Genomic DNA, 72,089 nt, shown 5'->3' with positions numbered 1-72,089 from the left:
TATAGGCTTATTAGTTGAAGATAATCAATTAGTCCATATAAATTAAGAAGACACTGCAAAGGGCATGTCGGATACACAGCAAAAGCTATATGAAAGAACCAGTTTAAACAGCAAATTATTCCTACTAAGAAAACTATACCTAATGAGACTTAGCAAAGGAAAGACCATGCAAGAGCATATAAGTAAATTGCTGGAGATAGTAGCACAGCTCAGATCTATAGGAGAAGAGCTAAAATGTAGAGATGTGCACTTGAAATTTTTCGGGTTTTGTGTTTTGGTTTTGGTTTTGGTTCCGCGGCCGTGTTTTGGGTTCGACCGCGTTTTGGCAAAACCTCACCGAATTTTTTTTGTCGGATTCGGGTGTGTTTTGGATTCGGGTGTTTTTTTCAAAAAAACCTAAAAAACAGCTTAAATCATAGAATTTGGGGGTCATTTTGATCCCAAAGTATTATTAACCTCAAAAACCATAATTTCCACTCATTTTCAGTCTATTCTGAACACCTCACACCTCACAATATTATTTTTAGTCCTAAAATTTGCACCGAGGTCGCTGGATGACTAAGCTAAGCGACCCTAGTGGCCGACACAAACACCTGGCCCATCTAGGAGTGGCACTGCAGTGTCACGCAGGATGGCCCTTCCAAAAAACACTCCCCAAACAGCACATGACGCAAAGAAAAAAAGAGGCGCAATGAGGTAGCTGTGTGAGTAAGCTAAGCGACCCTAGTGGCCGACACAAACACCTGGCCCATCTAGGAGTGGCACTGCAGTGTCACGCAGGATGGCCCTTCCAAAAAACACTCCCCAAACAGCACATGACGCAAAGAAAAAAAGAGGCGCAATGAGGTAGCTGTGTGAGTAAGCTAAGCGACCCTAGTGGCCGACACAAACACCTGGCCCATCTAGGAGTGGCACTGCAGTGTCACGCAGGATGGCCCTTCCAAAAAACACTCCCCAAACAGCACATGACGCAAAGAAAAAAAGAGGCGCAATGAGGTAGCTGTGTGAGTAAGATAAGCGACCCTAGTGGCCGACACAAACACCTGGCCCATCTAGGAGTGGCACTGCAGTGTCACGCAGGATGGCCCTTCAAAAAAATACTCCCCAAACAGCACATGACGCAAAGAAAAATTAAAGAAAAAAGAGGTGCAAGATGGAATTGTCCTTGGGCCCTCCCACCCACCCTTATGTTGTATAAACAGGACATGCACACTTTAACCAACCCATCATTTCAGTGACAGGGTCTGCCACACGACTGTGACTGAAATGACGGGTTGGTTTGGACCCCCACCAAAAAAGAAGCAATTAATCTCTCCTTGCACAAACTGGCTCTACAGAGGCAAGATGTCCACCTCATCATCATCCTCCGATATATCACCGTGTACATCCCCCTCCTCACAGATTATCAATTCGTCCCCACTGGAATCCACCATCTCAGCTCCCTGTGTACTTTGTGGAGGCAATTGCTGCTGGTCAATGTCTCCACGGAGGAATTGATTATAATTCATTTTAATGAACATCATCTTCTCCACATTTTCTGGAAGTAACCTCGTACGCCGATTGCTGACAAGGTGAGCGGCGGCACTAAACACTCTTTCGGAGTACACACTAGTGGGAGGGCAACTTAGGTAGAATAAAGCCAGTTTGTGCAAGGGCCTCCAAATTGCCTCTTTTTCCTGCCAGTATAAGTACGGACTGTCTGACGTGCCTACTTGGATGCGGTCACTCATATAATCCTCCACCATTCTTTCAATGGGGAGAGAATCATATGCAGTGCCAGTAGACGACATGTCCGTAATCGTTGGCAGGTCCTTCAGTCCGGACCAGATGTCAGCATCAGCAGTCGCTCCAGACTGCCCTGCATCACCGCCAGCGGGTGGGCTCGGAATTCTGAGCCTTTTCCTCGCACCCCCAGTTGCGGGAGAATGTAAAGGAGGAGATGTTGACAGGTCGCGTTCCGCTTGACTTGACAATTTTCTCACCAGCAGGTCTTTGAACCCCAGCAGACTTGTGTCTGCCGGAAAGAGAGATCCAAGGTAGGTTTTAAATCTAGGATCGAGCACGGTGGCCAAAATGTAGTGCTCTGATTTCAACAGATTGACCACCCATGAATCCTCGTTAAGCGAATTAAGGGCTCCATCCACAAGTCCCACATGCCTAGCGGAATCGCTCTGTGTTAGCTCCTCCTTCAATGTCTCCAGCTTCTTCTGCAAAAGCCTGATGAGGGGAATGACCTGACTCAGGCTGGCAGTGTCTGAACTGACTTCACGTGTGGCAAGTTCAAAGGGCAGTAGAACCTTGCACAACGTTGAAATCATTCTCCACTGCGCTTGAGACAGGTCCATTCCACCTCCTATATCGTGCTCAATTGTATAGGCTTGAATGGCCTTTTGCTGCTCCTCCAACCTCTGAAGCATATATAGGGTTGAATTCCACCTCGTTACCACTTCTTGCTTCAGATGATGGCAGGGCAGGTTCAGGCGTTTTTGGTGGTGCTCCAGTCTTCTGTACGTGGTGCCTGTACGCCGAAAGTGTCCCGCAATTCTTCTGGCCACCGACAGCATCTCTTGCACGCCCCTCTCGTTTTTTAAATAATTCTGCACCACCAAATTCAATGTATGTGCAAAACATGGGACGTGCTGGAATTTGCCCATATTTAATGCACACACAATATTGCTGGCGTTGTCCGATGCCACAAATCCACAGGAGAGTCCAATTGGGGTAAGCCATTCCGCGATGATCTTCCTCAGTTGCCGTAAGAGGTTTTCAGCTGTGTGCGTATTCTGGAAACCGGTGATACAAAGCGTAGCCTGCCTAGGAAAGAGTTGGCGTTTGCGAGATGCTGCTACTGGTGCCGCCGCTGCTGTTCTTGCGGCGGGAGTCCATACATCTACCCAGTGGGCTGTCACAGTCATATAGTCCTGACCCTGCCCTGCTCCACTTGTCCACATGTCCGTGGTTAAGTGGACATTGGGTACAGCTGCATTTTTTAGGACACTGGTGACTCTTTTTCTGAGGTCTGTGTACATTTTCGGTATCGCCTGCCTAGAGAAATGGAACCTAGATGGTATTTGGTACCGGGGACACAGTACCTCCAACAAGTCTCTAGTTGCCTCTGCAGTAATGATGGATACCGGAACCACGTTTCTCACCACCCAGGATGCCAAGGCCTCAGTTATCCGCTTTGCAGCAGGATGACTGCTGTGATATTTCATCTTCCTCGCAAAGGACTGTTGGACAGTCAATTGCTTGGTGGAAGTAGTAAAAGTGGTCTTACGACTTCCCCTCTGGGATGACCATCGACTCCCAGCAGCAACAACAGCAGCGCCAGCAGCAGTAGGTGTTACATGCAAGGATGCATCGGAGGAATCCCAGGCAGGAGAGGACTCGTCAGAATTGCCAGTGACATGGCCTGCAGGACTATTGGCATTCCTGGGGAAGGAGGAAATTGACACTGAGGGAGTTGGTGGGGTGGTTTGCGTGAGCTTGGTTACAAGAGGAAGGGATTTACTGGTCAGTGGACTGCTTCCGCTGTCGCCCAAAGTTTTTGAACTTGTCACTGACTTATTATGAATGCGCTGCAGGTGACGTATAAGGGAGGATGTTCCGAGGTGGTTAACGTCCTTACCCCTACTTATTACAGCTTGACAAAGGCAACACATGGCTTGACAAATGTTGTCCGCATTTCTGTTGAAATACTTCCACACCGAAGAGCTGATTTTTTGGGTATTTTCACCAGGCATGTCAATGGCCCTATTCCTCCCACGGACAACAGGTGTCTCCCCGGGTGCCTGACTTAAACAAACCACCTCACCATCAGAATCCTCCTTGTCAATTTCCTCCCCAGCGCCAGCAACACCCATATCCTCCTTATCCTGGTGTACTTCAACACTGACATCTTCAATCTGACTATCAGGAACTGGACTGCGGGTGCTCCTTCCAGCACTTGCAGGGGGCGTGCAAATGGTGGAAGGCGCATTCTCTTCACGTCCAGTGTTGGGAAGGTCAGGCATCGCAACCGACACAATTGGACTCTCCTTGTGGATTTGGGATTTCGAAGAACGCACAGTTCTTTGCTGTGCTTTTGCCAGCTTGAGTCTTTTCATTTTTCTAGCGAGAGGCTGAGTGCTTCCATCCTCATGTGAAGCTGAACCACTAGCCATGAACATAGGCCAGGGCCTCAGCCGTTCCTTGCCACTCCGTGTGGTAAATGGCATATTGGCAAGTTTACGCTTTTCCTCCGACAATTTTATTTTAGATTTTTGAGTCCTTTTTTTACTGATATTTGGTGTTTTGGATTTTACATGCTCTGTACTATGACATTGGGCATCGGCCTTGGCAGACGACGTTGCTGGCATTTCATCGTCTCGGCCATGACTAGTGGCAGCAGCTTCAGCACGAGGTGGAAGTCGATCTTGATCTTTCCCTATTTTTGGAACCTCAACATTTTTGTTCTCCATATTTTAATAGGCACAACTAAAAGGCACCTCAGGTAAACAATGGAGATGGATGGATACTAGTATACTTATGGATGGACGAGCGACTGCCGACACAGAGGTAGCTACAGCCGTGGACTACCATACTGTGTCTGCTGCTAATATAGACTGGATGATAATGAGATAAAATTAAAATATATATATATATATATATCACACTAGTACTGCAGCCGGACAGGTATATATATATTATGTAATGACGGACCTGCTGGACACTGTCTGTCAGCACTGCAGACTCCTAAAGTAAGCTACTAGTATCAAGAAGATAGAAAAAAAAACCACGGGTAGGTGGTATACAATTATGGATGGACCAGCGACTGCCGACACAGAGGTAGCTACAGCCGTGGACTACCGTACTGTGTCTGCTGCTAATATAGACTGGATGATAATGAGATAAAAATAAAATATATATATATATCACACTAGTACTGCAGCCGGACAGGTATATATTATGTAATGACGGACCTGCTGGACACTGTCTGTCAGACTCAGCACTGCAGACTCCTAAAGTAAGCTACTAGTATCAAGAAGATAGAGAGAAAAAAAAACCACGGGTAGGTGGTATACAATTATGGATGGACGAGCGACTGCCGACACAGAGGTAGCTACAGCCGTGGACTACCGTACTGTGTCTGCTGCTAATATAGACTGGATGATAATGAGATAAAATTAAAATATATATATATATCACACTAGTACTGCAGCCGGACAGGTATAGATTATGTAATGACGGACCTGCTGGACACTGTCTGTCAGACTCAGCACTGCAGACTCCTAAAGTAAGCTACTAGTATCAAGAAGATAGAAAAAAAAAACCACGGGTAGGTGGTATACAATTATGGATGGACGAGCGACTGCCGACACAGAGGTAGCTACAGCCGTGGACTACCGTACTGTGTCTGCTGCTAATATAGACTGGATGATAATGAGATAAAATTAAAATATATATATATATATCACACTAGTACTGCAGCCGGACAGGTATATATTATGTAATGACGGACCTGCTGGACACTGTCTGTCAGACTCAGCACTGCAGACTCCTAAAGTAAGCTACTAGTATCAAGAAGATAGAAAAAAAAAACCACGGGTAGGTGGTATACAATTATGGATGGACGAGCGACTGTCGACACAGAGGTAGCTACAGCCGTGGACTACCGTACTGTGTCTGCTGCTAATATAGACTGGATGATAATGAGATAAAATTAAAATATATATATATATCACACTAGTACTGCAGCCGGACAGGTATATATTATGTAATGACGGACCTGCTGGACACTGTCTGTCAGACTCAGCACTGCAGACTCCTAAAGTAAGCTACTAGTATCAAGAAGATAGAAAAAAAAAAAAACACGGGTAGGTGGTATACAATTATGGATGGACGAGCGACTGCCGACACAGAGGTAGCTACAGCCGTGGACTACCGTACTGTGTCTGCTGCTAATATAGACTGGATGATAATGAGATAAAATTAAAATATATATATATATATCACACTAGTACTGCAGCCGGACAGGTATATATTATGTAATGACGGACCTGCTGGACACTGTCTGTCAGACTCAGCACTGCAGACTCCTAAAGTAAGCTACTAGTATCAAGAAGATAGAAAAAAAAAAACCACGGGTAGGTGGTATACAATTATGGATGGACGAGCGACTGCCGACACAGAGGTAGCTACAGCCGTGGACTACCGTACTGTGTCTGCTGCTAATATAGACTGGATGATAATGAGATAAAATTAAAATATATATATATATATCACACTAGTACTGCAGCCGGACAGGTATATATTATGTAATGACGGACCTGCTGGACACTGTCTGTCAGCACTGCAGACTCCTAAAGTAAGCTACTAGTATCAAGAAGATAGAAAAAAAAAACCACGGGTAGGTGGTATACAATTATGGATGGACGAGCGACTGCCGACACAGAGGTAGCTACAGCCGTGGACTACCGTACTGTGTCTGCTGCTAATATAGACTGGATGATAATGAGATAAAATTAAAATATATATATATATCACACTAGTACTGCAGCCGGACAGGTATATATTATGTAATGACGGACCTGCTGGACACTGTCTGTCAGACTCAGCACTGCAGACTCCTAAAGTAAGCTACTAGTATCAAGAAGATAGAAAAAAAAACCACGGGTAGGTGGTATACAATTATGGATGGACCAGCGACTGCCAACACAGAGGTAGCTACTGCCGTGGACTACCGTACTGTGTCTGCTGCTAATATAGACTGGATGATAATGAGATAAAAATAAAATATATATATATATCACACTAGTACTGCAGCCGGACAGGTATATATTATGTAATGACGGACCTGCTGGACACTGTCTGTCAGACTCAGCACTGCAGACTCCTAAAGTAAGCTACTAGTATCAAGAAGATAGAAAAAAAAAACCACGGGTAGGTGGTATACAATTATGGATGGACGAGCGACTGCCGACACAGAGGTAGCTACAGCCGTGGACTACCGTACTGTGTCTGCTGCTAATATAGACTGGATGATAATAAGATAAATTTAAAATATATATATATATCACACTAGTACTGCAGCCGGACAGGTATATATTATGTAATGACGGACCTGCTGGACACTGTCTGTCAGACTCAGCACTGCAGACTCCTAAAGTAAGCTACTAGTATCAAGAAGATAGAAAAAAAAAAACCACGGGTAGGTGGTATACAATTATGGATGGACGAGCGACTGCCGACACAGAGGTAGCTACAGCCGTGGACTACCGTGCTGTGTCTGCTGCTAATATAGACTGGATGATAATGAGATAAAATTAAAATATATATATATATCACACTAGTACTGCAGCCGGACAGGTATATATTATGTAATGACGGACCTGCTGGACACTGTCTGTCAGACTCAGCACTGCAGACTCCTAAAGTAAGCTACTAGTATCAAGCAGATAGAAAAAAAAAACCACGGGTAGGTGGTATACAATTATGGATGGACGAGCGACTGCCGACACAGAGGTAGCTACAGCCGTGGACTACCGTACTGTGTCTGCTGCTAATATAGACTGGATGATAATGAGATAAAATTAAAATATATATATATATATCACACTAGTACTGCAGCCGGACAGGTATATATTATGTAATGACGGACCTGCTGGACACTGTCTGTCAGACTCAGCACTGCAGACTCCTAAAGTAAGCTACTAGTATCAAGAAGATAGAAAAAAAAAACCACGGGTAGGTGGTATACAATTATGGATGGACGAGCGACTGCCGACACAGAGGTAGCTACAGCCGTGGACTACCGTACTGTTTCTGCTGCTAATATAGACTGGATGATAATGAGATAAAATTAAAATATATATATATATCACACTAGTACTGCAGCCGGACAGGTATATATTATGTAATGACGGACCTGCTGGACACTGTCTGTCAGACTCAGCACTGCAGACTCCTAAAGTAAGCTACTAGTATCAAGAAGATAGAGAGAAAAAAAAACCACGGGTAGGTGGTATACAATTATGGATGGACGAGCGACTGCCGACACAGAGGTAGCTACAGCCGTGGACTACCGTACTGTGTCTGCTGCTAATATAGACTGGATGATAATGAGATAAAATTAAAATATATATATATCACACTAGTACTGCAGCCGGACAGGTATATATTATGTAATGACGGACCTGCTGGACACTGTCTGTCAGACTCAGCACTGCAGACTCCTAAAGTAAGCTACTAGTATCAAGAAGATAGAAAAAAAAAAACCACGGGTAGGTGGTATACAATTATGGATGGACGAGCGACTGCCGACACAGAGGTAGCTACAGCCGTGGACTACCGTACTGTTTCTGCTGCTAATATAGACTGGATGATAATGAGATAAAATTAAAATATATATATATATATCACACTAGTACTGCAGCCGGACAGGTATATATTATGTAATGACGGACCTGCTGGACACTGTCTGTCAGACTCAGCACTGCAGACTCCTAAAGTAAGCTACTAGTATCAAGAAGATAGAGAAAAAAAAAAACCACGGGTAGGTGGTATACAATTATGGATGGACGAGCGACTGCCGACACAGAGGTAGCTACAGCCGTGGACTACCGTACTGTGTCTGCTGCTAATATAGACTGGATGATAATGAGATAAAATTAAAATATATATATATCACACTAGTACTGCAGCCGGACAGGTATATATTATGTAATGACGGACCTGCTGGACACTGTCTGCAGAATGCGTTTATAAAAACACCACACGACGAGTGTTTAACTTTTTCAGGCAGACAATCACAATATACTGGTGGTCAGCAGACAATCACAATACTGGTGGTCAGTGGTCACTGGTCAGTCACACTGGCAGTGGCACTCTGGCAGCAAAAGTGTGCACTGTACTTAAAATATGTACTCCTGCTATAACTGCTCCCCAGTCTCCCCCACAATTAAGCTGTGTGAGCAGTGAGCACTCAGCACAGTCAGATAATGATATACAGTATTACATATGATGCAGCACACTGGGCTGAGCACAGATATGGTATGTGACTGTGTCACACTGTGTATCGTTTTTTTTCAGGCAGAGAACGGATTAATTAAACTGGTGGTCACTGGTCACACTATCAGCAGCAAGTAGTACTCCTCCTTATAATATGCTCCCCAAAATTTGTGTCTCTCTCTAGTACTCTAGTCCAAACGGAGAGGACGCCAGCCACGTCCTCTCACTATCAATCTCAATGCACGTGTGAAAATGGCGGCGACGCGCGGCTCCTTATATAGAATCCGAGTCTCGCGATAGAATCCGAGCCTCGCGAGAATCCGACAGCGGGATGATGACGTTCGGGCGTGCTCGGGTTAACCGAGCAAGGCGGGAAGATCCGAGTCGCTCGGCCCCGTGTAAAAAAACCTGAAGTTCGGGCGGGTTCGGATTCCGAGGAACCGAACCCGCTCATCACTACTAAAATGCAGCCACACAGTAGCCATACTTCTGTGCAGTCTACCAGATACATACAGGGGTCATTCCGACCCGTTCGCACACTGCTGTTTTTCACAGCAGTGCGAACCGGTCGGTTCTGCGCCTGCACTGGGCAATGACAAGAAGAACAAAGAAAGCGATCGCTGCCGCGGTTGCAAGAAGATTGACAGGAGGAAGGTGTTCCGAGGCATCAACTGACAGTTTCTGGGAGTGTTGCCGCGAATGCAGGCATGTCCAGGCGTTTGCAGGGCGGGTGTCTGACATCAATTCCGGGACCTGACAGGCTGAAGACATCACAGTGGGTAAGTAACTCCAGAGCTACTCAGAAACTGAACAAATTTTTTTTGCATAGCTCGGCTGCACAAGCGTTCGCAGCCTTGCTAAGCAAAAAAAACATCCCCCATAGGCGGTGTCTAGTTGATCGCACGGGCAGCAAAAAGTTGCTACATGCGATCAACTCGGAATGACCCCCACAGTGCACTGATAAGCGCTTTGGAACAAGAACTCACACTAGACTTTGTGAAAAACAGGCTTATAGATGAATATCAGTGCAGGAAATAAATCACACAGGATTGCATGCACAGTGGGGGTAATTCTGATCGCTGGGCTGCATTTTTTGCTGCCCAGCGATCAGATAGTCACCGCTTACAGGGGGAGGGTTAAATCGCTGTGCAAGCAGCGGTGCAAGTATGCGGGTACGGGTGGGTACGGCGTACCCTTAAGAATTTTGCAGTGGGTACGCCGTACCCCCACCGACGGGCCGCCGCTTGCTACCGCTGATGTGAGGGGAGGAGAGCGCAGCCTGCGCCTCTCCTGCCCCTCAGTGTCTTCGTTCAAATCAGCGCCGCCCGTGAGCCAATCAGAGCTCGCAGAGCTTTGATTGGCTCACGGATCGGCGCTGAATATTGAACTCACCCGCCGGAGACTGAGGGGAAGGAGAGGCGCAGGCTGCGCTCTCCTCCCCTCACACAAGACAGCAGCAGCGGTGAGCAGGGGAAGGGAAGGGGGAGGGAGATTCTGCTGCTGCTTCACGAATACCTGGCACTGTGGGGGGCAATGTATACCTGGCACTGTGGGGGGCAATGTATACCTGGCACTGTGGGGGGCAATGTATATCTGGCACTGTGGGGGGCAATGTATACCTGGCACTGTGGGGGGCACTGTATACCTGGCACTGTAGGGGGCAATGTATACCTGGCACTGTGGGGGGCAATGTATACCTGGCACTGTGGGGGGCAATGTATACCTGGCACCGTGGGGGGCAATGTATATCTGGCACTGTGGGGGGCAATGTATACCTGGCACTGTGGGGGGCAATGTATACCTGGCACTGTGGGGGGCAATGTATATCTGGCACTGTGGCGGGCAATGTATATCTGGCACTGTGGCGGGCAATGTATATCTGGCACTGTGGGGGGCAATGTATATCTGGCAATGTTGTGGGCAATGTATATCTGGCACTGTTGTGGGCAATGTATATCTGGCACTGTGGGGGGCAATGTATATCTGGCACTGTGGGGGCAATGTATATCTGGCACTGTGGGGCATTCGTGTATCTGGCACTGGGGCATTCGTGTATCTGGCACTGTGGGGCATTCGTGTATCTGGCACTGTGGGGCATTCGTGTATCTGGCACTGGGGCATTCGTGTATCTGGCACTGTGGGGCAACGTGTATCTGGCATTGTGGGGCAACATGTATCTGGCCACTGTGTGCAAGTGTGCGATCGCATATGTAGCAGAGCTGCACAAACTGATTTTGTGCAGTCTCTGCACAACCCAGAACTTACTCAGCCGCTGCACTGTCTTGCTGCTGATCGGGGCCAGAGCTGACATCAGACACCCTCCCTCAAAACGCCTGAGCCCACCTGCGTTTTTCCGGACACTCCTGGAAAACGGTCAGTTCCACCCACAAACGGCCTCATCCTGTCAGTCTCCGTGCGAGCGGCAGTACGTTTGGATATTTTGCACCATCCCGTCACTAGGCATCGATGCCTGTTGCTGTTGTGCGACGCGCCGGTGCAGTGCGGTGCATGCACAGTTCGGATCTGATTGTCCGCTGTGCAAAATGCACAGCAGCAATCAGATCTGAATTACCCCCAGTGACACAGAAACATCTTTAAAAGTTACAGATACTAGGGTGCAAGACAAAGAAACAAGAGAATGCTTTAGATGCAAGGAAATAGGACATTTAGAAAAGGACTGCTCTATATGGAAAGGAGAACAGCAGAAACTACTTTTAAAAGGGTTCAAGCAGAAAGTCAAAACTACGGTCCTCATTCCGAGTTGTTCGCTCGCTAGCTGCTTTTAGCACCGTTGCACACGTTAAGCTGCCGCCTACTGGGAGTGAATCTTAGCTTTGCAGAATTGCGAACGAAAGATTCGCATAATTGCGAATAGAAATTTCTTTGCAGTTTCTGAGTAGCTCGGGACTTACTCTGCCACTGCGATCAGTTCAGTCAGTTTCGTTCCTGGTTTGACGTCACAAACACACCCAGCGTTCGCCCAGACACTCACCCGTTTCTCCAGCCACTCCCGCGTTTTTTCCCAGAAACGGCAGCATTTTTCCGCACACACCCATAAAACGGCCAGTTTCCGCCCAGAAACACCCACTTCCTGTCAATCACACTCCGATCACCAGAACGAAGAAATTTCTTCGTTAAGCCGTGAGTAAAATACCTAACTTTTTGGCAAATTTACTTGGCGCAGACGCACTGCGAACATTGCGCATGCGCAGTTTGCGACAAATCGCTCCGTTGCGAAAACCACTAATGAGCGAACAACTCGGAATGAGGGCCTACACTCACAGACGTATGCACAAATAAGTGGAATGGAACTTTTAAAGCGATAGTAACACATACGAACTTTAGTTGGTACATAGAGTCAGGAGTGACAAGTGACAGAGATTTCTTCACTGAGATTGAAGTCATAGAGAAGCAATCTATCTTGCAGATGGTACCAATATCACTGCGGAAGGTATTCTCATATGGCATGCTCACATGCTCCAGTGCTAATGGAAATGATAGAACAATGGGGGTCATTCCGAGTTGTTCGCTCGTTATATTTTTCTCGCAACGGAGCGATTAGTCGCTAATGCGCATGCACAATGTCCGCAGTGCGACTGCGCCAAGTAAATTTGCTATGCAGTTAGGTATTTTACTCACGGCATTACAAGGTTTTTTCTTCGTTCTGGTGATCGTAATGTGATTGACAGGAAGTGGGTGTTTCTGGGCGGAAACTGGCCGTTTTATGGGTGTGTGCGAAAAAACGCTACAGTTTCTGGGAAAAAAGCGGGAGTGGCTGGAGAAACGGAGGAGTGTCTGGCCGAACGCTGGGAGTGTTTGTGACGTCAAACCAGGAACGAAACTGACTGAACTGATCGCAGTTGCCGAGTAAGTGTGGAGCTACTCAGAAACTGCCAAGAAGTGTCTATTCGCAATTTTACTAATCTTTCGTTCGCAATTTTGATAAGCTAAGATTCACTCCCAGTAGGCGGCGGCTTAGCGTGTGCAAAGCTGCTAAAAGCAGCTTGCGAGCGAACAACTCGGAATGAGGGCCAATACCAATTAAAGACATATTACAGTATATGTTCCCAGATTGGAAGGCGTAAATATCTTTAAAGTGCTTGATGGATAAAGGATTTACCGGTAAATTCCAAGATAAAATGTGCATCATCCAGAATGAAACAGAAACAGTAGCCACAGCCAAAGCAGAAAAACACCTGTATCGTCTAGACACTGTGGTACAACAGGTGAGATTAAGCACACATGGACACACAGACTGTATTCACATGTGGCACAAATGACTAGGACACAGGCACCCAGACAGCATTAAAGAATTATAAAAGAGAGGCCTAACAAAAGACCTCACAGTATCAAACTGTTCAACGACCATGAGGTGTGAATGCTGTATAAAAGCCAAGGCCACAAGAATGACAGTTCCAAAACAAAGTGAGAACAGAGCCCAAAGACCTCTAGATCTCATACACAGCGACGTGTGTGGCCCAATGCAAGACACCTTGGATATGCATTGACCTCAATATGTGCAGAGAGATATACAGAACAGTTCCTAGGAGCGCAGAGGTAATAAGTGCTGTGGCTCAGTAGAACAAGATGTTAATAGTCCTTGCCAAATCTGGAACTAGAAAGTCCGTGTGCCACAGCTAACCGCTGATGAGAGGAACGAGCAGGTACTGCCCAGCAGATGATGCACAGAGGCTGGGGTAAACACAGATGCACAGATGTTGAGGTGATACTTGGTGTACTGAACTCACCGCTGAAGTTAGAGTCTGATGGTGAGCATCGGTGGAGACTGTGGTTCGATGTTGTGTGGTCAGAGATGCAGAACGATATTGAGATACTGGTGGTAATGTAAAATTAAACTGGAGATGATGTAACGCACTGCTTGGAGGCTGATAGTGATTCTAGAGCACTGCTGGAAGCTGGAGGCGATGTTAGCACAAAGCAGGAAGCTGGAAGCCAATGATGACTGCACTACGGAACTTGGAGAGCGATGCTGCAGAGAATAGGAGCAAGGAGCGATACCAGGACACCTCTTGAGGATGGAGGCGAAGCAGGACCAACGCTGTGAGCAGGTGTCAGATCGCAGGAGGTAAGCAGGAGCAATGCTGGAACACTGCAGAAGTCAGGCTGCACCGCAGGATGGTAGTTGGTGCAAGTCTCTTAGTGGAGCTGGATCACAGGAGCTGGAATACCTGGAGAAACAAGCTGTAGATCCACAAACAGGAGAGACGTGTGTACAAGGTTAGACACCCAAAGCACTGACGATTACCCAGCCCTGGATCAGGATATTTATACCAGCTAGTGAGCAGGTATTGGCTGGGTGATTAGGCAGAGTCCAAAGTGCAGCGGATAGGCTGTAGCATAACATGTGATGTGAACAAACATGGCTGCGCCCATGCTTGAATCTGGAGGGAAAGTCTGTTTGTGTATTCCGTGTGGGAAACAGCAGTAATGGTGGCGGAGGCCGCGGAGGGCAGGAGACACCATACTTTAAAACAAGTGGGTTTTAACTGTAATGCTGCCATGACAGCGCTGCTGGGATCACAGGGAAGAGACTTCAGGCAATGAAATGCAGCGCGCTGCACGCAGACAGCGCAGGTGGAATCCAGGCTTGGAATTCTGGGCCCGTCTCAGGAGACACTTAGAAGGTAAAAAGTGTTGACAAATTACCCGGATCATGACACAGTGGACTTATACGGCAGTACCACTGGACACATACGGCAGTACCACTGGACTGGATTTAGTATCACTGGACTTATACGGCAGAACCACTGGAATTATACGGCAGTATCACTGGAATTATACGGCAGAATCACTGGAATTATACGGCAGTATCACTGGACTTATATGGCAGTACCACTGGACTTATACGGCAGTACCACTGCAGTATATACGGCAGTATCACTGCACTGGATTTATACAGCAGTACCACTGGTTTTATATGGCAGTACCACTGGACATATACGGCAGTATCACTGGAATTATATGGCAGTACTACTGGACATATACGGCAGCATCACTGGACTTTTACGCCAGTACCACTGGACTGGATTTATACAGCAGTATCACTGGAATTATACGGCAGAATCACTGGAATTATACGGCAGTATCACTGGACTTATATGGCAATATCACTGGAACGATACGGCAGTATCACTGGAATTTTATGGCAGTACCACTGGACTTATACGGCAGTACCACTGGACATATACGGCAGTATCACTGCACTGGATTTATACAGCAGTACCACTGGTTTTATATGGCAGTACCACTGGACATATACGGCAGTATCACTGGAATTATATGGCAGTACTACTGGACATATACGGCAGCATCACTGGACTTTTACGCCAGTACCACTGGACTGGATTTATACAGCAGTATCACTGGACTTATACACCAGTACCACTGGAATTATATGGTAGTATCACTGTACTTATACGGCAGTACCACTGGACTTATACGGCAGTATCACTGGACTTATATGGCAGTACCACTGGACTTATACGGCAGTACCACTGGACTGGATTTATACGGCAGTATCACTGGACTTATACGCCAGTACCACTGGAATTATACAGCAGTATCACTGGATTTATATGGCAGTACCACTGGAATTATACGGCAGTATCACTGGATTTATACGGCAGTACCACTGGACTTATATGGCAGTACCACTGGACTTATACGGCAGTACCACTGGACTGGATTTATACAGCAGTATCACTGGACTTATACGGCAGTACCACTGGAATTATACGGCAGTATCACTGGATTTATGTGTCAGAATCACTGGAATTATACGGCAGTATTACTGGAATTATATGGCAATATCACTGGAATTATATGGCAGTATCACTGGATTTATACGCCACTACCACTGGACTTATACGCCACTACCACTGGAATTATACAGCAGTATCACTGGAATTATACGGCAGTATCACTGGACTTATACGGCAGTACCACTGGACATATATGGCAGTATCACTGGAATTATATGGCAGTACCACTGGACAAATATGACAATGTCACTGGACTGGATTTATACAGCAGTACCACTGGTTTTATATGGCAGTACCACTGGACATATACGGCAGTATCACTGGAATTATATGGCAGTACCACTGGACATATACGGCAGTATCACTGGATTAATATGGCAGTACCACTGGACATATATGGCAGTATCACTGGACTGTATTTATACGCCAGTACAACTGGATTTATACGGCAGTATCACTGGACTTATACGGCAGTATCACTAGACATATACGGCAGTATCACTGGAAAATATGGCAGTATCGCTGGACATATCCTGCAGTACCACTGGACATATACGGCAATACCACTGGACATATACGGCAGTACCACTGGATTTATAAAGCAGCACAGGGACACCACCACTGGACTGATGCAGGACAACACAGCACCACTGCAATGGACTGGACTTATATAGCCTCACTGGATATATGGCAGCAGAGGACACCACCACTGTCACTGGACTGATGCAGCACAAGATACCACTACTGGATTAATGCAGCACTACACAGCACCACTAGACTGGACTTATACAGCAGCACTGGACATATGGCAGTAGAGGACACCACCACTGTGACTGGACTGATGCAGCACAAGACACCACCACTGGACTGATGCAGCACAACACAGCACCACTGGACTGGATTTAAACAGCAGCATTGGACATATGGCAGCAGAGGACACCACCACTGTAACTGGACTGATGCAGCACAAGACACTACCACTGGACTGATGCAGGACAACACAGCACCACTGCACTGGACTTATACAGCTACACTGGACATATGGCAGCAGAGGACACCACCACTGTGACTGGACTGATGCAGCACAAGACACCACCACTGGACTGATGCAGCACAACACAGCACCACTGGACTGGATTTAAACAGCAGCATTGGACATATGGCAGCAGAGGACACCACCACTGTGACTGGACTGATGCAGCACAAGACACTACCATTGTACTGATGCAGGACAACACAGCACCACTGCACTGGACTTATACAGCTACACTGGACATATCAGCAGAGGACACCACCACTGTGACTGGACTGATGCAGCACAAGACAGCACTGGAATCGCCACCCCACATTACCTCCCGCACAGACACTGAGGGCGGAGACACGTCCTCTCGCTACAATCTCCAATTCCAGAGTGAAAATTGCCGCGGCGGGCGGCTTCTTTTATGGAATCCAAAACCCGTGACAATCCGACAGCGGAATGATGCTGTTTTGCCTCGTTCTAGTTTCTGAGTCAGGCGGGAAAACCCGAGCTGAGCTCGAACTCGGGCTCGGGTAGTGAAGTTCGGGGGGGTTCGGTTCTCAGAGAACCGAACCCGCTCATCTCTAATTAAATGACCTTCAGGCTGTGTGTATAAGGTGTGTATGAAACATAAATTAATTGTGTGAATGCACACACACTTTGTTTAATGCACAAAGTTATTAAAAATATTGTCTAAAATTACCTTCAGGCTGTGTGTATGAGTTGTTTTTGAAACATAAATGCATTCTATGCTTAGACTAGGGTCCCATCACCATGATATCTCATTATCGTATGCAATTAATCCAAAATACGGAAAAATCCAATATCCAAAATACTTCTGGTCCCAAGCATTTTGGATAAGGGATACTCAGCCTATAGTATGTTTCGAGCAAGAAGGGGATAAAGTGGAATTACTGCAAATTCTGAATAAGAAATTAGAAACAAAAGACCTAGGAAATATAACACACTATTTTAGGTATTCAAATAGCGAGAGAAGAAAATGGCGATTTTACCTTAAACCAAAAACAAAAGATACAGGAAGCCATTGAGGAGTGCGGGTTGCAAGATGCAAAACCGGCAAGTACTCCCATGGAGACCAACTACATAAAGGAAATGTACAATGAAGGTACACCATTACCAGACAATCACCAATACAGAAAGGCAATAGGAAAATTGCTGTATGTTGAAACTATTATGAGACCTGACATCACTACAGCAGTAGCAATTCTAAGCAGAAAGGTCTCCAAGCCAAGTCGGATGGACTGGAATGCCATGAAAAGGGTAATACATTACTTAAAGGGAACCATCAGTTTGGGACTTAAACTTCCAGCAAGCAGAAAGTGTATTCTGATCTGATATCTGGATGCAGATTGGGCTGGAGACTCTACCGACAGAACGTCCGCTAGTGGTTACCTATTTCTACTTGGTGAAGGACTAATTAGATGAACAAGTAGGAAGCAATCATGCGTAACACTTTCTTCCACAGAAGCAGAGTATGTTGTGGCAGCTCAAGCAAGTCAAGAGCTAATATGGCTGAGAAAATTGTTAGCTGATTTGGGACAGCAACAAGTAGACCCTACAGAAACCTTTGAGGATAATCAAGGATATCTCACATTAGCATAAACAGAATGTGTAAATCCAAGGACCAAGCACATTGATGTGAAGTACCACTTCTTGAAGGATCTACAGAAACAAAGTCTTCTCAACTTGGAATATTGCCCAAAAGAAGAAATGACTGCAGACATTCTCACCAAGCCATTGGCTGGGGAAAGACATCACAGACTATCTAGAAAGATGGGTCTTGTGGATCAAGCCTCATCTGTTGAAAAGCGGTGTCGAGAAATTACAGCAGACTGAGACTTGATATGTAATGACACTGGAGGGACAGCAGGTGGAACTGTCGTATATGTGTTTATGTGGTTTACAGTCTGTGATGTATGTTTGTACTTGTTTGTTCCTGTGTGTGAAGGTGACATAAAGGAGAGAGATGGAGCATGCAATGATTGCTGCTCATATAGTTATCTTGTTCTGATTATCAGTTTGTATTATGATCGGTTCCAGCTTCATTATATAAACAAGTCATAACACAAAGAGCTTTCCGGTGTGTGCGTACTAATTGAAGCATAGCTCATGAGGTGATTCTGTCTGCATAGGTGAAGCACTCTATGCCTACAATCCCTTGAAGTATCTCTAAGACATAGTTTCATATAAAGATCGAAAATGTTTAGCAGGGCAGACTGCTAGTGGTGTGAGTAACGTCCCATTGTTTGGTGAAAGGCTGAAACTTAGTGCTTAATGAATTGCATAGCATAGTCTGCAGAATACCATGAACTGAGATGTGCCTCTTGAGCTTGTTAATTGGTATGGTGCTGGTGATGTTGAACCAGCCAGAGTACAAATATACCACCACCAAGTGCTCCTTCCCCCTCCAATTGAAAAATGTCAGTAGTAACAATAGATCTGAGAAGTTTGTGTACAATGTGCAGAGAGATGGGTACCTTGGCATGATAGCCCTCTGTACTGTTAAAGGAGCAAAAGTAGCAACAACATGTTGAATCTCAGCTTACTGGTAAGATCAGAAAAGGATAAGCTTGGTAGCGTCTCACCTAAGGAGCCCCTGATGGACCTTGGCGGTCTATAAATTCTGAAGAGTGTGAGGAATGACAAGACCATTGACCTCACAGCACAGCATCATCAGAGAGGGTAAAGAAGGATCTCAGTTCATGGGCAAATTCCTGGAAAAGTCATGACAGCCAGTCAGGACAACTTCAGAAATATGCTGACACAGGTCATCATAGAGTGTGGTCTCATTCTTACGAACTTTTCCTCCCAGTACCTGGGGCTGCAAGCAATAGTTCTCCCTCTGGGCTTAACACACGGGGTAAACCCTGACAGTTGAATTGGACAGTGCACATGATTAGATGCAGGGTAAATCCTGCAGCTAATTGGATTTGCCCCCTAGGGAGTTTCATTAGACTGTTCTTGTAGCATGTAATGTGTACAGCAGCCTCTAATGTTAACTCTTTATCACGAAGTGACAGCGTGTTGCATGATTACTAATGCCACCAACAATTCTGCTCTTGATGAGCTTGTTTGTGAGTGTGTGTGCCATAATCACGAATGTGTAGTATGTGTTACAGTGTCTTCATTATCTTGCTTTGTTTATTGTGCTGAAAACAGATTGCAGCTAAAGCAAATGATGTCCGGAGCTGCAGTCAGTGCTGGGGTCATTAAATTTGCTGAGCAGAAGCCAATTTTTTTACTGCTGTGAGACAAGAGGTCAGACAGACAGTGACTCAACAGTCCAGCTTATTCCTTCTGCAGCACTGATAATTATAAAGATATACAAGTCACAGACTTACTTGCAGAAATAAATGGCAAAATATATAAAGCAGAAGCTACATTTGGTGCTATACCCTTACATATATGTATATATTGTACATAAAATAGAGCTGTACGCAGACCCTCTATTTTGGTATTGGTATTGGCTCTGAAAGTTCCAGGGGTTAAAGTGTAATGGTAGAGGGAACTAGTTCCTCCTCCTCCATTGCCGTGCACTGTAATTCCAACAGAAAAGCCTACCCCATCACCTAGGTCAAGTGATGATGGAGGCGGCGCTAGTGTTACTGATGAGCTGCAGCCAACTGCCCCCTCCTCAGGTCCTGGTGGCTCCATAGTCCACCTCCATCTATAGCCCACTCCTCCTGGTATTCACATACGCTGTGTCTGTTGGACCCTTCCTCAGGTCCCAGTGGCTTTCTTTTCCGGCACGGCGTATGTGATGTCATGCTGTCACTGCTGCTGAAGTGAAGAGGAGCCATGAATAGGAGCAGGCTCTGTGCATGTCAAGATGAGAGGGTGCTGGAGGACAAGAGAGGTGGGGAAGCTGCTGGAGGGATACAGGGCAATGAGCTGCTGGAGTGACGGGGGCAGAGATGTGTATAAGCGGCACTACTGTGGTCATTATGTGTAAGGGGTATTACTATTGTGGGCAATGGGGGTAATTCTGAGTTGATCACAGCAGGAACTTTGTCAGCAGTTGGGCAAAACCATGTGCACTGCAGGGGGGCCAGATATAACGTGCAGAGAGAGATAGATTTGGGTGTGGTGAGTTCAATCTGCAATCTAAATTGCAGTGTAAAAATAAAGCAGCCAGTATTTACCCTGCACAGAAACAAAATAACCCACCCAAATCTAACTCTCTCTGCAAATGTTATATCTGCCCACCCTGCAGTGCACATGGTTTTGCCCAACTGCTAAAAAATTTCCTGCTGCGATCAACTTGGAATTACCCCCGTTATGTAAAAGCGGCACTATTACTATGGGCATTTTGTGTATAAGCAGCACTTCTGTGGGCATTATGTGCATAAGCGGCACTACTGTGGTAATTATGTGTAAGGGGTGTTACAACTGTCGGCATTATGTGGGGGGCATTACTACTGTGGGAATTGTGTATTAGGGGAACTATTGTGTGCATTGTATATAAGGGGCACTACTGTGTGGCTTAACGTGTATAAAGGGTACCATTGTGTAGTGCAATGTGAATAAAGGGCACTACTGAGTGACGTAACAATAATAAGGGGCATTACTATGTGTGGGGTAATATGAATCAGGGGCATTACATGTGGTGTAATGTGAATAAGATTGTCCTACTGTGTGGTGTAATTTGAATTGGGGGTATTATTGTGTGACCACGCTGCTTCTTTGTGAGATCAATGTCCCTTTATAAAGTAGGGCACTAATATGTAGTTTGCAGGGGTGTGCAGGAAACACTAGCACTGGCCCTGGCCCTACTTCAAGTAAGGCGGGGGGAGGGTATGTAGCGGGGTAAATGAGTTCCATAACCTATCCAGGACCACTTTAAGCCCTGTCTGAAACCATTTTGTGCTTTAGCTTTGCCTAAAATTCCTTTTGTGTGTGTGATTTGGCATTCGTTTGGATTTCGTTAAAAATTATCATAATCGTGTACAATCATTACTACAACTACATTACTATTAATCTCTTTAGTGTTAATTTACAGTAAATTACATTTAATTTTATAAATGAACTCCTCAAAATTTTCAGTACAGGACTTTCATTTTACTTCACTATTGTCCAAAGGCTGTAGGTAGCTGACTACCTAAACCTAGCGATAGAGCAGCAGCATAAACACACAACAGTTTAATATCAGATACAATACCTATAGAACAGTGGCGTAACTACTGCCCCCGCAGTCCTCGCGGTGGCTTGGGGGCGAGGGGCTGCGGGGGCGCCACTGATTTACAGCAGACTGACATGCGGACGAGCGTCCGCATGTCAGTCTGCAGTCTCCTTCCCTCCGCCGCTTTTTGGAGGGACACGGAGGGCACACAGCGCGCCTCCCTGTGTCCCTCCTGCTGCATCATCTCCGGCGGCCGCGGGTCTAATAGGGGGAAGTGCCGTCAGTGAGCTCTAATTGGCTCACGAACCGGCACTTCCCCCTATTAGACCCGCGGCCGCCGGAGATGATGCAGCAGGAGGGACACAGGAGAGACGAGCTGTGCCCTCCGTGTCCCTCCAAAAAGCGACGGCGGGGGGGGGGTAAATATCTGGCACTGGGGCATTTCTGGCACTGGGGGGAATATCTGGCACTGGGGGGGGGGATATCTGGCACTGGGGCATATATGGCACTGGGGGGGAATATCTGGCACTGGGGGCATATATGGCACTGGGGGGGGGATATCTGGCACTGGGTGCATATATGGCACGGGGGGCATATATGGCACTGGGGGGAATATCTGGCACTGGGGGCATATATGGCACTGGGGGGGGGGATATCTGTCACTGGGGCATATATGGCACTGGGGGGAATATCTGGCACTGGGGGGGGGATATCTGGCACTGGGGCATATATGGCACTGGGGGGAATATCTGGCACTGGGGAGAATATCTGGCACTGGGGCATATATGGCACTGGGGGGGAATATCTGGCACTGGGGGCATATATGGCACTGGGGGGGAATATCTGGCACTGGGGGCATATATGGCACTTGGGGGGATATCTGGCACTGGGGGCATATATGGCACGGGGGGAATATCTGGCACTGGGGGGGAATATCTGGCACTGGGGGCATATATGGCACGGGGGGAATATCTGGCACTGGGGGGGAATATCTGGCACTGAGGGCATATATGGCACTGGGGGCATATTTGGCACTGGGGGGGAATATATGGCACTGGGGGCATATCTGGCACTGGGGGCATATGGGGCACTGGGGGGGAATATCTGGCACTGGGGGCATATGTGGCACTGGGGGGGTATATGTGTACCTGGCACATGGGGGGGACGATTATATTTGGCACTGGGGCATGTAAGTACCTGGCACCGTGGGGGAATATCTGGCACTGGGGACATATGTGGCACTGGGAGCACAGCCCTAGCAACAAGGACTACCTCCTAGCAACGAGCATGACACCCAGTGCATGAAACACCTGGCAACGAGCATGACACCCAGTGCATGAAACACCTGGCAACGAGCATGACACCCAGTGCATGAAACCCCTGGCAACGAGCATGACACCCTGAGCATGAAAACCCCTGGCACCGTGCATGGAACCAAGAGCATGAAACCCCTGGCAACGAGCATGACACCCAGTGCATGAAACCCCTGACAACGAGCAGGTAATTGAAAAGTAATTAGAAGCCTTACTGTAGGACTTAATGTGTAATGGGCATTACGGTGTGTGGCATAATGTATCACGGACATTGCGGTGTGTGTCATAATGTGTCACAGGCATTACGGTGTATGGTATACTATATCGCGGGCATTGTGATATGTGGTAAAATGTCTCAGGGTCATTGCAGTGTGTGGCATAATGTATCACGGACATTGCGGTGTGTGTCATAATGTGTCAGGCATTACGGTGTGTGGTTTACTATATCACGGGCATTGTGGTATGTGGTATAATGTCTCAGGGTCATTGCAGTGTGGCATAATACATAACGGGCATTGCGATGTGTGGCATAGGGTATAACGGGCAGGGCATTGCGGTATGTATCACAGGCATTACGGTGTATGGTATACTATATCACGGGCATTGTGGTATAATGTCTCAAGGTCATTGCAGTGTGTGGCATAATGTGTCACAGGCATTGTATGTGCTATAATGTATCGGGCATTGCAGTGTGTGGCATAATGTATCACGGACATTGCGGTGTGTGTCATAATGTGTCACAGACATTGTATGTGCTATAATGTATCAGGGGCATTGCAGTGTGTAGCATAATGTATAACGGGCATTGCGATTCCTGTCATAATGTGTCACAGGCATTACGGTGTGTGGCATAATGTGTCACAGACATTACGGTGTGTGGCATAATGTGTCGGGGGCATTACAGTGTGTGCATATTGTGTCGTGCATTATTGTGTGCGGCATAATGTCTAAGGGCCATTGCAGTATGTGGCATAATGTATACTGGGCATTACTATAAGGAGGAAAAATGACAAATAATGTAAGGGGCATGAATCAGGATTATTTTTCTTTCCTGGGGTGGCCAACGTATCGGCGTGCAGGCTGCAAAACTGGGGTATAAGGTAGTCTTTTCCTGCAATGCCACGCCCCTTTATGCGAAACCACGCCCGCTCCAACAAAACCACGCCCCTTTTTTTGGGCGCGCGCATATTTATCCCTTTCGTGCTCCAATTATGGAGCATGAAGGGGGGGGGGGGGGGGGCGCCGAAGAATTTTTTGGCTTGGGGGAGAAACATTTCTAGTTACGCCACTGCTATAGAATACCATAGAAATAAATAGCAGCAAGGTCCTTTTGTGCAACAGACAGAAATTAAATAATGGCAGATTTAGAGGCCAGGCTTTAAAAAAAAAAAAAAAAAAAAGTAGATATGATGAAGCTGAAATGACTGCATCAAGGATATATAGAGGCCTCTGCAGTGTGTGAGGACACTGTGGAAGTGGGAATAGAACTTTAACAGTATATGTGGGCGGCGTGCAGTTTAATCACCCGTAGTTCGAGCTAAGAAAAACCGTGAGATAGCATTTAGCAAGTACTTTCTGTAAAAAATAAGAATTTACTTACCGATAATTCTATTTCTCGGAGTCCGTAGTGGATGCTGGGGTTCCTGAAAGGACCATGGGGAATAGCGGCTCCGCAGGAGACAGGGCACAAAAAGTAAAGCTTTAGGATCAGGTGGTGTGCACTGGCTCCTCCCCCTATGACCCTCCTCCAAGCCAGTTAGGTACTGTGCCCGGACGAGCGTACACAATAAGGGAGGAATTTTGAATCCCGGGTAAGACTCATACCAGCCACACCAATCACACCGTACAACTTGTGATCTAAACCCAGTTAACAGTATGATAACAGCGGAGCCTCTGAAAAGATGGCTCACAACAATAATAACCCGATTTTTGTAACTATGTACAAGTATTGCAGATAATCCGCACTTGGGATGGGCGCCCAGCATCCACTACGGACTCCGAGAAATAGAATTATCGGTAAGTAAATTCTTATTTTCTCTATCGTCCTAGTGGATGCTGGGGTTCCTGAAAGGACCATGGGGATTATACCAAAGCTCCCAAACGGGCGGGAGAGTGCGGATGACTCTGCAGCACCGAATGAGAGAACTCCAGGTCCTCTTTTGCCAGGATATCAAATTTGTAGAATTTTACAAACGTGTTCTCCCCTGACCACGTAGCTGCTCGGCAGAGTTGTAATGCCGAGACCTCTCGGGCAGCCGCCCAAGATGAGCCCACCTTCCTTGTGGAATGGGCCTTAACCGATTTAGACTGTGGCAGGCCTGCCTCAGAATGTGCAAGTTGAATTGTGTTACAAATCCAACGAGCAATCGACTGCTTAGAAGCAGGCGCACCCAACTTGTTGGGTGCATACAGTATAAACAGCGAGTCAGATTTTCTGACTCCAGCTGTCCTGGAATATATTTTCAGGGCCCTGACAACTTCTAGCAACTTGGAGTCCTCCAAGTCCCTAGTAGGTGCAAGGCACCACAATAAGCTGGTTCAGGTGAAACACTGACACCACCTTAGGGAGAGAACTGGGGACGAGTCCGCAGCTCTGCCCTGTCCGAATGGACAAACAGATATGGGCTTTTTTGAGAAAAAACCACCAATTTGACACTCGCCTGGTCCAGGCCAGGGCCAAGAGCATGGTCACTTTTTATGTGAGATGCTGCAAATCCACATATTTGACTGGTTTTAAACCAATGTGATTTGAGAAATCCCAGAACTACGTTGAGATCCCACAGTGCCACTGGAGGCACAAAAAAGGGGTTTGTATATGCAATACTCCCTTGACAAACTTCTGGACTTCAGGAACTGAAGCCAATTCTTTCTGGAAGAAAATTTACAGGGCCGAATTTGAACCTTAATGGACCCCAATTTGAGGCCCATAGACACTCCTGTTTGCAGGAAATGCAGGAAACGACCGAGTTGAAATTTCTTTGTGGGGCCTTCCTGGCCTCACACCACGCAACAAATTTTCGCCACACGTGGTGATAATGTTGTGCGGTCACCTCCTTTCTGGCTTTGACCAGGGTAGGAATGACCTCTTCCGGAATGCCTTTTTTCCCTTAGGATCCGGCTTTCCATCGCCATGCCGACAAACGCAGCTGCGGTAAGTCTTGGAACAGACATGGTACTTGCTGAAGCAAGTCCCTTCTTAGCGGCAGAGGCCATAAGACCTCTGTAAGCATCTCTTGAAGTTCCGGGTACCAAGTCCTTCTTGGCCAATCCGGAGCCATGAGTATAGTTCTTACTCCTCTACGTCTTATAATTCTCAGCACCTTAGGTATGAGAAGCAGAGGAGGGAACACATACACCGACTGGTACACCCACGGTGTTACCAGAACGTCCACATCTATTGCCTGAGGGTCCCTTGACCTGGCGCAATACCTGTCCCGTTTTTTGTTCAGACGGGACGCCATCATGTCCACCTTTGGTATTTCCCAACGGTTTACAATCATGTGGAAAAAACTTCTCAATGAAGTTTCCACTCTCCCGGGTGGAGGTCGTGCTGAGGAAGTCTGCTTCCCAGTTTCCATTCCCGGGATGAAAAACTGCTGACAGTGTTATCACATGATTTTCCGCCCAGCGAAAAGTCCTTGCAGTTTCTGCCATTGCCCTCCTGCTTCTTGTGTCGCCCTGTCTGTTTACGTGGGCGACTGCCGTGATGTTTTTCCCACTGGATCAATACCGGCTGACCTTGAAGCAGAGGTCTTGCTAAGCTTAGAGCATTATAAATTTACCCTTAGCTCCAGTATATTTATGTGGAGAAAAGTCTCCATACTTGATCACACTCCCTGGAAATTTTTCCCTTGTGTGACTGCTCCCCAGCCTCTCAGGCTGGGCTCCGTGGTTACCAGCATCCAATCCTGAATGCCGAATCTGCGGCCCTCTAGAAGATGAGCACTCTATAACCACCACAGGAGAGACACCCTTGTCCTTGGATATTGGGTTATCCGCTGATGCATCTGAAGATGCGATCCGGACCATTTGTCCAGCAGATCCCACTGAAAAGTTCTTACGTGAAATCTGCCGAATGGAATTGCTTCGTAGGAAGCCACCATTTTTACCAGGACCCTTGTGCAATGATGCACTGTTTTTAGGAGGTTCCTGACTTGCTCGGATAACTCCCTGGCTTTCTCTTCCGGGAGAAACACCTTTTTCTGGACTGTGTCCAGAATCATCCCTAGGCACAGCAGACGTGTCGTCGGGATCAGCTGCGATTTTGGAATATTTAGAATCCACCCGTGCTGATTGTAGCAGTATCCGAGATAGTGCTACTCCGACCTCCAACTGTTCCCTGGACTATGCCCCTATCAGGAGATCGTCCAAGTAAGGGATAATTAAGACGCCTTTTCTTCGAAGAAGAATCATCAATTCGGCCATTACCTTGGTAAAGACCCCGGGGTGCCGTGGACAATCCAAACGGCAGCGTCTGAAACTGATAGTGACAGTTCTGCACCACGAACCTGAGGTACCCTTAGTGAGAAGGGCAAATTTGGGACATAGAGGTAAGCATCCCTGATGTCCCGGGACACTATATAGTCCCCTTCTTCCTGGTTCGTTATCACTGCTCTGAGTGACTTCATCTTAATTTGAACCTTTGTAAGTGTTCAAAAAAAAATTTTTTTTTTTTTAGAATAAGTCTCACCTAGCCTTCTGGCTTCAGTACCACAATATAGTGTGGAATAATACCCCTTTTCTGTAGTAGGAGGGGTAATTTAATTGTCACCTGCTGGGAAACAGCTTGTGCATTTTTTCCCATACTACCTCCTTGTCGGAGGGAGACTTGGTAAAGCAGACTTCAGGAGCCTGCGAAGGGGAAACGTCTCGACATTCCCATCTGTACCCCCGGGATACTACATGTAGGATCCAGGGGTCCTGTACGGTCTCAGCGCCATGCTGAGAACTTGTCAGACGCGGTGGAACGCTTCTGTTCCTGGGAATAGGCTGCCTGTTGCAGTCTTCTTCCCTTTCCTCTATCCCTGGGCAGATATGATCTTATAGGGACGAGAGGACTGAGGCTGAAAAGACGGTGTCTTTTTCTGCAGAGATGTGACTTAGGGTAAAAAACGGTGGATTTTCCAGCAGTTGCCGTGACCACCAGGTCCGATGGACCGACCCCAAACAAGTCCTCTTCCTTTATACGGCCATACTGTGCCGTTTGGAATCTGCATCACCTGACCACTGTCGTGTCCATAACATCTTCTGGCAGTTATGGACATCGCGTTTATTCATGATGCCAGAGTGCAAATATCCCTCTGTGCATCTCGCATATATAGAAATGCTCTATAGTCAATAAAATACTGTCCCTGTCAAGGGTATCAATATTTTTAGTCAGGGAATCCGACCAAGCCACCCTAGCTCTGCACATCCAGGCTGAGGCGATCGCTGGCCGCAGTATAACACCAGTATGTGTGTATATACTTTTTATTATATTTTCCAGCCTTGTCAGCTGGTCCTTGAGGACGGCCCTATCTATAGACGGTACCGCCACTTGTTTTGATAAGCGTGTGAGCGCCTTATCCACCTTAAGGGGTGTTTCCCAACGCGCCCTAACTTCTGGCGGGAAAGGGTATACCGCCCATAATTTTCTATCGGGGGGAACCCACGCATCATCACACACTTTATTTAATTTATCTGATTCAGGAAAAACTATGGTAGTTTTTTCACATCCCACATAATACCCTCTTTTGTGGTACTTGTAGTATCAGAAATACGTAACACCTCCTTCATTGCCTTTAACGTGTGGCCCTAATAAGGAATACGTTTGTTTATTCACCGTCGACACTGGATTCAGTGTCCCTGTCTGTGTCTGTGTCGACCGACTAAAGTAAACGGGCGTTTTAAAAACCCTTGACGGTGTTTTTGAGACGTCTGGACCGTTTGTCGGCCGTCTCATGTCGTCAACCGACCTTGCAGCGTGTTGACATTATCACGTAATTTCCTAAATAAGCCATCCATTCCGGTGTCGACTCCCTAGAGAGTGACATCACCATTACAGGCAATTGCTCCGCCTCCTCACCAACATCGTCCTCCTACCTGTCGACACACACGTACCGACACACAGCACACACACAGGGAATGCTCTGATAGAGGACAGGACCCACTAGCCCTTTGGAGAGACAGAGGGAGAGTTTGCCAGCACACACCAAAAACGCTATAATTATATAGGGACAACCTTATATAAGTGTTTTCCCTTATAGCATCTTAATATATATATAAGCATATCGCCAAATTAGTGCCCCCCCTCTCTGTTTTAACCCTGTTTCTGTAGTGCAGTGCAGGGGAGAGCCTGGGAGCCTTCCCTCCAGCCTTTCTGTGAGGGAAAATGGCGCTGTGTGCTGAGGAGATAGGCCCCGCCCCTTTTTCGGGCGGCCTCGTCTCCCGCTCTTAACGGATTCTGGCAGGGGTTAAATATCTCCATATAGCCTCCGGAGGCTATATGTGAGGTATTTTTAGCCAAAATAGGTATTCATTTGCCTCCCAGGGCGCCCCCCTCCCAGCGCCCTGCACCCTCAGTGACTGCCGTGTGAAGTGTGCTGAGAGGAAAATGGCGCACAGCTGCAGTGCTGTGCGCTACCTTTAGAAGACTGAGGAGTCTTCTGCCGCCGATTCTGGACCTCTTCTTACTTCAGCATCTGCAAGGGGGCCGGCGGCAAGGCTCCGGTGACCATCCAGGCTGTACCTGTGATCGTCCCTCTGGAGCTGATGTCCAGTAGCCAAGAAGCCAATCCATCCTGCACGCAGGTGAGTTCACTTCTTCTCCCCTAAGTCCCTCGTTGCAGTGATCCTGTTGCCAGCAGGACTCACTGTAAAATAAAAAACCTAAGCTAAACTTTCCTAAGCAGCTCTTTAGGAGAGCCACCTAGATTGCACCCTTCTCGGCCGGGCACAAAATCTAACTGGCTTGGAGGAGGGTCATAGGGGGAGGAGCCAGTGCACACCACCTGATCCTAAAGCTTTACTTTTTGTGCCCTGTCTCCTGCGGAGCCGCTATTCCCCATGGTCCTTTCAGGAACCCCAGCATCCACTAGGACGATAGAGAAATAATAGGTAGCAGCTGATTGGTTGTCAGTGGGTAACTTCTCCACTGTTTTTGTTTTTTATATATTTTTATTGGAATCTTCTTATATAAGAATAGAGAAGAGAAAACATTGCGAAGTACAAAGAAATTGCATACAGAAGGCAAAATATAAGATTATGGGTAATGCAGCACAACAATGCATTCCTGCTCTTCGACCCATGCCGGGACGCCTCTTCTTCCACCTACCTTGCTGGCTTCCCGAATGGCTACGACTCCTCCCCGTCATCAGTACTCCATTCGGGGGTGGAGTTTCATGTAATGACACATTTGCGTCATGACGTCACAACGCAAATGCATCATTGCACAAAACTCCGCCCCTCGAGCGGAGTAGTAATGACGGGGTGAGGGGAGCACACAAACTGAGCACCTAGAGCCGCGGTGGATGCCCCGTGGGAATGCACGCCTTGCCCGCTCTGCCAGCAGCTCATACAGTACAGTAGAGGCCAAAACAGTGAAGCTGGCATCTGCTGGGTCAAGAAAAAGATCCAGAATTTCTGGACAGTGTCCCTGAAAGAACACAAGAGTAAAGAATTCACAACGTTCAGGAGCTGGGACCGGTGAAGTCCACAAACCATAGTTGTGGTACTACAACCTGCTTCTGTTCACACTGGAACAAGACCCCTAGAGACAGTCATCTGAGGGAGTTGAGGAGGAGCAAGTGGGCAGTGAGTAGCTGGTAAGTAGATATAGATATGGCAAACACACCCAACACCATTTTAGTTTTCATTTTATTTTTTTTCCCCATCCATAACAGGTGTACATTTGTGAAGCAATGGCAAGAGTGGAGAAGTGTGTGGTCAATTTGACCATGTTTAACTGTTCAGCCGTTACATATCATTTTTTTTAATGTATCCTGATTCCTCATCTCCACTGAGCACACATTTCCTCTCTTTACATTGTTTTTGCATATCCATTCCACAAGGTAATTATTATTATTTTTTATTTTTTTTAAGAAAGCTTTTACTGGTACTAATTATTTTTTATACTACAGCTCGCCCCCTACGATACGAAGTCGACCCTCCCATCACTGTGGCCACAGAGCTGGAAGTGATTGAAGTGAACACCTCGCCACGTCAGCTGCCCACTCAATGTATGCGTTTCAAAAGCATTGTATATGATGGGTTAGTATGTGCGGCCAATGGCCTGAGCCCCTCATACTAACATCACATACGTTACTTAGGCCCATTCTCCCAGCCACCATTAATTACCCGTACTATCCGGCGTAACCTCCAACACCAATTCCTCCTCCGCATCAGCCACCCACCCGTACAGCGTTGGTTGTTGTGTGGTTATTTGCGCCATGTCTAGGAATATGGTGGGAGAGGAGTGGTTGAAGTGGGGTATCTAGGGGGACATATAGGGATTTTAGGGGCTGTCACTGGCCTAGACTGAGGGTGTTGTGAACTCGGGGATTCTTCCGATGGTTGGGAAGAGGAACCACAACTGAGCCGGAACAGGGGTGGCCTAATATAGGATTTCCTCATACAGGACGCTGACAGTGGAGTTTAGTGGAATATTGAAGAGCTTTATTGCAGGAAAAGAACAACTTAAAGTCATATGTCAAAAAGGAATTAATGAGGGAATGTCCAGACCCACTGAAGGGTTTTGTGAGCAATATGAGAGATGCTGGTAACTGAAGAAACTGTGGGTGATGTTAAAAAGTCACTGATAACTTGAGGAACTTATAAATGGTGGTTAAAGGCACAGATGGATAAAGAACTTGTGAGCGGAGGTTAAGACACTGGTAAATTGAAGAACTTAAGTGCAGAGGTTTAGGACGCTGATGATTTGCAGAAGTAAGAATGGTGACTGAGACGCTGATGATTTGAAGAACTTAAGTGCAGTGGTTTAAGACGCTGTTGATATGTAGAACTTGTGAACGGTGACTGAGACGCTGATGATGTGAAGAACTTAAGTGCAGTGGTTTAAGACGCTGTTGATTTGTAGAACTTGAGAGCGGTGACTGAGACGCTGATGATGTGAAGAACTGAAGTGCAGTGGTTTAAGATGCTGTTGATTTGTAGAACTTGTGAACGGTGACTGAGACGCTGATGATGTGAAGAACTTTAGTGCAGTGGTTTAAGACGCTGTTGATTTGTAGAACTTGAGAGCGGTGACTGAGACGCCGATGATGTGAAGAACTGAAGTGCAGTGGTTTAAGACGCTGGTGATTCGTAGAACTTGAGAACGGTGATTTAGGCCCGCAGCCCACGCTGATTCCTAGGAGCACTGGTGACTGGACCGCAGAGGGATATACCGGCCGTTGAATACACTGGAACCGGTGCAGCAAACTGGCACCTGGAAATGCCGTTGAGACACTGGAGTACAACTTCAGAGATCCTTGCCGGGAACAAGAGCGCTGGCATCCACGTCAGGGAAAGACGATACTCAGGCGCTGAGGCTCTGTCCGGCGTCTGACTTTGAATTCCCCGCCACCGCTGGATTGGCGGAGCAGTCTGATGACGTCACCTGCCCCCCGTCCACATGATGCCGGGTGTCATGGCGGCGCCCACGCCCCGGAGAACCGACGGGAGCCGCGCCAGCCAGACGCCGGAGCCCGTGGCCCACCGAAGGCAGAGGCCGCAACACAGACCAGCAGACACGCAGGGGTAAGCGCGGCGAACGCCGCCTCTGGCGTGTGACAGTACCCCCTCCTCCAGGAGTGGCCCCTGGACACTTTCCAGGTTTTGTTGGATGTCTGGAATGGAAAATCCGCACCAGTCGGGGAGCCGTAACTTCAGTAGCTTTGACCCAGCTCCTTTCCCCGGGGCCAAAACCTTTCCATTCCACCAAATACTGTAGATTCTTGTAAAGATAGCGGGAATCAAGAATAGCTTTGATTTCAAAGTCCGTACCCTCTTCAGCCTCTGCAGAGGTTGGCCTTGGGGACTTGGAATGAAACCGGTTCAAAACAAGAGGGCGAAGAAGAGAGACATGAAAGGAATTTGGTATCCGGAGATGGGAAGGCAATCCCAATTTGCAGACAACCGGATTGAAAACTTGTAACACGGGATAAGGTCCAATGAACCTTGGAGCGAACTTCATAGTGGGCACCTTCAAACGGAGATTGCGGGTAGAGAGCCATACCAACCTTGTATTGAGGAGCTGCCCGTCGCTTCCTATCCGCAAAGAACTTATAGTGGCCAGAAACTCTCTTGAGGTTGGCATGAACTCGACTCCAGATTTGACTGAAGTGCCGGAGAGTAGAGGCTGCAGCAGGAACTTCTTCTGGAGGACAAATGGGTAATTCTGGAACTTGGGGATGAAATCCATAATTAATGAAAAATGGAGACTCACCAGTCGAGGAGTGATATAGATGATTATGGGCGAACTCGGCCCAAGGCAACAACTCCACCCAATTATCTTGTGAGGGGGAGAGAGAAACACGGAGAAAAGTCTCTAAATCTTGATTGACGCGTTCAGTTTGCCCATTGGTCTGTGGATGGTAAGCGGATGAAAACTTGAGTTTTATTTGTAAGGCCGTACAGAGGGCTCTCCAGAATCTTGCCGTAAACTGTACCCCTCGATCAGAAACTATTTCCAGAGGTAACCCGTGCAGGCGAAAGTGTTCCCGAATGAATAACAAAGCCAACTTAGAAGCTGATGGTAACCCGGTCAACGGAACAAAATGTGCCATATTAGAGAATCGGTCAATAATCACCCAGATGGTGTTATGACCCTTAGAGAGAGGCAGTTCAGTAACAAAGTCCATGGAGATATGAGTCCAAGGCCTCCTAGGAATGGACAATGGGTGCAACAACCCCGCAGGAGGCAGACAAAGACTTTTGTGCTGAGCACATTGAGGACACGAGTTGACATACTCTTGAATGTCCTTCTTCATAGTGTCCCACCAGTAAGAACTTCGTAGAAATTCCCACATCTTTTGAACCCCAGGATGGCCAGAAAACTTGGAAATGTGAGCCCACTGCAACAATCTTGGTCGAAATTTAGCTGGCACAGACATTCTTCCAGGAGGAGGACCCAGCGCGGTGGGAGCCGCAGAAATAGAAACTGGACTGAGAATCAAAGCCTTTTCAACGGAATTCTCCTCATCCGAAGCCATTAAGGAACGGGATAGGGCATCCGCCTTGGAGTTAAGAGTTCCAGCCCGGTACTTAATGACAAACGAAAATCGGGCAAAGAAGAGCGCCCATCTTGCTTGACGGGGATTCAAGCACTGGGCCGTCTTGAGATACAGTAAATTCTTGTGATCCGTGAAAATCGTAATTAGGTGTTTAGCACCTTCCAAAAGATATCTCCATTCCTCCAAGGCAGATTTTATTGCCAACAGCTCTTTGTCTCCAATGGTGTAATTTAGTTCAGCAGGGGAGAACTTGCGAGAATGGAAACCACATGGATGTAACTTCCCATCTGGAGCGTACTGCGAAAGTACGGCACCAATGGCTACCATAGAAGCATCAACCTCCAGAAAGAATGGTTTTAAAAAGTCTGGTTGCTGAAGTACCGGAGCGGTCATAAAGGCTGCCTTCAACTGAGCAAACGCTGCTACAGCTTCAGAGGACCAATGGCTTGGGTCAGCCCCCTTCTTGGTTAGGGCAGTAAATGGAGCCACAATAGTAGAGAAACCCCTTATGAATTTCCGGTAGTAATTTGCGAACCCTAGAAATCGTTGCACTGCTTTCAAGGAAAGAGGCTGAGTCCAGTCCCGAATAGCAGAAAGTTTCTCCGGATCCATACGCAACTCCGTGCCTGAAATAATGTAACCCAGAAATGGAATAGAGGGGACCTCAAAGGTGCACTTGGAAATCTTGCCGTAAAGATGGTTCTCTCGCAACCGAAGAAGTACCTCCTTAACTTGTATTCTGTGCTCAGTGAGATTCTTCAAAAATATCAGGATGTCATCCAAATATACCACTACATTTAGGTATAACATGTCCCGAAAGACTTCATTAATGAATCCCTGGAAGACGGAGGGGGCGTTGCTGAGGCCGAACGGCATTACCAAGTACTCATAATGCCCGTCCCTAGTATTGAAGGCCGTCTTCCATTCGTCCCCTTGTCGGATACGTATCAAGTTATAAGCTCCCCTTAAATCGAGCTTAGTGAAGACTCGAGCTCCGCGAACTCTATCAAAAAGCTCCGTGATGAGCGGCAAAGGATACTTATTCTTAATGGTGACTTCATTTAGACCACGATAGTCTATACACGGCCTCAGGCCTCCGTCCTTTTTCATCACAAAGAAGAAGCCTGCTCCCGCCGGGGAAGTAGAGGGGCGGATGAATCCCTTCTGCAGATTAGACTTGATATATTCTGACATGGCTTGAGTCTCGGGTACTGACAAAGGATAAGTACGACCCCGAGGTGGCATTTTCCCCGGAATGAGCTCAATAGGACAGTCCCAGGGTCTATGCAGTGGTAACTTATCGGCCGCCTGTTCCGAGAACACATCAGTAAACTCTCGATAAGCCTCTGGAATAAGCTCCTCGTCCGACTTAGAAGATACACGACGCGGGTAGACAGGAGTGAGACAATTCGAGTGACAAAATTAACTCCAAGAAATTATCTGTGTCGACCTCCAGTCGACGTGAGGGTTGCGAAGCTTGAGCCAGGGAAGACCAAGAACGAGATCGTGAGGCATCTCCTGAATCACAAGGAACTCCAGATGTTCTTGATGCAAAGCTCCCACTTGCAACTTGATTGGCATAGTACGACTTGAAATCAGAGCATTAGGAATTTGGGTACCATTAATAGCAGTTATCGTAATAGGTCATTCGACCGACAGTAACTTTAAACCCAGATTCTGGGCGCAGGAAAGGGAAATAAAATTCCCCGCAGCCCCTGAGTCCAACAGTGCCTTAACGGTTTTGACTTCAGACTCAGAAAACAGAGACACGGAGAGTAAACAGTCCACTGCCGGAGAAGATTGAGAAAAAAACCCTAGCTCGACTTCTCCAGAACAAGCTAGGACTGCCCGTTTCCCGGGCGAGACTTGCAAAACTTGAGGAAATGATCCGCCTCTCCATAGTAGAGGCAAAGTCTACCCACACGACGACGCTGACGTACTTCTGGAGACAGCCGAGACCGATTAATCTGCATGGGTTCGTCTGGACTTGAAATAACTGTTTGCTTAGAAGGAAGAGATCGGAATCTCGTCCGGTCTGACCGACTACGTTCACCACCTCGTTCCTGCATGCGAAGATCCACCTTTACACAGAGTGAGATCAAATGTTCCAAGGAATCTGGCAGATCTCTAGTAATCAATTCGTCCTTTAAACGATCCGAGAGCCCGTTCCAAAAAGCAGCCCGAAGGGCATCATTATTCCAGCTCAGTTCAGAAGCTATAGTTTGAAAATGAATCACATACTGTCCCACTGTACGAGAGCCTTGTCGAACTCGGAGCAAGTCAGCAGAGGCAGCAGTCGTCCTGCCGGGCTCATCAAAGATCCTTCGGAATGACGTGATGAAGTTGGTATAACTAGAAACTAACGGATCTGATCGCTCCCACAACGGTGACACCCACTCCAACGCTGAACCCTCAAGCAAAGAGATAATGTATGCCACTTTAGACCGATCAGTAGAGAAATTATGTGAGATGAGTTCGAAATGTACCTCACACTGATTGAGGAATCCACTGCAATTTTTTGGATTCCCGTTATAATGAGGAGGAGTGGGAAGCTGAAGGCGTGACCTGGTTCCAGACATGGAGGGAACATTGCCTGAGACAACCACTGGAGCGGATACTGGAACTGGAGCTGGAACCACTGAAGCCAGAGAAGTCTGGATTTGATCCAGCCGGCCAGATAATTCCTGGAGATAATGCATCACCTGATTCTGTGCTGCTTACTGACTCTGTACTCGGGAAACCAGGTCCTGCATGATGCTTGCCTCTGGGTTCCGATTCCCCGGGTCCATTTGGCCTGAGTATACTGTCACTGGCCTAGACTGAGGGTGTTGTGAACTCGGGGATTCTTCCGATGGTTGGGAAGAGGAACCACAACTGAGCCGGAACAGGGGCGGCCTAATATAGGATTTCCTCATACAGGACGCTGACAGTGGAGTTTGGTGAAATATTGAAGAGCTTTATTGCAGGAAAAGAACAGTCAAAAAGGAATTAATGAGGGAATGTCCAGACCCACTGAAGGGTTTTGTGAGAAATATGAGAGATACTGGTAACTGAAGAAACTGTGGGTGATGTTAAAAAGTCACTGATAACTTGAGGAACTTATAAATGGTGGTTAAAGGCACAGATGGATAAAGAACTTGTGAGCGGAGGTTAAGACACTGGTAAATTGAAGAACTTAAGTGTAGAGGTTTAGGACGCTGATGATTTGTAGAACTTGTGAACGGTGACTCGCTGATGATGTGAAGAACTGAAGTGCAGTGGTTTAAGACGCTGTTGATTTGTAGAACTTGAGAGCGGTGACTGAGACGCTAATGATGTGAAGAACTGAAGTGCAGTGGTTTAAGACGCTGGTGATTCGTAAGTAAGAATGGTGACTGAGACGCTGATGATTTGAAGAACTTAAGTGCAGTGGTTTAAGACGCTGTTGATTTGTAGAACTTGTGAACGGTGACTGAGAAGCTGATGATGTGAAGAACTTAAGTGCAGTGGTTTAAGACGCTGTTGATTTGTAGAACTTGAGAGCGGTGACTGAGACGCTGATGATGTGAAGAACTGAAGTGCAGTGGTTTAAGACGCTGGTGATTCGTAGAACTTGAGAACAGTGATTTAGGCCCGCAGCCCACGCTGATTCCTAGGAGCACTGGTGACTGGACCGCAGAGGGATATACCGGCCGCTGAATACACTGGAACCGGTGCAGCAAACTGGCACCTGGAAATGCCGGAGACACTGGAGTACAACTTCAGAGATCCTTGCCGGGAACAAGAGCGATGGCATCCACGTCAGGGAAAGACGATAGATACTCAGGCGCTGAGGCTCTGTCCGGCGTCTGACTTTGAATTCCTCGCCACCGCTGGATTGGCGGAGCAGTCTGATGACGTCACCTGCCCCCCGTCCACGTGATGCCGGGTGTCATGGTGGCACCCATGCCCCGGAGAACCGCCGGGAGCCGCGCCAGCCAGACGCCGGAGCCCGTGGCCCACCAAAGGCAGAGGCCGCAACACAGACCAGCAGACATGCAGGGGGAAGCGCGGCGAACGCCGCCTCTGGCGTGTGACAGGGGCTAAGTTATATTTTTTCTATTTGGACAGCAAGGTGTAGGAGCAATGCATCCTTCACCTGTAATTGATTCGAAGTTCAGAGGTGGGATGTGCTGCTGTCAGTGAGGCAGGGATGTGCTGCAGTCCAGGAGGCGGGGATGTGCTGCTGTCAGTGAGGCAGGGAAGTCCTGCTGTCAGTGAGGCAGGAATGTGTTGCTGTCAGTAAGGCAGTGATGTGCTGCTGTCAGTGAGACAGGGATGTGCTGCTGTCAGTGAGGCAGTGATGTGCTGCTGTCAGTAAAGCAGGATGTGATGCTGTTAGTAAGGCTGGGATGTGCTGCTGTCAGTGAGGCAGGGATGCGCTGCTGTCAGTGAGGCAGTGATGTGCTGCTGTTAGGCAGATATGTGCTGCTGTCAATGAGGCAGGGATGTGCGGTAAGTGAGGCAGTGATGTGCTGTTGTCAGGTAAGCAGTGATGTGCTGCTGTCAGTAAGGCAGTGATGTGCTGCTGTCAGTGAGACAGGGATGTGCTGCTGTTAGTGAGGCAGGATATGCTGCTGTCAGTGAGGCAGTGATGTGCTGCTGTCAGTGAAGCAGATATGTGCTGCTGTCAGTAAGCCAGTGATGTGCTGCTGTCAGTAAGGCAGTGATGTGCTGCTGTCAGTGAAGCAGTGATGTGCTGCTGTCAGTGAGGCAGATATGTGCTGCTGTCAGTAAGGCAGTGATGTGCTGCTGTCAGTGAGACAGGGATGTGCTGCTGTCAGCGAGGCAGGGTTGTGCTGCTGTCAGTAAGGCAGTGAGTGCTGCTGTCCAGAGGCGGATTTACCGTTAGGCAACGTAAGCAGTTGCCTAGGGCCCGGCAGGTCCCAAGGGGCCCGATACGAGACCCCCGAGAGCTACAGTCACAAGTAGCCTAGTTCCGAATATAGAGGAAGTTAGACATACACCATCAGCGTCTTCCTTTCCTCTGCTTCTCACTGAGAAGCATTTGCCTCTAGGTGCCAGCAGGGGGAGCTGAGATTACCGGCTTCCTAGGAGCAGCTGCTACTTCACTTCTCCGTGCTCCCAGGTCTGTGGAGTAGTCACTGGGGGTTGAGGCACTTGCTTCCCTGTAATTGTCTGCACTTCATCCTCCCTGGGAGGACCCCTGTAGCATGGCTGAATCCGATCAGTGGGCAGAGCTCAACAGGCTAGCCAGATATCTACCTTCCTATCCAGTGAGTGTTCAACTTCAACAGCTACCAACCCCCTTGGAACCTATGTGAGCGCTGTGAGTCTGCCTGCTGCAGTGAGCTGGGGAGAGTGGTGGTTTGTATGGGACTATAAGAGGCAGCTGCAGGGACTAGGAGTAGGTCCAGCAGTTGCTGGGACACTGGCCCTCATTCCGAGTTGATCGGTCGCAAGGCGAATTTAGCAGAGTTACACACGCTAAGCCGCCGCCTACTGGGAGTGAATCTTAGCTTCTTAAAATTGCGACCGATGTATTCGCAATATTGCGATTACTAACTACTTAGCAGTTTCAGAGTAGCTTCAGACTTACTCTGCCTGTGCGATCAGTTCAGTGCTTGTCGTTCCTGGTTGACGTCACAAACACACCCAGCGTTCGCCCAGGCACTCCCACCGTTTCTCCGGCCACTCCTGCGTTTTTTCCGGCAACGGTAGCGTTTTCAGCCACACGCCCCTGAAACGCCGTGTTTCCGCCCAGTAACACCCATTTCCTGTCAATCACATTACGATCGCCGGAGCGATGAAAAAGCCGTGAGTAAAATTACTTTCTACATAGCAAAGTTACTTGGCGCAGTCGCAGTGCGAACATTGCGCATGCGTACTAAGCGGATTTTCATTGCGATGCGATGAAAAATACCGAGCGAACAACTCGGAATGAGGGCCACTGTAACAGGTGGAGAGATGGGAATCTGCTGGGCCTGTGTGACTGGTACATGGAGGTTCACTCAATCTATGGGGCTGATGGAAGGGGACAATGGAGGGAAAGGTGAAGAGGGGGCTACTGGGAGGGGCTGACTATCTATGGCAAAGGGAGAGCTTATTTGGAAAAAAAGGGGTGCGAGGGCAACAGGTTCTACAGTATGCTCTGTGTTGTCAGTAGAATCTGGCCCTGAGCCCAACGGCCAGTAGCTAAATTGCTTAGCCTATATGCACTGTATGAGAGGAGGAGTCAGGCTTTGGCGCCTCCATGTTTGTGTAGATGTCTGAAGTGGATTTAACTATGGACTTGTGGCCTGTCATGTGGGGTGAGGTCTGTTGTGTATTTAAGGGATTTGTGGGGAGGTATAATGCATTTCTTTTAATTCTTGTTCGCCACTCCATTTGATATGGTTTTTTTAGGGTAGCGGTTACAGTATCACTAGTCGGGATCCCGGCTGTCAGTATACCGACAGCGAGATCTCGACTAGCGGCGAAATACAGACGCCGGAATCCTGGGTGCCACAGGCTTGATAGCGCTCGCCTCGCTGCTGGGATCCCGCTGTCGGTATACTGACGGCCGGGATCCCGTATGCCGATTTAACATACCGATCCCGTTCTTTTATGTCTGTTAAATACATTTTACAAAACTGAGATCCTCTGCTCTGAACTGCTCTAAAGGAAGATGTTTGTGCTATTGAGGGACAATGTTTATATGTATATTTTATTGGTAATTGAAGGTTTACCTAATCCCCGGGAAGCACTCGAGTGTATTAGAGGAGCCGGGATGCGCCCAGTGAAAAACATGAGGTGCGTGCGTGTCTCATCAGGTTGGGTATAAGTGACTGGTGTTTGGGCAAGCAAAACGAAGCCCCTTGCAGGCTTGCTGCACTCACCACGATGCGGGCTCGGTGGCGAGCGCAGGTTCTGTTCCCCATATGAAGGTGTCGTGGACACCCATGAGTTGGAATAGTCCCTGTTAGCATTTTGAGGGGTTGGGATGTAGGCATTGGTATTGTGACCGGCGGTCTCCTGACTGCTGGTCACATAAATACATCCCATTGTATCATGCAGGGTGTGTCATAATGCAGGAGAACCGGGGATGGAGGCAGCTTGGAAAGGAGACCTTGCCCTGACTGTATTGTCCTTGGTGCAGGGGTGAGGCGTGGTTGGTGTAATAATGGGTATTATTAGGGATTGGGGACAGTCCATCCCTTAAAATTCTTATTATTACACCCAATAGTATGACTGCATTATATATCAGTGCATACCCCCCCCCCCCCACCCAAACAAACACACACTTATTGTAGCAGATCCTCATCCCTTATAATACTTATCACACCCATTAGTATGACAGTATTATATATAACACACACACACATACACGTTGTTGCAGGCACCACAATTAGAATGGGATGCACTAAGCTTAGAAAAGTGATGATTTCACAGTGATAAAGTACCAGCCAATCAGCTCCTAACTGCCATGTCACAGGCTGGGTTTGAAAAAATAAGAATTTACTCACCGGTAATTCTATTTCTCGTAGTCCGTAATGGATGCTGGGTACTCCGTAAGGACCATGGGGAATAGACGGGCTCCGCAGGAAACTGGGCACTCTTTAAAGAAAGATTAGGTACTATATCTGGTGTGCACTGGTTCATCCCTCTATGCCCCTCCTCCAGACCTCAGTTAGGGAAACTGTGCCCGGAAGAGCTGACATTACTAGGAAAGGATTTGGAATCCAGGGTAAGACTCATACCAGCCACACCAATCACACCGTACAACTTGTGATAACTATACCCAGTTAACAGTATGAACAACAGCTGAGCCTCATTCAACAGATGGCTCAGAACAATAACCCTATAGTTAAGCAATAACTATATACAAGTATTGCAGAAGTCCGCAGTTGGGACGGGCTCCCAGCATCCACTACGGACTACGAGAAATAGAATTACCGGTGAGTAAATTCTTATTTTCTCTGACGTCCTAGTGGATGCTGGGTACTCCGTAAGGACCATGGGGATTATACCAAAGCTCCCAAACGGGCGGGAGAGTGCGGATGACTCTGCAGCACCGAATGAGCAAACTCAAGGTCCTCCTCAGCCAGGGTAACAAACTTGTAGAATTTTGCAAACGTGTTTGATCCCGACCAGGTAGCAGCTCGGCAAAGTTTTAAAGCCGAGACCCCTCGGGCAGCTGCCCAAGAAGAGCCCACCTTCCTCGTGGAAAGGGCTTTTACTGATTTAGGATGCGGCAGTCCAGCCGCAGAATGTGCAAGTTGAATCGTGCTACAGTTCAAGCGAGCAATAGTCTGCTTAGAAGCAGGAGCACCCAGCTTGTTGGGTGCATGCAGGATAAACAGCGAGTCAGTTTTTCTGACTCTAGCCGTCCTGGAAACATAGATTTTCAGGGCCCGGACTACGTCCAGCAACTTGGAATCCTCCAAGTCCCGAGTAGCCGCAGGCACCACAACAGGTTGGTTCAAATGAAACGCTGATACCACCTTAGGGAGAAATTGGGGACGAGTCCTCAATTCTGCCCTGTCCATATGGAAGATCAGATAAGGGCTTTTACATGACAAAGCCGTCAATTCTGACACACCCCCAGCCGAAGCCAAGGCCAAAAGCATGACCACTTTCCACGTGAGATACTTCAACTCCACGGTCTGAAGTGGCTCAAACCAATGTGATTTTAGGAAATCCAACACAACGTTGAGATCCCAAGGTGCCACTGGAGGCACAAAAGGGGGCTGAATATGCAGCACTCCCTTAACAAACGTCTGAACTTCAGGCAGTGAAGCCAGTTCTTTTTGAAAGAAAATAGACAGGGCCGAAATCTGGACTTTTATGGATCCCAATTTTAGGCCCATAGTCACTCCTGACTGTAGGAAGTGCAGAAATCGACCCAGCTGAAATTCCTCTGTTGGGGCCTTCATAGCCTCACACCAAGCAACATATTTTCGCCATATGCGGTGATAATGTTTTACTGTCACATCCTTCCTAGCTTTTATCAGTGTAGGAATGACTTCAACCGGAATGCCCTTTTCCATCAGGATCCGGCGTTCAACCGCCATGCCGTCAAACGCAGCCGCGGTAAGTCTTGGAACAGACAGGGCCCCTGCTGCAGCAGATCCTGTCGGAGCGGCAGAGGCCAAGGGTCCTCTGAGATCATTTCTTGTAGTTCCGGGTACCAAGTTTTTCTTGGCCAATCCGGAATGATGAGTATAGTTCATACTCCTCTCTTTCTTATTATCCTCAGTACCTTTGGTATGAGAGGAAGAGGAGGGAACACATAAACCGATTGGTACACCCACGGTGTCACTAGAGCGTCCACAGCTATCACCTGAGGGTCCCTTGACCTGGCGCAATATCTTTTTAGCTTTTTGTTGAGGCGGGACGCCATCATGTCCACCTGTGGCCTTTCCCAACGATTTACAATCAGCTGGAAGACTTCTGGATGAAGTCCCCACTCTCCCGGGTGGAGGTCGTGCCTGCTGAGGAAGTCTGCTTCCCAGTTGTCCACTCCCGGAATGAACACTGCTGACAGTGCTATCACGTGATTCTCCGCCCATCGTAGAATCCTTGTGGCTTCTGCCATTGCCATCCTGCTTCTTGTGCCGCCATGTCGGTTTACATGGGCGACCGCCGTGATGTTGTCTGACTGAATCAGCACCGGCTGGTTTTGAAGCAGGGGTTTTGCTTGACTTAGGGCATTGTAAATGGCCCTTAGTTCCAGAATATTTATGTGTAGGGAAGTCTCCTGACTCGACCATTGTCCTTGGAAGTTTCTTCTCTGAGTGACTGCCCCCCAACCTCGGAGGCTTGCATCCGTGGTCACCAGGACCCAGTCCTGAATGCCGAATCTGCGGCCCTCGAGAAGATGAGCACTCTGCAGCCACCACAGTAGAGACACCCTGGCCCTCGGAGACAGGATGATCAACCGATGCATCTGAAGATGCGATCCGGACCACATGTCTAACAGATCCCACTGAAAGATCCTTGCATGGAACCTGCCGAAGGGAATTGCTTCGTAAGAAGCTACCATCTTTCCCAGGACTCGCGTGCAGTGATGCACCGACACCTGTTTTGGTTTCAGGAGGTCTCTGACCAGAGATGACAACTCCTTGGCCTTCTCCTCCGGAAGAAACACCTTCTTCTGTTCTGTGTCCAGAATCATACCCAAGAACAGCAGACGCGTCGTAGGAACCAGCTGCGACTTTGGGATATTCAGAATCCAGCCGTGCTGTTGTAGCACTTCCTGAGATAGTGCTACTCCGACCAACAACTGCTCCATGGACCTCGCCTTTATAAGGAGATCGTCCAAGTACGGGATAATTATAACTCCCTTCTTCCGAAGGAGTATCATAATTTCGGCCATTACCTTGGTAAATACCCTTGGTGCCGTGGACAGACCAAACGGCAACGTCTGGAATTGGTAATGGCAGTCCTGTACCACAAATCGGAGGTACTCCTGGTGAGGTGGGTAAATGGGGACATGTAGGTAAGCATCCTTGATGTCCAGTGATACCATATAATCCCCCTCTTCCAGGCTTGCAATAAGCGCCCTGAGCGATTCCATTTTGAACTTGAACTTCCTTATATAAGTGTTCAAGGATTTCAAATTTAGAATGGGTCTCACCGAACCGTCTGGTTTCGGTACCACAAACATTGTGGAATAGTAACCCCGTCCCTGTTGAAGGAGGGGAACTTTGATTATCACCTGCTGGAGGTACAGCTTGTGAATTGCCGCCAGTACTACCTCCCTTTCCTTGGGAGTAGCTGGCAAGGCTGATTTGAGGTAACGGCGAGGGGGAGACGTCTCGAACTCCAGCTTGTATCCCTCAGATACCACTTGTAGAACCCAGAGATCCACCTGTGAGCGAACCCACTGGTCGCTGAAGTTCCGGAGACGGGCCCCCACCGCACCTGGCTCCACCTGTGGAGCCCCAGCGTCATGCGGTGGACTTAGTGGAAGCAGGGGAGGATTTTTGTTCCTGGGAACTGGCTGTCTGGTGCAGCTTTTTCCCTCTACCCCTGCCTCTGGGCAGAAAGGACGCGCCTCTGACCCGCTTGCCTTTCTGAGGCCGAAAGGACTGTACTTGATAATACGGTGCTTTCTTAGGCTGTGAGGGAACCTGAGGTAAAAAAGTCGTCTTCCCAGCTGTTGCTGTGGATACGAGGTCCGAGAGACCGTCCCCAAACAATTCCTCACCCTTATAAGGCAAAACCTCCATGTGCCTTTTAGAATCAACATCACCTGTCCACTGCCGAGTCCATAATACTCTCCTGGCAGAAATGGACATTGCATTAATTCTAGATGCCAGCCGGCAAATGTCCCTCTGTGCATCCCTCATATATAAGACTACGTCTTTAATATGCTCTATGGTTAGCAAAATAGTGTCCCTGTCAAGGGAATCAATGTTATCTGACAGGGAATCAGACCATGCTGCTGCAGCACTACACATCCATGCTGAAGCAATAGCAGGTCTCAGTATAGTACCTGAGTGTGTATACACAGACTTCAGGATAGCCTCCTGCTTTCTATCTGCAGGTTCCTTTAAGGCGACCGTATCCTGAGACGGCAGTGCCACCTTTTTTGATAAGCGTGTGAGCGCCTTGTCCACCCTAGGGGATGTCTCCCAGCGTAACCTATCCGTTGGCGGGAAAGGGTACGCCAGATAGTTTCTTATCTGGGGAACCCCACGCTTCTTCACACAATTCATTTAACTCATCAGATGGGGGAAAAGTCACTGGCTGCTTTTTCTCCCCAAACATAATACCCTTTTTTGTGGTAACCGGGTTAATGTCAGAAATGTGCAACACATTTTTCATTGCCGTAATCATGCATCGGATGGCCCTTGTGGATTGTACATTTGTCTCATCCTCGTCGACACTGGAGTCAGACTCCGTGTCGACATCTGTGTCTGCCATCTAAGGTAGCGGGCGTTTTTGAGCCCCTGATGGCCTCTGAGATGCCTGGGCAGGCGCGGGCTGAGATGCCGGCTGTCCCAAAGCTGCGTCATCGAACCTTTTATGCAAGGAGTTGACACTGTCGGTTAATACCTTCCACATATCCATCCACTCTGGTGTCGGCCCCGCAGGGGGCGACATCACACTTATCGGCACCTGCTCCGCCTCCACGTAAGCGTCCTCATCAAACATGTCGACACAGCCGTACCGACACACCGCACACACACACAGGGAATGCTCTGACTGAGGACAGGACCCCACAAAGTCCTTTGGGGAGACAGAGAGAGAGTATGCCAGCACACACCAGAGCGCTATATAACAGAGGGATTTACACTAGTACAAAGTGAATTTTCCCCCCAATAGCTGCTTATTATCACAATTGCGCCTAAATTTATGTGCCCCCCTCTCTTTTTTACCCTTTCCATAGTGTATACTGCAGGGGAGAGCCTGGGGAGCATCCTTCCAGCTGAGCTGTGAAGAGAAAATGGCGCTGGCTGTGCTGAGGAAGATAGCCCCGCCCCTTCAGCGGCAGGCTTCTCCCGCTTTTTTAATAATATTTATGGCGGGGGATTAGGCACATATACAGTTTAGAACTGTATTATGTGCATTTTGCCAAGTAAGGTATACAAATTGCAGCCCAGGGCGCCCCCCCCCCCCCCCCCCCCAGCGCCCTGCACCCACCAGTGACCGGAGCGTGTGGTGTGCTGTGGGAGCAATGGCGCACAGCTGCAGTGCTGTACGCTACCTTATTGAAGACTGGAGTCTTCAGCCGCCGATTTTCTCTGGATCTTCCGTCTTCTGGCTCTGCACGGGGGACGGCGGCGCGGCTCCGGGAACGGACGATCGAGGTCGGGCCCTGTTTTCGATCCCTCTGGAGCTAATGGTGTCCAGTAGCCTCAGAAGCACAAACTAGCTGCAAGCAGGTAGGTTTGCTTCTCTCCCCTAAGTCCCACGTAGCAGTGAGTCTGTTGCCAGCAGATCTCACTGAAAATAAAAAACCTAACAAATACTTTCTTTTTTAGTGAGCTCAGGAGAGCCCACTAGGTGCATCCAGCTCTGGCCGGGCACAGATTCTAACTGAGGTCTGGAGGAGGGGCATAGAGGGAGGAGCCAGTGCACACCAGATATAGGGGGTCATTCCGAGTTGTTCGCTCGTTATTTTTTTCTTGCAACGGAGCGATTAGTCGCTAATGCGCATGCGCAATGTCCGCAGTGCGACTGCGCCAAGTAAATTTGCTATGCAGTTAGGTATTTTACTCACGGCATTACGAGGTTTTTTCTTTGTTCTGGTGATCGTAATGTGATTGACAGGAAGTGGGTGTTTCTGGGCGGAAACTGGCCGTTTTATGGGTGTGTGCGAAAAAACGCTACAGTTTCTGGGAAAAACGTGGGAGTGGCTGGAGAAACGGAGGAGTGTCTGGGCGAACGCTGGGTGTGTTTGTGACGTCAAACCAGGAACGAAACTGACTGAACTGATCGCAGATGCCGAGTAGGTTTGGAGCTACTCAGAAACTGCTAAGAACTGTCTATTCGCAATTCTGCTAATCTTTCGTTCGCAATTTTACTATGCTAAGATTCACTCCCAGTAGGCGGCGGCTTAGCGTGTGCAAAGCTGCTAAAAGCAGCTTGCGAGCGAACAACTCGGAATGACCACCATAGTACCTAATCTTTCTTTAAAGAGTGCCCAGTCTCCTGCGGAGCCCGTCTATTCCCCATGGTCCTTACGGAGTACCCAGCATCCACTAGGACGTCAGAGAAATGACAGCTGGGGGCTGATTGGCTGGTACTTTATCACAGTGAAATTATCACTTTTCTAACCTTAGTACATCCCGCCCTTAGTGAGGGGGGTACTGATATATAATTAATAGTCTCTGACTGAGGGATATAATAATTGGCATTATAAGGGATATGGGAACCTGTTACAATCCATGAAGGTGGGAGGCAGTGATATAAAATGCCGTCAATGAGTGATTGGGGATAATAGCATTATTTGAAGCGATGAGGCTTGCTACAATTGGTAAGGCTGTGGCACTCATACAGTGCAGTCAGTGAGTGAGGGTGTAATAATGGGATATGGGGCCTGCTAAATTCCGTGAGCGGAGCACTGATCTAAAATACAGTAACTAAGGACGTCATTCAGTTCTGACCGCTGCTGTGTGTTTTCGCACAGCGGGCGATCAGATCATAACAGCGCATGCGTAAGCACCACAATGCACATGCACGTCAGACAACAACAACAATGGGGATCGCCGGTCAGCAACGGGATGGTGCGAAAAATCAGTTCGCATGGGCGTTCGCAAGGTGATTGACAGGAGGAGGCCATACGTGGGTGGTAACTGGCCGTTTAATGGGAGTGTTCAGGAAAACGCAGGCGTGTCCAAGCGTTTTCAGGGAGTGTGTCTGACGTCGGCTCTAGCCCCAATCAGCCTGATTCTATTGCAATGGAAGAGTAAGTCCTGGGCTGTGCAGAGACTGCACATACAGAATTTTAGCAGCTCAGCGTACACATAGCATCACACACTTGCACGGCAAAAATACACTCCCCCTGGAGGCGGCGACTATCTGATCGCAGGATGGCAAAAAACGCAGCCCAGTGATCAGAACTGAATGACCCTCTTTGTGGTGTTATAATGGAAATTAGAGGGGAGGGTACATGGAGCAATCACTGAAGGGGGAAAGTAATAGAATATAAGGAGGGAAAAAAGGGGCATAAATCAGAACAGTAATATTGAGGTCGGGGGGCCCCAAATCGGTATCTTGCTTAGGGCCCCATGAGGTCTAAATCCGCCTCTGCTACTGTCAGTGAGGTAGTGATGTGCCGCTGTCAGTAAAGCAGGATGTGCAGCTGTTAGTAAGGTAAGGATGTACTGCTGTCAGTGAGGCAGGGATGCGCTGCTGTTAGGCAGATATGTGCTGTTAGGCAGATATGTGCTGCTGTCAGTGAGGCAGGGATGCGCTGCTGTCAGTGAGGCAGTGATGTGCTGCTGTTAGGCAGATATGTGCTGCTGTCAGTGAGGCAGGGATGTGCGGTAAGCGAGGCAGTGATGTGCTGCTGTCAGTTAAGCAGTGATGTGCTGCTGTCAGTGTGGCAGTGATGTGTTGCTGTCATTGAGGCAGTGATGTGCTGCTGTCAGTGAGGTAGGAATGTGCTGCTGTCAGTGAGGTGATGCTATCAATGAGGCAGTGATGTGCTGCTGTCAGTGAGGCAGTTATGTGCTGCTGTCAGTGAGGCAGTGATGTGCCGCTGTCAGGGATGCAGTGCTGTGCCGCTGTCAGTGAGGCAGAGATGTGCCGCTGTCAGTGAGGCAGGGATGTGCTGCTTTCAGTGAGTCAGTGAGGTGCTGCTGTCAGTGAGGCAGTGATGTGCTGCTGTCAGAGAGGCAGTGATGTGCCGCTCTCAGTGATGCAGTGCTGTGCCGCTGTCAGTGAGTCAGGGATGTGCCGCTGTCAGTGAGGCAGGGATGTGCCGCTGTCAGTGAGGCAGGGATGTGCCGCTGTCAGTGAAGCATATATGTGCTCCCGTTAGTGAAGCAGGATGTGCTGCTGTCAGTGAGGCGGTGTTGCATACCCTTGAACATGACCCATTTCATTTGGTACAAAAAGCTCTGTTCCTGGACTTCCTTGCCCGTAGCAGTTACAGAAATGGGGCCAAAACTCAAACAGAAGAGTCACAGCAACTGCCAGTGAGTCCTGGCCGGCAATGTTTGTCAGTGTTTGAGGTGATAGTCAGTGTGGCTATGCAGCCCCCACAATTAGTATTCTCTTTACATCCTTTTTGTATTGAGTATGCATGGACACCCCCCCCCCCTTCCCCCCCAATCGGGCCATGCCCCCTGGCCCCACCCCAAAGGAAACTTTTGCCGTGAGCTCCGCAAACTCTAGATTCCTCCCTGCTTAGTAATAAGTATAATTTGATTGAAACGTGTAAAATGTTCCATAACAAAAAGGGGCAAAAAAAGACAAACAATTTCAGTTAAATATAACCTTGATTATCTTTGAGATTATGGATCCATTAAAGAAATAAATAGTTTTATTATGCATAAGAGGGGTTACTATATGGTATACAGTTTGGATTTTCTACACATGCTCACCATAACGATTTGGACCTGATGGGTAATATAGTGTGCATTTTGCTGCAGAGGCGCCATGAAGTAAGGTATATGACTGAACATCATGTTCTCTATTAAAAGCTTTATAACTGCACTGCTATTTTGAGATGAAGTGGATAAGCCCGGCATCAGGAAATGGTCCATTATTTGCAGGTGTATAGTATATCTTATGGTTCAGTTGACCGTTCAAGGTTAAATCTCCTTATTCCATAGCCTTTAGGTGTGAGAGCTTGGTGCTTTGTATGCTACACAATGATTGTTTTCTCATTTGTCTATCCTTTATGAGAATAGATGCAGCATTACTTAAGCTAAGATGAGTTTTAATGTTGTATGAGGAAACATGAATGTTGTAATAAAGAGATATCTAAATGTAAGCTTTTCCCTCTGATTGTTCTGTACAAGGAATATTTCTGATACACTTAGTTTTCCACTTGGTTCTGTTCAGAACCACATGAAGAACCACGATGGGGCCTAGGCTACATCATGGTTTGTGCCCCTCCTCCTTTTGTCAGGACAAGCAAAAAATATAAACAGGTTAATGTAATCAGGACCCCACAGTGTCAAATGGTCATTAGCATACCTCCCAACTTTCCAGAGTCCAGTGGGACAGTCCTGCTATTTGGACACCGTCCTGCTGTCCCACCCGCGGACTGCAGTGTCCCGTGGGTAGAGAGAGGAAGGGCGGGTTGGAAGAGCCTGTGATCACCCGCTGCTCTACTCTGGAAAGCAGTGGATGATTGCTGAATAGATGCTTTGCACAGGCATACGGCATGTATACAATGCAGGGAGGTGAGCTGGGTGCTGCCCACCTGCACGGGGAGCACTGGACACGCCCACAAAATTATTAAACAGGGTTGTGCTGTAAGATTTGTGGGGGCCCCAGGGCAACTGACATGTGGGAGCCTCCACCAATAAGTCAATAAGATATACTGCTGATGTTATTAAAAAGTGTGATATGTAAATACTCCTAGCCAGGGAAATAACAAGCTATTTGTGGGCCTGGTAGCAAATTTGTAAGGACCCCATTCAATAGCAAAAAAGCTGACATAGAAACATGGGACTGACCCAGAAGACAGGACCCCTCAGATGTAGGACCCAGACAGGGTTTGATTGGCCCACAGGGCTACTGGGGAACCTGGGGGCTCACCTCCTCTTCTAAGGATCAGGTTCTATACTGTGCACTTGAATTAGACATGATACATATCTTACCTTCTACTGCACAGGACTATGGTGGTGTATTTTCTACAGTGCACTGGTGTTATTAATCTGATACATTGTATATGCTATCAGTATTTATTATATATATATATATTTATCAAGGGGCCCAGACAAAGCACTCTAAGGTTAGCCAAACCTCTGTGGTGGATGGCCACACCAGCCCTACCACTGCATTCCCCCGGTGGGCCCTTCATACCTCACTGGACACTGGACCCAGAGCAGTTGCACCTTCTGTGCCTATGGTAGTTATGCCCATACTCTTAGATACACTTAGATACCAGAGTTGGTACCCTCTAGCTTTGGAATATCCCTTAGAAGATTGCATATGTTGCTGAGTACTGTTGGTTGGGCTGTTTACGAAAATAAGGTAAAAGGCATTTGATTTTTGTGCTTACATTTCTTTTTCTCCTTTTTGGACGACGTTGTGTGTTATCTTGCCTGTCACAAACATGTCCTTTTTTTTGTACTATTACACGGCTATTTGCTAACTGCTGATTGACAAATGTCTGTATCCCAGCTGGATATCCAAACCGCAAATGCAGCCTGAAACCTTGTGGTTTTGTTTCCTGAGATTTAATATGCTTTTGGTAAATCACACTGTTTGTAAACCACATATGAAATTGCATGGAAACCTACAGTTTCAGCAAACCGCACTTTAATAGATACAGTATCATTCATTAACATGTATTACACCACCAACAAATTAATGTGAGCTAATATTCTAATGAAGTTTTTTTATGTGTTTCTTGATTTAACATTTTTATGCTATTTCATTCCAAGTCTATTGCCAGCGAGTAAAATGTGCACCAGCGTTCTCTGTTGTGTGCGAAAGCAATAGCACAACGTAAGGAATAATGTGTTCAAATATGATTTTTTTTTATAGGCCATTAAATTATTTTTGTTTGCTGTTATGTCTGAGGCTATATTGTTTCAGTTGACTTCTCTAAGCTGCGATGTGAAATCATAGTTACAGCGCGTCTTACTGAGTCAGTGATGTTAATGGCTGCAGCTTCACTGGAAGCCAGAAGAAAGAAAATCAATAACAATACGGAAATGGATGTCAGAAGAATAGCTGCCTCTTTTTCCACTGGCTCCATCCTAGTTACAGGTCTACGATGAGTGCAGTTGTGTTACAGTCGCAATGGACCTCCTTGGCTGCATTACCTACTCTTTCAGCGTACAGCACAGCAACTTAAGACCACTCAGAGTCTACAATCATATTGCATGGGGCAGACAGTTTGCAAATGACATTGAAAGTATATTTAACTTAGGACTACTGAAGCCAGAAATGACATTATGAGGCAGCCATTAACAGTAAAGGAGATGGAAACGGAATATACATAAGCACCATCCAGATTCAAAGAAACATAAGGTATACATTCATATACCAGCATGGCCTGGAAGTCGACAATGACAGAATGCCAACAGAATGCCGACAAAACAATTTTAGGATGATTTTAGTGTTAGGGTAAGCACGCGATGAGGGTTAGGGTTATGTCTGGCTATACTCACTGCTGCTACAGACATCCACATGCTCAACACACTGCCTGTCGACATTCACAGTATTGACATTCTGAACATGTGAACATTCAGATGTCCACAAATTGTGCCACACCCTAATTATTCAGTGTAAGCTTGCAAGCAGATCCCCCTTACCTCTTTGTCTGCTGTTATTACAATGGCTGGGATGTAATAAACTCAGCGGAATGCAGAACGGATCTCCTCTGGCTCCCCGGATCCCCTGCAGTAATCCTAACTTCCCTAGGAGCCATCCCTGGGATATCCAAGTATCACTACAGGAACCAGCATGGATGTTTTGAGAGGCATGTATGGGATCAGCATTTGGAGGGCATGCTGGTTCCCATACCTCCCAACATGCAGTCTAGGAACCGCCATTATCAGAGAAGCTGTGAAGTGGCCCGATGGCTTGCCATGTATTGCATGTGCAGAGAGAGTTAGATTTGGGTGGGGTATATTGTTTCTGTGCAGCGTAAATACTTGCTGCTTTATTTTTACACTACAATTTAGATTTCAGTTTGCACACACCCAAATCTAATTCTCTCTGCACATGTTACATCTGCCCCACCTGCACTGCACATGGTTTTGCCCAATTGCTTACTTTGTTGGTTTGCTAACCTGAATATGACCCATAATGTTTTATAGCTAATTCTAATTATTTACATTTGGGAGCACAGTTAAAATGACCTCAATTCTCTCCTCTTTTGTCAAAGCCATCTTCAGTTACCTTGCTTGCAGCAATAGACTTTACAGCAAATTCTGATGTTATTTGATATGTTACACGACCCCCCTTTCCTTTTAAAAAAAAATACTTAGATTCAAGATGGACAATTTCAAAATGGCGTCCATGTTCGGCACATACCCTAAAAGATAGCCCACCTCACCCATACCTTATTGGAGTATTCAGTTTTCCCATTTCCTGCACAGTTTTTGAAATAAAAGGGTGTACTGCAACTTTTGAATTACCCTGTATAAGCGGTGTCAGTTGCAGTGTGAAGTTGGCATTTGTTAAAAAATAAATATAAAAAATAAATAAATAAAAAACAAAGCATTAAAACAGTGTGTACTCGGGTCCAGGCCGTGCCACTGCATTAATAATATTAGCACTGTGAGTTGCAGTGTGAAGTTGTTGTAATGTATTAAAAAATTAATATATTTGAAAAAAAATATATAAAAAAAAAATGTGTGTGTTCAGGTCCGGACCACGTTACTGCGTTAAAAATATAAGCGCTGCGTGAGAAACAGTGTGAAGTTGACATTTGTAAAAAACTAAAAAAAAGGTATTTTTTGTAAAACTGGTGTGGTTCAATAACATTCAGTAGGTGCCGTGCCACTGCATTAATAATATAAGCGCTGTGTGAGTTGCAGTGTGAAATTGTCATTTGTGAAAAAAAAAAAAAAATGTTTTTTTTTTCTGTAAAACTTGTGTATGTTCAGTAACGCTCAGTATGTGCTGTGCCTCTGCATTGATAATATAAGTGCTGTGTTAGTCACAGCATGAAGTCATTTGTGGGGGAAAAATAGAAATACAAATAATTTATTTTTATAAAACTTGTGCATGTTCAATAATGCTCAGTAGATACTGTGCCACTGCATTAATAATATAAGTGCTGTGAGTCAATATGGATCATGATAAGTCGATAAAAGAGCAGGAGCTGCAACCATGTACTAGTGCTACGGCTGCTGCCAGGAAAAACTTTTTCCCAGAGATCCACTGGTGATGAGGACAAGTCCATTCAGTGCACCAGAGTGACACATCATTTTGACATCTGGTTAGGTCTCAAAAATCCTCTAATGTTACTCAGTCTGATACGGTAACCATGCATCGAATGGTCAAGGATTTTTTTAAAGACAGTCTACAAATGAGCATGTCAGACAGTCCCTTTGACTACTGGGAGGATAAAAATACTATTTGGAGCCCATTGTACAAACGTGCTTTGCTGTCAACCCTCCAGTGTGTATTTGGAAAGAGTTTTCAGCACATCCAGGAACCCGGTGTAGGAGGGTAAATCCTCATAATTTGGAAGAGCTAATTTTCATAAAAATGCACTACAAATTCCTTGAGAAAGACCTTTCCTACCAATTATGTCAAAGAACAGAGACTTCTGTAATGGTGGATTCCAGCAGGGATGAGTTAATATTGTGTGGTGATGATGTTAACACTGATGAGGATGAGGATGATAATAAGAACATCTTCCCACTGTAGTAACAAAACAACAATGTTAGCTGCCTTAAGCCCATTGGTACCTTGTTTATTGGGGGCCTAAACAAACCAAGCACTTCAGCCACAAACATAGCAGTCCCTGTCGCTGAAGTGCTTGGTTTATTAAACTGTGCATGTCCTTTTTAATTTCCAACATAAGGGTGGGTGGGAGGCAATTCCATCTTGTGGCAATGTCTCATAGATGTGCTGTAAACTGCCTTGTGTTTGTGCAGCTGCTCTGTCACTTAGTAACCAGCCAGCTCGCTGCAGCCTTTGCCCAATATTGGTGAAAAGAATATTATGAGCTGTGAGGTGGCCAGATTGCTGGAAATGAATGTTATTGAGGTTAATAATACTATAGGGACAAAACCAGGCCCAAATTACATGATTTTAGCATTTAAAAAAAATACAGATCCACAACCAAAACACGTGATGGTGGTTTTGTCAAATTAAAACAAAAACAAAACATGAAATTAATACAGATCCAAAACTTGGGGATCTGCACACATCTCTAGTATCTATAATGGGTGCATGGTGTGCTGGGTAAATGGGTGCCTGGGTACAGGAGGACTGCACCATACTTGCCTACTTTTAATAAAAGCAACACCTATGAGCAAGGCATGAAAGTGGACATGTACTGTTCCACCATTGTGCATATCAGGCAGTGTGTATGCATGATTGCGTACTCCCATAGGTTGCATGCAATATCTTCTGGTTGGCCATGCTCAGAGGTGTACTAGGTGCCATGAAAAGAAAAAATATTTAAAAATCCTAATTTGGTGATAGGGCCAGTTCTTGTGGAGTTACAATTTGTACACCCCCATGTTTAAAACAGGGACAGTGCTTGTCGAAGGTGCGCCCCAAAATATAGGAGTGTGGCTTCATGGGGAAGGGGCATGGCCACAGACTAGTACCAATTCAGATTACACAGCACAGTACTGTCTGTTATTCACTTAGTAGTCACATTACACCACACAGTAGTACCCCTTATACACTTTACGCCACACAGTAGAGCCCCTTATACATGTTAATACAACACAGTAGAGCCGCTTATACACTTTAAACCACAGTAGAGTCACTTATACACATTACACTGCAGTAGAGCCCCTTATACACATTACATCACAGTAGAGCCCCTTTTACACATTACACCACAGTAGAACTGTTTATATATGTTACATCACAATAGAGCACCTTATACACATTACACCACAGTAGAACCGTTTATACATGTTACATCACAGTAGAGCCACTTATACACATTACACCACAGTAGAACCATTTATATACGTTACAGCACAGTAGAGCCGCTTATACACGTTATGCCACAGTAGAGCTGATTATAAATGTTACTCTGCAGCTTCTAATGCAGAGACAGGTGCTGCAGCAGCAGCATCTGGGGCAGAGATAGGTGCTGCAGCATCAATGTAGAGAGAAGTGCTGCAACAGCCAGGGCAGAGAGAGATGCTGCAGCAGCTGGGAAAGGGAGAGGTGCTGCAGCAGCTGGGACAGAGACAGGTGCTGCAGCAGTCGGTGCAGAAAGAGGTGCTGCAGTAGGGGGGTCAGAGAGTGGTGTAGCAGGACAGAAGTAACCCTGCTGCACAGCTACAAGCAGACAATGTGACATATAAAGAGGGCGGGCAGAGCTCCGGCATGTGCTGGCTGTCAGTGTCTCCTGCTGTTGCCTCTGGCCTGCCCTGTACAGTACCCAGTCTCTGAGTCTGCGTCAGTGTGCGTCCCACTGCTTCTCCTGCTCTGCGGCTGCCTGTACAGCGGCCCGTGGTATAGGAGGGGGGGGGGGTAGGGTGGTCATGTGGTGGTCGCGCTCCACAGGAGCCACCCTTGCTACACCCCTGGTCATGCTGCACGGCCAATCAGAAGATACTGAATGTGACTCAGTGCAGTTTACTGAAGGACGGAACGAGCAAGCTTACAATCTATAGGGAAATAGGCATTGATACACAAGGATAGGTGTTATCTAGGGGTGGTCTTCAGTATGCCGACTGTCAGGATCCCGGCGCACAGTATACCGGCACCGGAATACCGACAGCCGACATACCAACACTTTTTCTCCCTCGTGGGGGTCCACGACCCCCCTGGAGGGAGAATAAAATAGCGTGGGGCTCATTTGCGCTCGCCACGCTGTCGGTATGCCGGTGGTCGGGCTTCCGGTGCCGATATGCTGGTCGCCGTGAGCCCGGCCGCCGGCATACCATACTACACCCGTTATCTAGAATGGGGGTAAGGTGCAAATAGGAGATTGCTACTTTTACATGGCGTCTCCCAGTGCCGGATTAAGCCTTGGGGGTGCCCGGGGCACTTAAGACAGGGGAGCCCCGGTGGAAGTTGGGGAGTGTATATTAGATTATCCAACATGTCCTATTCCAGAAGGGACAAAATGCTCTCTACCTGGACTTCCCTCTTAATATATGATTGATTGCACCTGTGTTGAACTATTTAACTGATAACAGAAAATATAAAATTACCCTAACAGCGTGAATGGTTTTATATATATATATATATATATATAAGTAAAAAGTCATCAGTATTAAATTATATTATTAATTGGTTCAAATGCAGCTCACCCTGGAAACCATTCTGTACCGGTTTCAATTAATGAAAATTAATCAAGATGTAAATAGGGTCGCGCTTATAATCAAATAAATTCTTTATTTATCACAATATGTACCAGTGGTTTGATGCTAATTATTTGTTCAATTTATTAAAACCATATGCACATAAATAAGAATTTACTCACCGGTAATTCTATTTCTCGTAGTCCGTAGTGGATGCTGGGAACTCCGTAAGGACCATGGGGAATAGACGGGCTCCGCAGGAGACTGGGCACTCTAAAAGAAAGATTAGGTACTATCTGGTGTGCACTGGCTCCTCCCTCTATGCCCCTCCTCCAGACCTCAGTTAGGGAAACTGTGCCCAGAAGAGCTGACACAACAAGGAAAGGATTTAGAATCCAGGGTAAGACTCATACCAGCCACACCAATCACACCGTACAACTTGTGATAACCATACCCAGTTAACAGTATGAACAACAACTGAGCCTCCTTTCACGGATGGCTCATAACAATAACCCTTTAGTGAAGCAATAACTATATACATATATTGCAGAGAGTCCGCACTTGGGACGGGCGCCCAGCATCCACTACGGACTACGAGAAATAGAATTACCGGTGAGTAAATTCTTATTTTCTCTGACGTCCTAGTGGATGCTGGGAACTCCGCAAGGACCATGGGGATTATACCAAAGCTCCCAAACGGGCGGGAGAGTGCGGATGACTCTGCAGCACTGAATGAGCAAACTCAAGGTCCTCCTCAGCCAGGGTATCAAACTTGTAGAATTTAGCAAATGTGTTTGAACCCGACCAAGTAGCAGCTCGGCAAAGCTGTAAAGCCGAGACCCCTCGGGCAGCCGCCCAAGAAGAGCCCACCTTCCTTGTGGAATGGGCTTTCACTGATTTAGGATGCGGCAGTCCAGCCGCAGAATGTGCCAGCTGAATCGTGCAACAGATCCAGCGAGCAATAGTTTGCTTTGAAGCAGGAGCACCCAGCTTGTTGGGTGCATGCAGGATAAATAGCGAGTCAGTTTTCCTGACTCCAGCCATCCTGGAAACATAAATTTTCAAAGCCCGGACTACGTCCAGCAACTTGGAATCCTCCAAGTCCCGAGTAGCCGCAGGCACCACAATAGGTTGGTTCAAATGAAACGCTGATACCACCTTTGGGAGAAATTGGGGACGAGTCCTCAATTCTGCCCTGTCCATATGGAAGATCAGATACGGGCTTTTACATGACAAAGCCGCCAATTCTGACACACGCCTAGCTGAAGCTAAGGCCAACAGCATGACCACCTTCCACGTGAGATACTTTAGCTCCACGGTCCTAAGTGGCTCAAACCAGTGTGATTTCAGGAAATCCAACACAACGTTAAGATCCCAAGGTGCCACTGGAGGCACAAAAGGGGGCTGAATATGCAGCACTCCCTTTACAAACGTCTGAACTTCAGGCAGTGAAGCCAGTTCTTTTTGAAAGAAAATAGATAGGGCCGAAATCTGGACCTTTATGGACCCCAATTTTAGGCCCATAGTCACCCCTGACTGTAGGAAGTGCAGAAATCGACCCAGCTGGAATTCCTCTGTTGGGGCCTTCCTGGCCTCACACCAAGCGACATATTTCCGCCATATGCGGTGATAATGCTTTGCTGTCACATCCTTCCTAGCTTTTATCAGCGTAGGAATCACTTCATCTGGAATGCCCTTTTCCGTTAGGATCCGGCGTTCAACCGCCATGCCGTCAAATGCAGTCTTGGAACAGACAGGGCCCCTGCTGCAACAGGTCCTGTCTGAGAGGCAGAGGCCATGGGTCCTCTGAGATCATTTCTTGTAGTTCTGGGTACCAAGTTCTTCTTGGCCAATCCGGAACGATGAGTATAGTTCTTACTCCTCTCTTTCTTACTATCCTCAGTACCTTGGGTATGAGAGGAAGAGGAGGAAACACATAAACCGACTGGTACACCCACGGTGTCACTAGTGCGTCCACAGCTATCGCCTGAGGGTCCCTTGACCTGGCGCAATATTTTTTTTTAGCTTTTTGTTGAGGCGGGACGCCATCATGTCCACCCGTGGCAGTTCCCAGTGATTTACAATCTGTGTGAAGACTTCTTGATGAAGTCCCCACTCTCCCGGGTGGAGGTCGTGCCTGCTGAGGAAGTCTGCTTCCCAGTTGTCCACTCCCGGAATGAACACTGCTGACAGTGCTAGCACGTGATTCTCCGCCCATCGAAGAATCCTTGTGGCTTCTGCCATTGCCATCCTGCTTCTCGTGCCGCCCTGGCGGTTTACATGGGCGACCGCCGTGATGTTGTCTGATTGAATCAGTACTGGGTGGTTTTGAAGCAGGGGCTCTGCTTGACTCAGGGCGTTGTAAATGGCCCTTAGTTCCAGTATATTTATGTGTAGTGAAGTCTCCAGACTTGACCACTGTCCTTGGAAGTTTCTTCCCTGAGTGACTGCCCCCCATCCTCAAGGGCTTGCATCCGTGGTCACCAGGACCCAGTCCTGTATGCCGAACCTGCGGCCCTCGAGAAGATGAGCACTCTGCAGCCACCACAGCAGAGACACCCTGGCCCTTGGGGACAGGGTGATCAACCGATGCATCTGAAGATGCGATCCGGACCATTTGTCCAACAGATCCCACTGAAAGATCCTTGCATGGAACCTGCCGAAGGGAATTGCTTCGTAAGAAGCTACCATCTTTCCCAGGACTCGCGTGCAGTGATGCACCGACACCTGTTTTGGTTTCAGGAGGTCCCTGACCAGAGATGACAATTCCTGGGCCTTCTCCACCGGGAGAAACACCTTCTTCTGTTCTGTGTCCAGAATCATGCCCAGGAAAAGCAGACGCGTCGCAGGAATCAGCTGCGACTTTGGGATATTCAGAATCCAGCCGTGCTGTTGCAACACTTCCTGAGAGAGTGCTACGCTGACCAACAACTGCTCTCTGGACCTCGCCTTTATGAGGAGATCGTCCAAGTACGGGATAATTATAACTCCCTTCTTCCGAAGGAGTATCATCATTTCGGCCATTACCTTGGTAAATATTCTCGGTGCCGTGGAGAGACCAAACGGCAACGTCTGGAATTGGTAATGACAGTCCTGTACCACAAACCTGAGGTATTCCTGGTGAGGTGGGTAAATGGGGACATGCAAGTAAGCATCCTTGATGTCCAGCGACACCATAAAATCCCCCTCTTCCAGGCTTGCAATAACCGCCCTGAGCGATTCCATTTTGAACTTCTTTATATAAGTGTTCAAGGATTTTAAATTCAGAATGGGTCTCACCGAACCGTCCGGTTTCGGTACCACAAACATTGTGGAATAGTAACCCCTGCCCTGTTGAAGGAGGGGGACCTTGATTATCACCTGCTGGAAGTACAGCTTGTGAATTGCCGCCAGTACTACCTCCCTTTCCCTGGGAGCAGCTGGCAAGGCTGATTTGAGGTAATGGCGAGGGGGAGTCGCCTCGAACTCCAGCTTGTATCCCTGAGATACAATTTGTACAGCCCAGAGATCCACTTGTGAGCGAACCCACTGGTTGCTGAAGTTTCGGAGACGCGCCCCCACCGCACCTGGCTCAGCCTGTGGAGCCCCAACGTTATGCGGTGGACTTAGTGGAAGCAGGGGAGGATTTTTGTTCCTGGGAACTGGCTGCCTGGTGCAGCTTCTTTCCTCTACCCTTGCCTCTGGCCAGAAAGGATGCTCCTCTGACCCGCTTGCCTTTCTGAGGCCGAAAGGACTGCACTTGATAATACGGTGCTTTCTTAGGCTGTGAGGGAACCTGAGGTAAAAAAGTCGACTTCCCAGCAGTTGCTGTGGATACGAGGTCCGAGAGACCGTCCCCAAACAATTCCTCACCCTTATAAGGCAAAACCTCCATGTGTTTTTTAGAATCAGCATCACCTGTCCACTGCCGAGTCCATAATACTCTCCTGGCAGAAATGGACATTGCATTAATTCTAGATGCCAGCAGGCAAATGTCCCTCTGGGCATCCCGCATATATAAGACGACGTCTTTTATATGTTCGATGGTTAGCAAAACAGTATCCCTGTCGAGGGAATCAATGTTGTCTGACAGGGTATCAGTCCATGCTGCTGCAGCACTACACATCCAGGCTGAAGCAATAGCAGGTCTCAGTAGAGTACCAGAGCGTGTATACACAGACTTCAGGATAGCTTCCTGCTTTCTATCCGCAGGCTCCTTTAGGGCGGCCGTATCCTGAGACGGCAGTGCCACCCTTTTAGATAAGCGTGTCAGCGCCTTGTCCACCCTAGGGGATGTTTCCCAACGTAACCTATCCGTTGGCAGTAAAGGGTACGCCATCAGTAACCTCTTAGAAATCACTAGTTTCTTATCAGGGGAACTCCGCGCTTCTTCACACAAATCATTTAATTCATCAGATGGGGGAAAAGTCACTGGCTGCTTTTTCTCCCCAAACATAATACCCCTCTTGGTGGTAACCGGATTAATATCAGAAATGTGCAATACATCTTTCATTGCAGTAATCATGCATCGGATGGCTTTTGTAGACTGTACATTTGTCTCATCCTCATCTACACTGGAGTCAGACTCCGTGTCGACATCTGTGTCTACCATCTGAGCTAGCGGGCGTTTATGAGCCCCTGACGGCTTCTGAGTCGCCTGGGCAGGCGCGGGCTGAGACCCCGGCTGTCCCAAGGCTGCTGCGTCATCGAACCTTTTATGTAAGGAGTTGACACTGTCGGTTAAGACCTTCCACATATCCATCCAATCAGGTGTCGGCCCCGTCGGGGGCGACACCACACTTATCTGCCCCTGCTCCGCCTCCACGTAACCCTCCTCATCAAACATGTCGACACAGCCGTACCGACACACCGCACACACACAGGGAATGCTCAGACTGAGGACAGGACCCCACAAAGTCCTTTGGGGAGACAGAGAGAGAGTATGCCAGCACACACCACAGCGCTATATAACACAGGGATTTACACTATAAAAAGTGATTTACCCAATAGCTGCTTAAATATCTTATTTGCGCCTAAATGTATGTGCCCCCCCCCCTCTCTTTTTTTACCCTTCTTGTATCAGGATACTGCAGGGGAGAGCCTGGGGAGCTGCTTCCAGTGGAGCTGTGAAGGGAAAATGGCGCTGGTGTGCTGAGGAAGAAGGCCCCGCCCCCTCAGCGGCGGGCTTCTGTCCCGCGTTTTATGTAACTTAATGGCGGGGTTTTTTACACATATACAGTTTTCAGACTGTATTATGTATATTTTAAGTGCCAAAAGGTATTATAATTGCTGCCCAAAGTGCGCGCCCCCCCCCCCCCCCCCAGCGCCCTGCACCCTACAGTGACCGGAGTGTGTGGTGTGCTGTGGGAGCAATGGCGCACAGTGCAGTGCTGTGCGCTACCTTAATGAAGACAGGAGTCTTCTGCCGCCGATTTCATCGCTTCTCTTCTGTCTTCTGGCTCTGCAAGGGGGACGGCGGCGCAGCTCCGGGAACGGACGATCGAGGTCAGGCCCTGTGTTCGAACCCTCTGGAGCTAATGGTGTCCAGTCAGAGCCGGCCCTAACCAATATGATGCCCTAGGCAAGATTTTGGCTGGTGCCCACTAGCACCACCGCTGGTTCTGCTTCTGACCTTGCACCTCTTTCCCTGCACCATCACCCCTCACCCATAGCAGTCCTTGTACCCCCTATATTTTAAATAGGAACAGTTCGCACATTTGACGCACAGCACAAAAAGGGGCATCTTCTTGCTGGGAAGGGGAATGGCCACACAATAGTAACCCCAATTCCAATTACGCCACACAGTACTGCAACTTTATTCACATTTTATCTTGCGATAGTGTCCATAATTCATATTACATCCCACAGTAGTATCACTTTACCGTATAAACGTTACTCCTCACAGTAGAGCCCCTTATTCACATTACATCACACTGAATTGCTCCTAATTCACATTACACCACACCTTATTGCTCTTTATTCACATTAGATGACACAGTAGTGCCCTTTCTATATGCAACGCCACATAGTAGAGCACCTTCTACACATAATGCCACACATTAGTAATGCATTTATACACAATTCCACACAGTAATGCCCCTTACACATGAGACACATTAATGTCCTTATAAACATAATGTACCTTACACATTATGACAACCTTTATTAATGCCCTTATACACATAATGACACACATAGTGCCCCCTACACATTTGCTGCACATTATTAGTGCCCCTATACACATAATGACACACATACAGTAGTACCCTGTTACACATATGCCGCACATTATTAATGCCCTTATACACATCATGACACACATAGTGGCCCTTTACACATATGTTGCACATTATTAATGCATTTTTACATGACACACATAATGCTCTTTACACATATTCTGAACACTACTGCACAACCAACCCACTCACGTGCACATAGCACTCACACTTCCACTAACACTGTGACCTCTGCCTCTGCTTGGATACAGATGTGTCCTCACAAATCTTGCATCAATGCTAATGTCGGGCACCTTTTTTTAATGAAAATGCATCTTATTTGCATTGCTATGTGGCTAGGATGCACAAGCAGCTTCTGCTGATTAAACTGATATGCAGCATGCCTATATACTGTGTGAGACTGTGGCTGTATCTGCATATGAAATGCTACACACAGAATATAGGCATGCTGCATATCATTTTAATCAGCAGAAGCTGATGATGCCCCTAGGCATATCAAATGCCCTAGGCAATTGCCTAGTTTGCCTATGCCTATGGCCAGCTCTGTGTCCAGTAGCCTAAGAAGCACAAGCTAGCTGCAAGCAGGTAGGTTTGCTTCTCTCCCCTCAGTCCCACGTAGCAGTGAGTCTGTTGCCAGCAGATCTCACTGAAAATAAAAAACCTAATAAATACTTTCTTTACTAGTAAGCTCAGGAGAGCCCACTAGGAGCACCCAGCTCTGGCCGGGCACAGATTCTAACTGAGGTCTGGAGGAGGGGCATAGAAAGAGGAGCCAGTGCACACCAGATAGTACCTAATCTTTCTTTTAGAGTGCCCAGTCTCCTGCGGAGCCCGTCTATTCCCCATGGTCCTTACGGAGTTCCCAGCATCCACTAGGACGTCAGAGAAAAACACAATAAACAGGACAGTATTTTAAAAGTTAATAGATTTGAACATCAGAGATGTTTTATTTTCTTCCAGTAAATAATTCTTCCCCATTATGATCTGCAGATCTCTCATTACAGTATTATGGCCCTCATTCCGAGTTGTTCGCTCGTTCTTTTTCATCGCATCGCAGTGAAAATCCGCTTAGTACGCATGCGCAAAGTTCGCACTGCGACTGCGCCAAGTAACTTTACTATGAAGAAAGTATTTTTACTCACGGCTTTTTCTTCGCTCCGGCGATCGTAATGTGATTGACAGGAAATGGGTGTTACTGGGCGGAAACACGGCGTTTCAGGGGCGTGTGGCTGAAAACGCTACCGTTTCCGGAAAAAACGCAGGAGTGGCCGGAGAAACGGTGGGAGTGCCTGGCCGAACGCTGGGTGTGTTTGTGACGTCAACCAGGAACGACAAGCACTGAACTGATCGCACAGGCAGAGTAAGTCTGGAGCTACTCTGAAACTGCTAAGTAGTTAGTAATCGCAATATTGCGAATACATCGGTCGCAATTTTAAGAAGCTAAGATTCACTCCCAGTAGGCGGCGGCTTAGCGTGTGTAACTCTGCTAAATTCGCCTTGCGACCGATCAACTCGGAATGAGGGCCAATGTGTATTCCCTCCTGAGTGGAGTTGTAAGTGCCAATAGACTTATGTTTTCTCCCTGGCAGTTTTCATTGTAAGTTGCTGTTGCTCTGTATATTGGTGGTCATCCAGACCTGATTGCGCGCTAGCTATATTTTGCAGCGCTGCGATCAGATAGTCGCTGCCTATGGTGGAGTGTATTTTCACTTTGCAAGTGTGCGAACGCTTGTGCAGCCGAGCGGAACAAAAATGTTTTGTGCAGTTTCTGAGTAGGTCAGAACTTAATCAGCCCCTGTGATCACTTCAGCCTGTTCGGTCCCGGAATTGTCGTCAGACACCCGCCCTGCAAACGCTTGGACATGCCTGCGTTTTTCCAACCACTCCCTGAAAACGGTCAGTTGACACCCACAAACGCCTTCTTCCTATCAATCTTCTTGCGATCGGCCGTGCGAATGGATTCTACGTTAAATCCATCACCCAGCAAGGATACGCTTTGTACCTGTACGACGCACCTGCGCATTGCGGTGCATACGCATGTGCAGTTTTGCCGAGTTTTGGCCTGATCGCAGCACTGCAAAAAATAGCTAGCATGCAATCAATGCAATCAGGTCGGAATGACCCCCATTGTGTTATTGTATGCTTTCCACCTAACACATATAGCATATTTGGAAGTGTCTGGAGATCTCACTGTGTTGAGCTGTGTCCTAGGTGTGTTGATGCCAGATGTCAGAACCTAACACAACCTAATTAGTACCCCCCATAGAGCAGTTACAGCAGGTGGGGGAACCCACTGCTATATAAGGATACCACATGCAATGTAACTAACTCTATATTTATGCTTCACAGTTTGTTCAGAACAGAGCAAAAACATTTATTTTAGTACAGGTTGAGTTTCCCTTATCCAAAATGCTTGGGACCAGAAGTATTTTGGATATTGGATTTTTCCGTATTTTGGAATAATTGCATACCATAATGAGATATCATGGCGATGGGACCCAACTCTAAGCACAGAATGCATTTATGTTTCATATACACCTTATACACACAGCAGGAAGGTAATTTTAGCCAATAATTTTAATAAATTTGTGCATTAAACAAAGTTTGTGTACATTCACACAGTTCATTTATGTTTCTTATACACCTTATACACACAGCCTGAAGGTCATTTAATACAATATTTTTAATAACTTTGGTGGTCATTCAGAGTTGTTCGCTCGCTAGCTACTTTTAGCAGCAATGCAAACGCAAAGCCGCCGCCCTCTGGGAGTGTATCTTAGCATAGCAGAATTGCTAACAAAAGATTAGCAATTCTGCTATTAAGTATTTCCTTGCAGTTTCTGAGTAGCTCCAGACCTACTCCTAGATTGCGATCACCTCAGTCCGTTTAGTTCCTGGTTTGACGTCACAAACACGCCCTGCGTTTGGCCAGCCACTCCCCGTTTCTCCAGCCACTCCTGCGTTTTCTGCTGGCACGCCTGCGTTTTTTAGCACACTCCCGGAAAACGCTCAGTTACCACCCAGAAACACCCACTTCCTGTCAATCATTTTCCGATCAACAGAGCGACTGAAAAGCTTTGTTCGCCCGTGAGTAAAATAGCATAGTTTTGTGTAAAATTGCTTAGCGCGTGCGCCCTGCGGTGCATACGCATGTGCAGAACTGCCGGATTTTAGCCTATTAGCAATTCTGCTAAAAATAGCAGCGAGCGAACAACACGGAATGACCACCTTTGTGTATTAAACAAAGTTTGTGTACATTGAGCCATCAGAAAACAAAGGTTTCACTATCTGACTCAAAAAAATTCTGTATTTCGGAATATTCCGTATTTTGGAATATTTTGATATGGGATACTCAACCTGTATTCTGTTATATGTTAAAAAGAAAACTATAATCAAATATAGCAATACTCAGCACTATAAATTATTATAACTGAGCTGAGCGGGGGGCGGAGCCTAGCACAGGGCTGTAAAAGCCCATTGAAAACCTTGGAGAAAGCGGCACTGAAAAAAGTGCCTCGCTGACAGGGACACCACCCCCCATGCCAGCGAGGCACCTGTGATTGGACAGTGGATCCAGCACTGGATCCGCTGTCCAATCACCCACACGCGGCGCGAGGCGGACGTTGGGGCGGGAGCAGCGGTGGCTCTGCAGTGAGTGCAGCTCTCCCTTGTCCCCCTCCGCCAGCTCCATCCCCCCTCCCGCTCACAGGCACCAGGCGGCTCTCCCCTGTCCGTCTCCGGCGGCTCCGTCCTCCCCACCCGCTGACAGACACCAGACTGCTCTCCCCTACTTCGTCCACAAGCAACACCTCCCCTCCCACTGACAGACACCAGGCGGCTCTCCTCTGTCGTCCACACGCTGCAGCAGGTATCTCTCTCTATCTCTCCTGGCAAACGTTGCCAATATGCTCTACAGTCTACACTTTTGATGGCTGTTCATGCTATCTTAGATCTTATTGGCTGCAACTCGCTGTGTATTTGGGGTCAGAAAGGTTTGACATGCTGCAGACAACTGATGATGCCCAGAGCCAGATTAAGGGGTGGGCTCCGGGGGTAAGTACCCCGGGGCCTCCCTAAATGAAAGGGCCCCCCGCCGGAGATCAGATCTCTTCAGATCCGCGGCAGTGCGCTGCGCTCCCCTCCCCACTGCCTCCAGCCCGCCAGCCACCGTTCATCACAGCCGCCGGCGCTGCGGCTGCAGAGCTGGCTGGGCAGTTTGCTGAGCGACGGCTCAGCCGCCCAACAAGAAGTCAAGCTACAGCCTACGGCTCAGTGACTGGCTGAGCACGCAGGCTGGAAGAAGGAAGTTCCCCAGCTGCATGGGAATTTGTGCTGGGGCAGGGTGCAGAGCAACATTCAAGCTCTCAGCCTGCATGGTTTGTAAGTATGGCTATATTGATGTTTTTATTTAAAGTTATACATTATATCGGAAATTAGGCTCTGAATTGTGTGTGTATATGTATATATATATATATATATATAGAGAGAGAGAGAGAGAGAGAGAGAGAGAGAGAGAGAGAGACGGGCGGCACTCCACGGATTCATAAACATGAGACAGCTACACAGGCTTGATTTCAACATTTCAGGTGCTACTTTAATGGCACCTTTCGTCAGGATACGTATCCTGATGAAAGGTGCCATTAAAGTAGCACCTGAAACGTTGAAATCAAGCCTGTGTAGCCGTCTCATGTTTATGAATCCGTGGAGTGCCGCCCGTCTCGCTCTCTCTGTACTTGTTCCGTTTGGATCATGGGAAAGCACCCAGGTATTTAAAGCAACATATATGGAGTGCCGGTCATACTGGAACTATATATATATATATATATATATATATATAGCACTCACATAACCAGCATCTTGTCACCCGGTGCCCTCATCGGCTGAACGGCAATGATATATACACATGAGATGTGGCACTCTCGGCTGATTCAATTTCAAACAAGACACAATACCACGGATACCGTATCAACGTTTCAATTCAACAGAATTGTCATCAGGATATGAAAAACCTTTCTATTGAATTGAAACGTTGATACGGTATCCGTGGTATTGTGTCTTATTTGAATCAGCTGAGAATGCCGCATCTCACGTGTGTGTATGTATATATATATATATATATATACATATATATACCACAATTTGAATGTCACTCCGCATACCGTAAATGTTATAATACCTGGGTGCCTTCCCATCTAATGTACTGAAGGAAGCAGGCGGCTTTCCACGGTTTTGCAAGAAATGTTGTAGCTGTCTACATTTCTTGCAAAACCATGGAGTGCCGCCCATTACCTACGGATATATATATATATATATATATATATATATACACATATACACACACATATATGGGATCAGGCCTGGATCCTGGTGGTAGGGATTCCAGTAGTCGACACTGATGCCGGAATCCCGACATTGCTTGAATCCCGAACTAATGTTTGCCGGACCACCGGAGGGTTAAGTCGCAGGAAGGGGGGGGGGGCTAGGTTAGGGTTAGGCTGCGGGGAGGGGGGGTTAGGTTTAGGAACCCCTGAGGAGGGTTATGGTTAGGCTGCGGTGGAGGAGGAGGATTAGGTTTAGGCTGCTGGAAGGGGAGGTTAGATTTCGGCACCACCCAGGGAGGATTAGGGTTAGACTGCAGGGGTGGGGGAGGGTGAGCTTTAGACTGGGAAGGAAGTGTTAGGGGGGCATTGGGGAAAGGTGCCGCGATTAGTATTCTGACCGCCAGCAAATCAGACCATATATATATATATATATATATATTAGAGATGAGCGGGTTCGGTTTCTCTGAATCCGAACCCGCCAGAACTTCATGTTTTTTTTCACGGGTCCGAGCGACTCGGATCTTCCCGCCTTGCTCGGGTAACCCGAGCGCGCCCGAACGTCATCATGACGCTGTCGGATTCTCGCGAGGCTCGGATTCTATCGCGAGACTCGGATTCTATATAAGGAGCCGCGCGTCGCCGCCATTTTCACACGTGCATTGAGATTGATAGGGAGAGGACGTGGCTGGCGTCCTCTCCGTTTAGACACTTGATTTACTAATTTTGGGGAGCATTAGGAGTACTCAGTAGTGTACAGTGCAGAGTTTTGCTGATAGTGACCAGTGACCACCACTTTTATTTATAATCCGTTCTCTGCCTGAAAAAAGCGATACACAGCACACAGTGACTCAGTCACATACCATATCTGTGTGCACTGCTCAGGCTCAGGCCAGTGTGCTGCATCATCTATATATATTATATATCTGTCTGACTGCTCAGCTCACACAGCTTATAATTGTGGGGGAGACTGGGGAGCACTACTGCAGTGCCAGTTATAGGTTATAGCAGGAGCCAGGAGTACATAATATTATATTAAAATTAAACAGTGCACACTTTTGCTGCAGGAGTGCCACTGCCAGTGTGACTAGTGACCAGTGACCTGACCACCAGTATATAATATTAGTAGTATACTATCTCTTTATCAACCAGTCTATATTAGCAGCAGACACAGTACAGTGCGGTAGTTCACGGCTGTGGCTACCTCTGTGTCGGCACTCGGCAGCCCGTCCATAATTGTATATACCAGTGACCTAACCGTGGTTTTTTTTTCTTTCTTTATACATACATACTAGTTACGAGTATACTATCTCTTTATCAACCAGTCTATATATTAGCAGCAGACACAGTACAGTGCGGTAGTTCACGGCTGTGGCTACCTCTGTGTCGGCACTCGGCAGCCCGTCCATAATTGTATATACCACCTAACCGTGGTTTTTTTTTCTTTCTTTATACATACATACTAGTTACGAGTATACTATCTCTTTATCAACCAGTCTATATATTAGCAGCAGACACAGTACAGTGCGGTAGTTCACGGCTGTGGCTACCTCTGTGTCGGCACTCGGCAGCCCGTCCATAATTGTATATACCACCTAACCGTGGTTTTTTTTTCTTTCTTTATACATACATACTAGTTACGAGTATACTATCTCTTTATCAACCAGTCTATATATTAGCAGCAGACACAGTACAGTGCGGTAGTTCACGGCTGTGGCTACCTCTGTGTCGGCACTCGGCAGCCCGTCCATAATTGTATATACCACCTAACCGTGGTTTTTTTTTCTTTCTTTATACATACATACTAGTTACGAGTATACTATCTCTTTATCAACCAGTCTATATATTAGCAGCAGACACAGTACAGTGCGGTAGTTCACGGCTGTGGCTACCTCTGTGTCGGCACTCGGCAGCCCGTCCATAATTGTATATACCAGTGACCTAACCGTGGTTTTTTTTTCTTTCTTTATACATACATACTAGTTACGAGTATACTATCTCTTTATCAACCAGTCTATATATTAGCAGCAGACACAGTACAGTGCGGTAGTTCACGGCTGTGGCTACCTCTGTGTCGGCACTCGGCAGCCCGTCCATAATTGTATATACCACCTAACCGTGGTTTTTTTTTCTTTCTTTATACATACATACTAGTTACGAGTATACTATCTCTTTATCAACCAGTCTATATATTAGCAGCAGACACAGTACAGTGCGGTAGTTCACGGCTGTGGCTACCTCTGTGTCGGCACTCGGCAGCCCGTCCATAATTGTATATACCACCTAACCGTGTTTTTTTTTTCTTTCTTTATACATACATACTAGTTACGAGTATACTATCTCTTTATCAACCAGTCTATATATTAGCAGCAGACACAGTACAGTGCGGTAGTTCACGGCTGTGGCTACCTCTGTGTCGGCACTCGGCAGCCCGTCCATAATTGTATATACCACCTAACCGTGTTTTTTTTTTCTTTCTTTATACATACATACTAGTTACGAGTATACTATCTCTTTATCAACCAGTCTATATATTAGCAGCAGACACAGTAC

This window comes from Pseudophryne corroboree, chromosome 1 (genome assembly GCF_028390025.1).
Source record: "Pseudophryne corroboree isolate aPseCor3 chromosome 1, aPseCor3.hap2, whole genome shotgun sequence".
Lineage (NCBI taxonomy): Eukaryota > Metazoa > Chordata > Amphibia > Anura > Myobatrachidae > Pseudophryne > Pseudophryne corroboree.
The sequence above is the reverse complement of the archived record's forward strand: the minus strand, read 5'-3'. Positions refer to the sequence as shown.